Here is a 72,089-nt window from a genome sequence, read left to right as displayed (position 1 = left end):
AGCTGATATTTTTTAAAATTTGTCTCTTGAAATTGTCAAGCATGACTCTGTGAGAGATGTGTTTGATGTCAAGAACAGTGATAGACTGGGATATGTTGACCAGCTGAGTCACTAAATGATCAAAAGCCGATTTGGTAGGAGATTCTGGTTTCTCAGTCGAGAAATCAAGTTGAGGAGGAGAAGAGAAGGTCAACTTGAAGTTCAAAATCATCACTGGTTGGAGTTGGTTGGACATCGGTTTGAAGGTCTGACACAAGTTTATTGTCTTTGTGCAGGACTATATTTGAGTGATAGTGTGTGTGTGTGTGTGTAAGAATTGTTATCTGAAAACTATCCGAAAGTGTTCTCACACACTGAGGGAAATGAGCTTCTATACTAAGCTGATATATCTTGAAGTGTTCCCTCGACTGGGCTGATTGCTTCTTTGTAAGCTGATATGCAATAAGCTGCCCTCTCTGTATTTTATCTTTGTACTCGTCAACTCTCATCATCGTCTTCATTGAGCTTCAGCTTCTATAAATAGGCATTTGGCTGAACGTACAGTGAGGCTCAGTGAATGAACCCGTTGCAGTTTGAATTTGTTCTCCCAAATAGATATCTGGAACATTTGGCTTTAAGCGCTGCTGCAACGTCTCTTATTGTACATTGATCGTACAATTGCTTTTGTACCTTTGTGCACAGCTGGATTAAGCTTGTCGTATCTGCAAACTGGTTCGCTTCTAACCAATGTTCTGAACTGGTCTTGAACTGGTGAGATGAAATCAGTTGACTCGTCAGCTAAACTGATTTCACTGATTCAGTCGAACTGGTCAGTTGGGTTCTACATCAGTTGAACACTTCATCAGCTGGCGTGGCTTCTGAAGGTCTTCTGCTGAACCACCTATCAACTGGACAATCAGTTGAACTTATCTTGATACTTCAGTTGTACTAGTTTAGTTCGATCAATCAGTTGGCACTTTCAGTTTGCATCACGATAGCTTCAATTTAAGCTTGGTAACTGATCAGTTCGAGGCTTGATCAGTTTCAGTTTCTGTGCATTTAGGTAAACTCATTAGAAACAAAAATAAACAAGTTTTGTTAACATCAAAATCAAGATTACGAACATGAAATGTTCCAACAATTCATTACAACATTCAGGGCACTACCAGGACGTCTAACATTTTTCAGGTGTAAAATGATCATTTTGTTCCTGAAACCCTAACTTTCCCAATTTACATTAGACCTTACAAAGACGACCCAAATCCATCCAAATTCAACATAGCACTTTAAAATACACTCATAAACATTTATTAGATGTAAACTTACGCTCCTTGACTAATTTCTCAATTCGTTTTGAAACTCGAACCCACGTCCCGGTTTCAGCCCGAATCAATTCGAAACTTAACCAAATTTGAACCATAGCTTATTAACACCTAACCATACCCTATCCAACAAAAATAAGCCATTTAGAACCCTCGGAATACACCTAGAAGGCTATTAAATTTTTTGCCATTTTTTTCGAAAACCCTAACTTGAACAAACCATGAGTTCCTTCAATCCTAGCCCTTAACCATCATGTCCAGACCCGAACCAACCATCCTAAGACCTAGAACGAAGCCTAGAATAGCTGTTGAGCAGCCACCACCCGTTACCTCCACAAGCTTTGCGCGACCAAACCTAGAGCCCCCAGCCCTACTCCTCGCTCCAGCCATCTCTTAACCCATCTAGGACCATGGATAGACCCCCTTAGGACCCCTGGACACATCCCAATAGCAGCCCACAGCCGTGCCCTTCTAAAAACCCAAATCGTGCCCTAGCTTGCCTTGAAACCCAAGTTTTCGTTCAGCCTATTCCCCCCTTCTTATCCAGCCCTTATCCATACCTCTATGGACCCTTAATCATGCTGAAAAGCATTCCTTCCCATCTGCGTATCATTGCAGCACCTTTGTGCAACAAAATCATGAATTTAAAGGCATGAAAACTCAAGTTTTAACATGGCATATGCCATAAAAACGAAAATATATAAGAAGAGACCATATTTTTCATACAATCATGTATAAACACACATAATATGGAATGAACAATGAATGAAGGAAGATTAAGACGTGATTTTGTGTGTTTCACGCACGAAATTCAATCCTTGATGCGAGGGACGTCGACAGAGAGACTGAGGGAGGAAGCCTGAAATTTCCTTGTACAAACTCACGTGAAGGTGCTGATGTGTGGTGTGTGGCCGTGTGCTTGGGAGAGGAGTGTCCTAGTGTTTTCTAGGTGTGTGCATGTTTTATGTGTGATGTAGGTTAGGGTTTAAAATCTCATGTTTTAATATAAAATATATGGTACAAGTTTAGGCCCAATAAACTAGGTATAACAGGCCCATTAGGTCCATTATAAAGTAGGTAAAAATTTTGTTTAGGAAAGTTTTTGAAAATAATAATCGAGCCTCGAAAAAGTCCTCGTTTTTTTAAAAAATCGAGTATCTGTTTAGAATACGACTCGCCGAGTAAAAACATCTCAAAAAATATATTTTTGAAAATATCATATAAAATATACCATATATTAAATAATTAAAAATAATCATTTAATAAAAATATTTTTCCTTTACGATCTCCGGTCTTTGTCCTCGATTGCGTCTCGAATAACCTTTAAAAACATAGTTTTATGCATCCTGGTAGAAAATCCTATTTTAAACATGTAAACATGCCTACCACATTTATTAAATGCAATTAAAATAATTTAATTAGTCATTTTTCATTAATCATAGATTCACGTGCAGTTGGATTACATTATCCCACTTTGGACATTACACTGTGAGCCACAAAGTTCTTTTTTTCTCTTCAATCAAATATCTCAACACGCTTTCTTTCGGTTCGAGTTCAATAAAGTCGCTCCATGAAAAGCTAATTTTTTTTTTAGAATAATCTGTTGATTTTATGCATTTATGGGCACACATTCATGTTGAGCCATGACTTTGATATTGCTGAGATTATTGTTTTTATTTGCGTCACACATCTGATGACTAGAAGAAAGGTCGAGCAGTCCTACATGCTGCCACCCTTGGCATAGATGTGCAGGGCCGATGACGTATTTGATATGTTAGGTCGATGTCACATGTGGGTACAATTATTTCGATCGTTTTCATGGATTCCAATTGATATACAAGATACCATTGTTACATTACATGCATTGCATTGTATTTGTCAAATTACATGCCATTTATCTATGATATGATTATTCGATATGCGTGCTGAGATTTGACCCCTGTCCTTTTGGTGATATAGGGATTGTTATTTGATTCCATGACATGTAATACAAGTGGTTTCAAACGTAGTTGATAAAGCATCTGCTGATTGTGTCAGTGAGCCTGAGTTTGAGTTGCCAGATATTTATATATTATTATAATTGGATTTTATACGTTATCAAGATATGCCTCGAGTAGTTGTATGTTAGGATATTTGATCGTTGGATTTTATTATAGTGTGATCGAGCTAGTGTGACTGTGCATGCAATTTTATTATTGTCATGGAACTAGTGCGGCTTCTCATGCATATTTGCTGATGTTGGCCAGTGCAACCTTTGTTGTTGGATATGTTCCGTTGGATTTACTCAAGCGTATAGTTTTGACTATTGAGTTGTTTGATTTCCTCGGTATGTCTTATACGGTCAAAGCCAAAATTTTGAAATATTTTAATCCATTTTAGCTGTCTATACTGATTAATACCAGTGTTCTAAAAAACCCGCTTAAGCTTCAAGCTCGACAAAAACGCCCCACTTCAAAGAAAAGCGGAAAAAAACGGTTAAATTGTTGTTTGGCAGAATTAAGCGTAATTAAGGCATTTAATTATGTGTGCTTAAGTAAAATTAATCGCATCTATTTATTTTTAAAATTTTTATTTTGAAGGTATGTCTTTTTATTTTAGAATAATACATTAGGTTTATAATTTAGATGTTTATTTTTAATTTTAATTATGATTAAGCATGTATGATAATGATTTGATTGAAAATATTTAGCATTTTTTAATATGATCTAGTTGCAAAAACAAATAAAGATTGCAATTTTGAGATTTTTATGCTTTTATAAATATGATAATTAATACATCAGACTTAAATTTATCATATTTATGTATTATTTTATCTATTTATTGGTTTGAGATAATTATAATTACACTAAAAATAAAAAAAACGTTTTTTCACGCTTAAGTATATGCTAATCTCGCTTAAACTTGAAAAACTTGGAGCTCGACATCCGCGCTTCGGAGCGTTTCACGCTTTTTAGAACCTTGATTAATACTGATTGAATGCTGATAAATTGTAATTAGGATGAGGGCTCTCAGCCCATTTTGGAGAAGGGATCAAAATTACAAAAATACTGGAATCTGATTTTGACACTATCAAAACTAAAATTAGAAAGATAAAATTACAATTTTTTAAAAAAATATTTTAATAAATTATTTAAATCGCGACACACAATTCTTCAAATTATAAAACTCGAGGAGGATTACTTTTCAAGAACAAAGTTTGATTAATGTTATTTTCCGAAAAAATTTCCAGAACAGACCGGTGCTTATAGAGCAAACAGCCGCAATTGTGTCTGGTCGTACTTGCTTGCTTCACTAAATGTCCAAAATACATAATTCAATATGATGTTAGAGGAAAGCAAAGGACTAATCAATATTCTTTCTTCTTTGTCTGAATTAGGAGCCTCACAGGAAATTTTAAAAATAATGCTAACAGTCCAACTAAAATATTGTACAACAACAATTATATCGTAAGATTTTGTTATTAAATAGTGAGATTTTACTATTATTTCATGATATTTTTTATTGAATTTATCATGAGATTTTGATAAATGAATTTATTATGTTGTAAGAATTGATGTACAAATTTGATTGTACGTGTAACGTTGCTCAAATTTTAATACGTAAAACAAAATGAATAAATGCACAACAAATATCCCAAAACATAAATATTACTAACCCAGAAAAGCAATAAACCAGTGCTTAACAAGACATAAATGCAGCAAGTTATGCTCTTATCAAATGATTTAGCAGAAGATAGATAAGGAGTTGGAAAAGTTAAAGAGTAAATTTCTGTGTAGAAAATTGAATATCTTCCTTGACAGTGGTCCAAGATGGGATCCTAGCTACGTTCGATATTTTCAAGTTCGAGCAAGGTTGCTTCTTAATTCAAAAACGACTTCAAATATTTTTCTAAAGATACCTTTATCATAAGATCAATCAGTACCACCAGCTTGCATGAATTGAAAGAAACATAAAAAAGAGGGAAATAAACCAACAAACATGTAGAATCAAATATATGCTTTCCACAAACTAAGAATGCAACAAGAGTCTTGTCAAATTAAAATTGAATGCCAGGTGCAACAAAATCTAGCTAGAAATTGGCATTTCCCATCTATTTTGTAGTTGGTGCAACTAAAAATTCTTCTTCCAAGCGAACCAGGCTATTCACATGAGGTCGAAAAAACCGTGATACTTTATTGGTGTCCAACTCAAATGACTGGATTTCTCTTGTCTTGACATTGTAAGTCATGCAACGTGTTTGAAGGCCTATAGTGCTGAAGACCAAAACCTCCCTAACCACTAACCAACCAGAGGGAATAATTGAATTTGCATATTCGCCAAAGAGGTCCTCAAATCGGTAGATCAGAGGTTTCAAATCAAAGCTAAGCGATATGCTCCACTCTCCAGTTTCTGAATTCATTTCCCAAACATCCATAAAAAATTCATTGGCTTCATTAGCAAAGGATAGATTACTGCCCATTGGTAAAAACTTTCCGCATATTTTCGGTATTTCAGGCAAAGGAAACCGGCGAATGGTTTCAGTCTCTACATTCAATGTCAAAAGAAAAGTGAAAGTTTCGCTAACCCAATGTATGTATCCTCCAGTAACCCACGGTAAAGACATGAGAGGTCCCCTGGTTGCACGAGATAAGTGTCGTACGTCAATATGCCTCCAAACTTTATCAACTCCAATTGTTAGCACTGCAATTTGCGTACATTGATTAAATGATTCGTTACAATACGCGTGCACCACTTTATACTCCATGGAAGCCTCAACAAATGCTAAACCAAATTCTGCAAGATGTCCTGTCTCACAAAAATACGGAGGAAGAATAATCCGCTGCTTTGTCAAGGGATTAACAACATAAAGAATATGTTTGTCTCTAGGATCAGGGGCCAATACCAAACCATCACAGCTATTGAATACTAGATGTCCAAACCCGCTGCCAAACTTACATATCTCGAGACAACCCCGTCGCATTTCCACGTAAATCGCGTTATGAACTGATCGCCAGTCCTGGATCATAATTCCAGGAGTTGAATTCCGAAGATGGTGGCTGGCGAAACTTGGGGAACAAATCACAAGGTTCCATTCTTTGCAAACATGCCTCACCACATCATGTAAAACTTGAGCAGGAAGACGTGAAAAAATATCAAACAGCACTTCTTGGGGTATACATCTCGACGTGTAAGCGTTGAGGGACACCTGCGTAGTCACAAAGAAGAACCATACCGAGTTTAACCCAAAATTCTCCTCCTTCGCCCTCAAATTCAACAGAAAATAAAGTGGGAAAATCACTGGCCCAAGAAACCCCAAAAAAATCATAGAGAACGCTACAAATTATTCAAGCAATTCCATGAAATCGAAAACTCATAAATGTGTATTCGTGGCTAATTATTCTTCTCTGTAACAAAAGGATAATTATTCACCGTTAATTACCTCAGTCTTCGCTTCACTGGGATCATCAGCATCGCCCATTTCAGCTCCTATCGGTGGTCACGGAGGCGGTTGGCAGCGGAACAACAACCTTGTGGCGGCGGAAGAGGGGATATCCCAGCAGTTCTAAACCATAAAAAAACCGTACAAGGGATTTTTTAAAACCTCCAATTTAGGTCATTTTACAAAATACCCTTTAATTTTGGGTAATTGGGTATAAAATCCCTACCCAAGTTTTTAATTTAGAGATCAGTCTTCCCGTCAGAAATTATTATTAGAGCTCCATCCTACAACATTTTTTTTTAACTTATAGCTCCCCAATGTAAATAAACAACGTTATATTTTAATTGTTAAAAGTAAAAGTTTACGGTAAAAAATAAAAATCTCAAACTCAGAAAATATGTTAAAATATAAAATTTTCTCAACTCAGTTGTGTTCTTCTTCACAAATTGAAATACCTATTTATAGAATTTCTTTAAAAATAATCCAAAAATAAATACATCATTACATACATCATCACACACTAATTTTCAATTTTTACAACTCTTATTTTCAACATTCAATGATTTCAACTCTTTATTTTCAACACTTCCCATTGTAATGATGATCGTGATATAATGATTGTCTTCATTACGTATTTTTTATACTGTCTCGTTAAAAACCTTACTAGGAAAAACCTTTTGGGATAAAAATCATAGTAAGGAAAAAAGAGTGCAGTCACGTAAACTCTCCCTCGTGTTAACACGAACGATTCTTCACAAATTTCGTAGATTGCGTATCCCAATGTTATATATATGCTTTCTGAATATTGTCGTAGGAAGTGACTTTGTGAAGAGATCTGATGAGTTTTTACTTGATTGAATGTAACGAATATCAATATCTTTATTCTTCTCAAGCTCTTGGGTGAATGCGAAGAACTTAGGAAGAATATGTTTAGTTCTGTAGCTTTTTATGTATCCCTCTTTCATTTGAGTAACACATGCAGAATTATTTTCATATAGTATCACAGCTTCTTGTCGAATGATAATCTGCATGAGATTTGGATATGTTCGATCATTGATTTTAGCCACACACATTCACAGCTTGCTTCATGTAGTGCAATAATCTCGGCGTGATTTGATGAAGTTGTTACGAGTGTTTGTTTCTGTGAACGCCAAGAAATTGCAGTGCCTCTATGAGTAAATACATATCTGGTTTGGGAATGTGCCTTGTGTGGATCAGATAAATACCCAGCATCAACATTATCAATTATACTTTGATTGGTATCTTTTGAATACAAAAGTCTCAAATCTGTCGTTCCTCGTAGATAACGGAATATATGTTTAATTTCGCTCCAGTGTCTCTTTGTTGGATATGAGCTAAATCTTGCCAATAAATTTACAGCAAAAGATATATCAGGTCTTGTACAATTTGCAAGATACATAAGGGCACCACTTAGATATGATACTTTGGATCAAAAATAACTTCATCATCTTCACATGGACAGAATGGATATTTTTCTATATTTAATAATCTAACAACCATTGGAGAACTTACAGGATATGGGTTTATCCATATTAAAATGTTTAAGGACCTTTTCTGTATAATTTGACTTGTGAACAAATATTCCACATTCTTTTTGTTCAATTTGCAAACCCAAGCAATACTTTGTTTTTCCAAGGTTCTTCATTCAAATTCTTCCTTCAAGTACGACACAACTTCTTAAATTTTCTTATTCGTTCCAATGATGTTTAAATCATCAACATATACAGCAATAATTACACATCCAGATGTTTTCTTAATGAAATCGCAAGGGCATATTGAATTATTTACATATCCCTTTTTTATTAAGTGTTCACTTAGTCGATTATACCACATTCGGCCGGATTGCTTTAATCCATATAATGATCTTTGCAATTTTATAGAATAAAATTCTCTGGGTTTTGAACTTTGTGCTTCAGACATCTTAAATCCTTCAGGAATTTTAATATGTATAAGCAAGCTGTGACAACATCCATAAGACGTATTTCTAAATTTTCAGATACCGCCAAACTAATCAAATACCAAAACATAATTGCATCCATAACAGGGGAATACATTTCTTCATAATCAATTCCAGACCTTTGAGAAAAATCTTGTGCAACAAGTCGAGCTTTATATCTTACTATTTCTTTTTCTCATTTCTCTTTCGAATAAAGACTCATTTGTACAACATTTTTTACACCTTCAGGTGTAAGGACTATAGGCCCAGAACGTTACATTTATTTAGCGAATTCAATTCAACTTGGATGATATCTTTTCATTTTATACCGCCCTGTCGATTTTTATATTCACCAAAAGATTTTGGTTCATAATCTTCATTGTTATTTATGATGTCAAATACCACATTTTAAGAAAATATATCATCAATTTCTTTTATATCTTTTGGGTTTCATATTTTTCCAGTATTAATATAATTGATAGAGATTTCACGATTCTCATCAGTTTGTGGTTCTGACGGAACATTTTCATTAGCATGTATTTCTGCTGGAATATCATTCTCTATTTTGTGATCATCGTGTTTCTCTATACTTTTTCTTTTGCGAGGATTTTTATCCTTGGAACCAATTGTTCTTCCACACTTCAAGCGTTTAATGACATCATGAGTGACTTCAATTTGTTTCTTTGGAATTTCAATTTGAACAAGGGCATTTACAACATGTATATATGATTTAGTGACCCCTTTTATATCTGCAAATGCATCTGGCATTTGATTTGCTATTCTTTGCAAATGCACAATTTGATGTACATCTTTTTCACATTGTTTAGTTCTTGGATCCAGATGTAATAATGATGATGTATACCATGTAATTTCTTTTTTGATATGTTTTTTTTCTCCCCCTAATATTGGGAAGATTTCCTCATTAAAATGACAATCAGCAAAATGTGTTTTAAACACGTCGCCTGTTTGAGGCTCAAGATATTGAATGATTGATGGGCTATCATAACCAACATAAATTTCGATCTTCCTTTGAGGTCACATTTTTGTTCATTGAGGCGGTGTAACTAGGCACATATATCATACATCCAAAAATTCTGAGATGAGAAATGTCTGGTTCTTTATCAAAGACAAGCTGCAATGGAGAGTATTTATGATATGCACTTGGTCTGATGCGAGTTAATGCATCAACATGTAAAATTGCATGTCCCCATATAGAAACAGAGAGTTTTGTTTTCATAATCATTGGTCTAGCAATCAATTGTAGACATTTAATCAATGATTCAACTAATCCATTTTGTGTATGTACATGAGGAACATGATACTCAATGGTGATTCTCATTGACATACAATAATCATTGAAATTTTGGGAAGTAAATTCACCAGCATAATCAAGTCTAATTTTCTTGATTGTATGATTGAAATTGATTCCGCAATTTTATTATTTGAGCAAGTAATCTTGCAAATGCCACATTTCGAGTTGATAATAAACATACATGTGACCATCTGCTAGAGACATCGATCAATACCATAAAATATCTAAATGGTTTCACATGACGTATGGATTGACCCACAAATATCACCCTGAATATGTAAGGCCTGAGAATGTTATCCTATTAATCTGAAATAATTTGGGGATAATTGATATGATTATAGACGGAAAGGATCGAACCGGGAAAGACGAGATAATGCATGAAAATGTGCGAGGAACAGTAGCCCTCGCGCATATGTGCCGCACAGATGCGCGCATATGCGCGGCGTGGGCAGAGGACCTCACGCATATGCGCGAAGTGAGTCGCGCATATGCGCGAGCCTGTACAAGCGAAGTCCAGAGGACCTCGCGCATATGCGCGGAGATGAGTCGCGCATATGCGCGAGCTGCCGAGAAGTTTATCCACGAGACCCGTAGGTCTCGCGCATATGCGCCATATTATTCGCGCATATGCGCGAGACGTGCAGTATGCACATTGAGCCACTCGTCCATTTGCATGTGCGTGGATGTATATATATATATATATATATACCTTGCAACTCTTCAGACAAGAAAACGAAGTGAGAAACGAAGAAAGGGAAGCTTCAGAGAAAAAAAGAAATCCTTACGCCTTTTGTTAGAAATCCGCCCGTCCGATTTTGAATCCGACTTCGGTATTGAGTTTCTATCGACGTAGGCTACAACTGGACGTAAGTTTTGCTACGTTTTGATATGATTTGAAATTATGGTATTGTCAAAATCTGATATGATTCATATATGATGTTCTTGTCATATTAGACATCGTATAATCGAAATCGGACTGGAGAACAGATACCATATGAAATTGTTATGATTTTCGGAGTAGTTTTGGAGTCGATTTGATATCAGAATTGAATTGTTATCGATTATGAGGTGTTGGAATTGATATCTGACTGATATGGTAGTGCTGGATATATTGAAATTATGACATTATATTGTTGAAACAGAATTTGATTTAATTCTGATTATATCCAGTATTGATTGAGTGCTGTATTGATGTCGTACCCTCAATATTGTTATTGTCAGATTGAGTATTGACAGGCTTTGAGTTCGAGACTTCGACAGAGTCAGAGTATCAGAAAGAAAGGTATAAATTAATGTTGAGTTGGGATTGCACAACTCGAGTGAGGTTTGACTCGAGTTTCCCTAAATCACATACTTAATTTATTGCATTGATATTTGTAAATGATGAGATTGATGTTTATAGTCTATTGATTTATAGCCACTGCATGTATTGACTACTGATTGTTTAGTCATTGGCTGATTCGCCTAGTCACTGGCTGATTCGTCTGGTTATTGGCTGATTCGTCTAGTTATCGACTGATTCGTCTAAACTTTGGCTGATTCGCTTAATTACTGGCTGATTCGTCTAGTTATTGGCTTATTCGCTTAATTCTTGACTGATTCGTCAATTCTGCGGCTGTTTTGCCCAGACACTGGATATATGAATTATATCGATGCCGTTTAGGGTTGATTCATTCCTATCGACTGAGATTCGATATAATTATCAATATCCAGACATTGGGTTCCCTAGGTTAGAGTTGAGTCGAGTCTAAGACGACGCGTTGTTTGAGTCGAGTCTGTGATGACTAGTTGATTTACAGTTTGATATCATTCATGTTTGTTGATTTGCTACAGTGTTAATGATAACTGTTATATGCGTTTATATATGTTTTTATATAATTGCATATTTACATTGTTTATACTGGGATTTATTCTTACCGGAGTTATCCGGCTGTTGTCTTGTTTTGTATGTGTGCATGACAACAGGTGGGGCTGGATCAGGGTCAAGAAGAGGATGAGAGAAGAGAGTTAGCGTGGAGATCCGGACTTAGGAGTATATCTGTTATATCACCTGAGATGTAGTGAAGAAACAGTAGTTATTATGATTTATGATTGTACAGGACTTGTACTTAGATCTGAATAGTGATCTTGTAAATGAGATAGGACTTATTTCATATGCTGCGTACTCTCGTATTTTAAAAAAAATTTAGACCCTGTTTATTTTAATTGATTAATTATTCCCAGAAAGTGATTAAGAATTGAATTAAGTTCGGGTCCCCACAGAATACGTTCAAGAAACATATGTGATTCAATTTGGATTTTAGGTAGTGATGGTCTTATAATAAGTTTTCCAAGAGAATATGTTTTGCATTGAAACTTATTATTTTGAAAGATCTTCAGGTCTTTCAGCGGATGACCATGTGTATTTTCTATAATTCTTCGCATCATTGTTGAACCAAGATGTCCTAATTGATCATGTCAATTAATCAGTATTGAAGAATTATCAACTACCATGTTTGATTCAATTGAACTTATATATGTATAATGCAATCCAATAGGGAGCATTAGTAGTTTTTCAACTACATATTTCTTTCCCGATTTATATGTGGTAAAACACTTATATTTTTTCTCATCTCCTTCATTTATTGTCTGAGTATCATACCCATGGGAATATATGTCATTAAAAATCAACAAATTTCTTTTCGATGGTGGTGAATACAAAGCATCATTTATCAGAAATTTTGTACCATTATGTAAAAAAAATGTGCTTTACCACAATCTTTTATCAAGTCCACATGACCTGATATTGTATTCACTATTGTTTTTTGTAGGTTTTAGTTCCAAAAAATATCTTTTGCTTTTTCTTTTTCAATTAGATTTTCACATTTTAATCTTTCATCAAGATGTCGACGCAAAAATATCGTAGCTTTTACTTTTTCTTGTGATTATGAGATACCATTTTCTGTAATGCTCTCACTTAGACCCAGTGACTCAAGTTGCATTTCTACATTGAGAGTCCATGGTATATAATTTTTTTCCGTAATTTCGAGCGCAACAAATTCGAGCTTTGCCAAATTTGACATGATGGTATTATAAAAATAACAATGCATTTTATTAGTTAAGTTATAAATGTATTAAAATGGCAATACAAAATAACAGATAAATTAGAAGTACAAGCATTCTTAAAAATAAAGAAAAAACTCGAGGCATATGTTCTCCGAATACAAGACTAGTGAGTATAATAACCAAAATAATTATACAAAATAACCTTGAAAGAACCATCTTCTTCGAAAATTTGATGAATAAAATTTTTAGGAAGGAAGAATAAGCTTAGAGTGATTGAATGTGTTTGTGAAAACATATTTATATGGTAAAAACTAGCCGTTTATGACCGCTACAAAAAAATAAATAAATGTATGTATATGTAAATCTTATGTTAATAATATGATGTAAATAATGTTAATTATATTTAAATAATTATGTATATCACATCACAATGTTATAATGAGGTGTGAGAGACTTTTTTTATATAATACTGTGATATTATACAAATATGTATAATTATTATATAACACAATAAAAATATATAAATAGTGAAATAATTACATCACATTATTATAATGAGGTGTCATAGACTCCTTTTATATAATTATATGATATTATTCAAATATATATATAATAAATAAACATTAACTTAATAAAATTATATAAGTATTGTAATAATATAATCACATCACGTTATTATAATAAGGTGTCATGAACTCTTTTTATATAACAACGTGATATTATATATTAAATATACTAGTACACCGACGAACGCGTTGCGTGCTTGTATAATATTTTTATAATTCATTGATTTATATTTAAATAAAGATCAAAATATAATTATAAGAAATGGCGAGTGACTACACTGTAATTTTGATATATAAATTAAAAATAAATTAAAAAATAAAAAGAATAAAAAAGTGACTTCAGTGAGAATTGAACCTATAACCTAAACCCAAGAAACAATGACTCTATCCGCTAAACTACTTATAACTTGCATTAAAATTTGAACATTTTATTAATATATATAATTAGTAAAATAGACCATGACATCAAATTTAGTTACTCTAAGTGTCTCACACTTAATAGAATAGTATATATACACAAAAAAATAAATAAACAGTAAAATAAATATTCTTACTTTTGAATATTATTACCTTTTTCTTGTGTTTTGGAGCTTGGAAAAATATAGATAACCGAACCTTCGAGTATTGTACTGATAACGTGTTAAAAGTAAAAATTTACGGTAAAAAGTAAAAATCTCAAACTCACAAAATATATTAAACTACACGCTTTTATAAAATTTTCTCCACTTAATTGTGTTCTTCTTCACAAATTGAAAGTCCTTTTTATAGAATTATTTTGGAAATAATCCAAAAATAAATAATCATTACATACATCATCACACACAATATTCAATAATTTTAACTCTTTATTTTCAACACAACTCTTTGTTTTCAACGTAAATTGATTTGTTAATTCATTTCTCATTTTCCCAACTCCCTCGACACAACCGTCCGTGCATGTATACCTGATTCTCTGGCATCACTGCTTCACTTCCGACATCGCCTTTTCACTTCAGGCGTGGATTCTTCTCAATCGAAGAGCATCTTTAACCATTTTCCTTCCATCTTCAACATCAACTTCCGTGCGTCAATTTGTCCTCTTCCGACTCCGATTCTACACTTTCGGCATCGATTCTCCTCCACCGGTGATTGTAGAAACACTGTAGCATAGGTCCGATGATTTTTATAGATTTTGGAGTTACTTTTCTTTCTAGCCGAGGAGGACGAACTATTTGTAAAATTCCAACTGATGATTTATTCTTATATAGCTACGAGGCAAACTTTCGACGAACTATTTCTCCTTTGGAAAGAGGGTTTTTGTTTGAAAAAAATTTGATACATGTGTTTTAAAAATAATTTTTGGCTAATGCATTTTTATGTAATTTTGACATATGATTTTTCTTGTAGATAATTCTTTTGTAGCAGTTGATTTTGCCCAATTTTTGGGGTTAGTTATTGTGATTCATTAATAAATACACAATTTTGATTGCTTGAAGATGTTGATATAATTGTGTTTGGTGTGCAAAATGTGGATTTCTATAGCTATGTTGAAAAATTCGGTTTATGGTCACTGTATAAGTGTGTATGCGTATGAAAATTGGTTTGTAATTAATTGCATAAATTTTCAGTTTATTTTTTGTACTGTGAAATCTGTTTATTAGTACTGCTACTTTATGAATGAATGTGCCCTTTTTGTTTAGTTTTTAAGGAATGTTTCCAAATCGAGTAGGAGCGGAGATGAAGGTTATTACCCATATGCCGTGCGAGTCACCAAGTCGTTGCTCCGCTTCTGTCTTTCGGTGTATGATGGAAAAGACTTTCTCCTACAATGGGCTAAAAGCAACTACAGTGGATAAAATATTAGTCATTTTCAGAATGACTAAAGATATCAAAGCTTATATTAAGTTGTTTGAAGGTTGATGCAGTGAATAAAAGGTTTGATGTCGAATATTTATCATTTAAATTTTGGGTTGATATATCGGTTCCTTTTAGCTGTTTAGATTTTTTCACTGTGATGAGGCTGAAATCTGTTGGACAACCGATGAATATCGATTTGAAAATAGACTCCTTTTTTAAATCGTTATTTTGGGTGTAACATAAGCAAGGTGATCCGGTCAAGCATTCGTTTAAAACTTCTTGAGCTAGCACAAAAGAAACAAAGATACATTGGGGTGATGATACATACCGATTCCTTTGCTAGCAAAATCGTTATTTTGGGTGTAACGTAAGCAAGGTGATCCGGTCAAGCATTCGTTTAAAACTTCTTGAGCTAGCACAAAAGAAAAAAAGATACATTGCTAAATAGGATTCTTTCACCAGTAGACCCTTTGAGGTACCTCAACACTCGATTGTTCCTCGGTCGGTTTGTTCATAAATTGACTGATAACACTAACCACAAATCCAATATCTGGTCGTGTATGTGCCAGATATATTAATTTTCCTACTAGTCTTTGATATATTCCTTTGTCTACTAAGAGAGCGTCCCCTTTGTCACCAAGTTTGACATTCGGATCCATCGACGTGTTTGTAGGCTTACACCCTAACATTCCTGATTCTTGCAGAAGATCAGTAACATATTTGCGTTGAGAAATAAATATTCCATCAAAAGATATGGCTACTTCCATTCCCAGAAAGTATTTTAGATGTCAGAGGTCTTTCATCTCAAATTCCCTGCTGAGGAGGAGTTTCACATGATTGATTTCTTCTTTATGATTCCCTGTGAGTACAATGTCATCCACATAAACAATAAGAATTGAACTTTTACCTTCCCCAGAGTGCTTCACAAATAAGGTATGATCGGTCTGAAATTGAGAGTAGCCATCGGTCTTTAACACTTTCATGAATCGATAAAACCAAGCTCTAGGAGATTGTTTGAGTCCATACAGGGACTTCCGCAGCCTGCACACCTTGTTAACTGGTATTTGAGATTCAAAGCCAGGAGGTATTTCATGAAGACTTCTTCCTCAAGATCCCCATTAAGAAATGCATTTTTGACATCAAGTTGGTACAATGGCCAGTCGAGGTTAACAGCAAGAGATAGGAGGACTCGGACAGTGTTGAGTCTAGCAACATGAGCAAAGGTTTCTTGGTAGTCGATGCCGTATGACTGAGTGTATCCCTTGGCTACAAGTCTAGCTTTTAATCGTTCTATACTCCCATCATATTTATGTTTGACTATGAAAATCCACTTGCACCCAACCGGTTTTTTACCTGATGGAAGATCAGTGATGTCCCATGTGTTGTTCTTTTCCAATGCCTTTATTTCATCAAAGACAGCAATTTTCCATTTTGGATCATTTAAGGCATCTTCTATAGTGGATGGAATCTGAACCTGATCTAGATTGGAAAGAAAGGCACAATATGCAGGTGAAAACCGTTTAAATGAGACGAAGTTGCCTATAGGATGTTGTGTGCATGATCAAGTTCCTTTTCGTAGTGCAATAGGCCTTTCATCAAGATTATCAACAAGCTCACTGTTGTTCATCACATGAGTATCAGTAAGGTTTAATTCTTGTGAGTGTGTACCTGGATTTATCATTGGGGAGATGTCATCAACAACCTGAATTTGTGTGGGCATTTGTATAGTCTCTTGATGATGCTTTCTACGAGAATATGTGTGAATTGGCTCATGGAGGTTAAGTTTTCTATGATCCGGAGGTGAGTCTATTGGCGTAGTAATAGATGTGAGATGCTCTATATGAGGGATGGATGGGATTGTGGGTTCCCAACTGCTTTGTTCATTGATGGTTGACTCTCCCTGAAAGGAAGAGCCAGGGTAGAATGGCTGAGATTCAAAGAACGTGACATCCATAGAAGTGTAGTATTGTTTCGTGGCGGGTGAGTAGCATTTGTACCCTTTCTGGCGTGGGGAATAGCCAAGAAAGATACATTTGATAGCACGTGGTTCAAGTTTATTACGGTGATGTGAGTGTATGTGGACAAAGGACGAACAACCAAACACTTTAAGAGGAATATCATGAATTAAATGAGAAGAAGGATAAGTTTCTAGGAGAGTCTGGATGGGAGTTTTAAATTGCAGTATCCTTGAGGGCATTCTATTTATGAGGTAAGTGGCAGTTAATATTGCATCACCCCAATGGTAATTAGGAACATTTGAGGTAAAGAGTAATGCACGAGCAACCTCAAGAAGATGGCGATTTTTACGCTCAGAGACTCCGTTTTGTTGAGGGGTATACACACACGAGCTTTGGTGAATAATCCAATGTGATTGCAGATAACTCCCCAACACAGAGTTGAAATAATCACGGGCTCTATCAGTGCGCAGCACACGAATATGAGATGAAAATTGGGTTTTGATCATTGAATGGAAATGTTTAAAGATCTGAGTACTTTCGGATTTATTTTTCATGAGTAAGACCCACGATAGTCGTGTGTGGTCATCGATAAATAAGATAAACCAGCGAGTCCCGCTAAGGTTGGGGTTGTTAGATGGCCCCCAAATATCACTATGGATAAGGGAGAATGGCAAAGATGGTTTATAACAATTGGGTCTAAAAGTTGTGCGAGTGTGTTTTGAAAACTGACATATATCATAATTAAATGGAATGGAAATTTTATTACGAAATAAGCCTGGAAACAATTTCTGAAGATACAATGGATTTGGATGACCTAAACGGTAGTGCCATTAAACAATATCCTTGATCTTATTAGAGCTTAAAGCAGAAACAGAGTGAGGTACTGATTGTGGGACAGAAGGTTGGTCCAAGGCAGCATCAGTCTTGAGAATGTACAATCCCCCAGAAAGTTCAGCACTGCCAATCGTCTTCCCCGATGCCACATCCTGGAACACACACGAATTACCAAAAAACTTAGTCAGGCAGCCAAGCTCATGATTCAGTTGACTAACAGACAGTAAATTACAAGCAAGATCGGGCACAAACAAGACTGAATGAAGACATATATCCTTAGTTAATTGAATGGAGCCACAACCAGTCACGGTGGATAGAGAACCATTGGCTTTGCTTGAACTGGCCAGTGCCGGGTAAATTTGGAATCATGCGCATACCACCAGTAGAGTCATCGCTTGGTGTAGGGAAGCGATGTTGGGCAGCCAGGGCGGATGTGTCAACAGAGGAAGAAAAATCTGCCGTTGTCAACATAATCTTCCGACGACTTTCTTCTTCCCGAACAAAAGAAAAGGCACCTCGAAGGCTTGGTAAAGGTTTAGTGCCTAGAATTCTCCCCCGTACGTCGTCGAGTGATGGGTTGAGGCCAGACAGAAATCTGAATATCCGCTGCTGCTCAACAACACCACGAAATCGATCACCATCTGCTGGACATGCCCACTCATATACTGGTAAAGGAATCCTATTTAGCAAGACTACCGACCGAAGAACTAGGGTATACAGCGATGCTGATTGGGCTGGATCCACTACAGATCGACGTTCGACGTCATGATATTGTACATTTGTATGGGGAAACCTAGTGACGTGAAGAAGTAAGAAACAACCTGTCGTTGCCCGGAGTAGTGCTGAAGCTGAATTTCGGGCATTGGCCCATGGGATATGTGTGGGGCCCTTAGCTCCTAATCGTTATCACAACACAATTTGATTATGATTAATTAATTACAGCGGAAAACGAGTTTAAATTTTCTTTACAATGAGCCCAAAATATTTCTTCTATAATTTGAATACTAAAAATAGTATTTTATCTCATATCATAACACTCGCCCACACATAATTAAATCCAATCATATACAAACAACTCATATCCTCGGGATATGCCCCGGTATATAGATACATATATATATACTGAGAACAAAACATAAAACCTCAGCCCAAACTGTGACTCCCTCCAGAAGTACCCTCTCCGGTCTCCTGATAACCTGGAGTACCTGCCATTGTCCACACACAAAGACAACAACAGCCCCTCTTGGGGGTGAGCAAAGCTCCGTATGGAACAACCATCATATATACCACAGATATCTAAACAATGATATATGATATGCAATGCATGTATGTAATGGAGGTATCAGGTCAAATGCCCATCCACTGAGCACATGTCAGAATCAAACGAATCGCTATCAAATCAATGCTCGAGCTGGCACACCGGCCTCAATAAGGGATACTTGTATGATAGCGTCGACAAAGCGCCATCAAATCTCAAATCTCAATCAATCATCGGGGCCACTAATGTCTATGCTTTAAGGGTCATGTAATACCAAACATAGCATTGTGTTCACAAACCCCAGAATCCAATCAAATCATATCAGGATATCCCAGGATCATAGTTCAAGTGCATGTCATGTATCGATGTATGCATCAAACGATGTGTGTTAACAAAACATTTATTTTATACATTGATATTCAAATCACAATGTCATGTATGCCACATAAACTCAACAAATAAGGCATATAGACATGTATTCTCATTCCAATTAATCAAACCAATCCAACATATATCATATAATACAGATACCTGTCGTATGTTACCCGGTCGCAACATACCTCAATTCTTCGTTCCAGTTGATGTAGCTTGAAGATATCAGTATAATAATCTATCTACATCAATAACATATTTATTTCAATTAATAATATGATCCAAAATCAATAATATAAATTCCAAATATCTTTTGAAACTTGAAAATTCATATCAAATCAAAATCACAACATAATTCAATTCCGACTTCGAATACGAGTTTCTTGTCGGTTATTCTACTACATATAAGAATCTCGACTTCAAATACATGTTATTCCAGCACTTTGATATTTAGAGCTGCTGAAACTAGAAGAAATTTACCTCAAAAAGAGGCTCTTGACGCGAAGATTCCGAATATATAATTTGTTTCGCGTTTGAACAGCGTTTCGAAGTCGATTCGGACGAAAGAAATCAATTTCCCACTGACCCCTCGAAGTTGCTGAATGAGAAATAAAGAAGAAATGAATCAAAAGACTCGTTTTTATCTCCACCGCTCTCGCGCTCGGGCGGTAGAATTCTTGCGCCCGAGCGCGAGACATTCTGTCCCCGAGTGTGATTTGTACCGCGCTTGAGCGGTCATAAACTACCGCTCGGGCGCGGAATGTTCTGTTAGATCCTCAATTGCACCGCGCTCGGGCGGTTAAAAACTACCGCTCGGGCTCAGAAAGTGCTGCCCGAATACTAACATTCTCTACACTAGCGCTCGAGCGGTAATCTTCTACCGCTTGGGCATAGGGGTGTCAAAATGCGACACGGACCCGTTAACCCGACACGACCCAACACGAAAAAAATCAGGTTCGGGTTGGGGTTTTTCAGGTTCGGGTTGGGTTGATTCGGGTTAGTGCCATGTTAGGCGGGTTTCGGGTTGGGTCGAGTTGGGTCGCGGGTTGACCCGCGAACTTTTTTTTGAAATATTACCTATATTTTTATATATTGTATGTTTGAACAAAATTTATTGTATATTTATATGATAAATTTTCATCATTTAATATTTATTTTGCATATTTTTATTTTTTTAACAATTTTTATTTGATTTAGTAAATATACTTTTAATTTTCTACGATTAAACTTATAAATTTAAATCGAAAATTTTGTTATTATGTGTTCAAATTAAAATATTATTTTTATTTTTTATTTTTTGAATTTTTTTCATTAATTTTTTAAAAAAAATAAAAAAATAAATAAAATTCGGGTTAGGCGGGTTAGACGGGTTGAGTCGGGTTATATGGGTTCGTGTTCGGGTTGAGGGTTTTCGGGTTGCTTCGGGTTCGCGTTGAAAAAAATAAAAAAAATTTCACGGGTTGACCCGAAACCCGACCCAACCCACCCGATTGCCAACCCTACTCGGGCGCCACACGTTCTGTACCAAAATATTGGTTTTGTATTATATTGACGTCCGACTTCTCCACTCGAGCTCTTACAACGTCAATTCATATCCAATACTTATTTTTTCATTTTCATTGTCATGATATACATCATATACATAATCACATGACAATTTCATAATTATCGATAATCAACATGGGATTTACGATAATACGATACACGGTCCTTACAATATGTGAGGGGATGTGGCTCAGAAGATTGTTAACAGAGTTAAAAGTGGAAGAAAATTCCCCAGTTGAAGTGTTATGTGACAATCAAGCAGCCATCAGCATATCAAAGAATCCGGTACACCATGACAGGACGAAACATGTTGAGGTAGACCGTCACTTCATTAGCGAGAAGATTGAAGATGGGATTATTACTGTCACCTATGTTCCTTCTCAGCTTCAACTAGCTGACATACTAACAAAGGCTATGTTCCGCCCCACATTTGCTGAATTATCTTCCAAGCTGGGAATGATAAATCTATACGACCCACCTTGAGGGGGAGTGTTGAACAAAATATCTCATCTTATCTTTTATTAAACCAACATATCTCATCTCATCTTTTATTAGTTACATAGGATCTTTTATTATGTTATCTTTGTAGTTTAAATTCTTAGGATTGGATTATCTCATCGCTTTATTTCTTTATTTAAGCATTGTAACCTAATCACTTTGAGAATGAGAATTACGGCGCATGTTTCCACCGATCCCTCCATCTCTCTCTGTTCGATTTCACCTATTTCTATTTTAACATTACAATTTTCCATTAAAGATAGTTTGTTCCTTCAGTTCCATCACCTGAGGAAAGGTTGTTTGTTGAGGAGTTGTTTTTCTAGATGTGTGGCACGTGAATGTGATGCAAATTTAGGCTTTGTGCAAATAATTCTAGTGTTCTGAAAGTTTGTTGATGAATTGTGTAAGGCCAGAGATTTTATCATTTTAATCCGAGATTATTTAATTTATGAATTTTGGAATGTTGAATTAGATTCCATAGTTTTTGTAATTAATTAGGATTGAAATGGAATTAAAAAGAGTTATTGAGGGCTGAATTGCAAATAGTGAAGAATTCAGGGGCTAAAGTGATAATATTGGAACTTGAGTGGGACACTTGTCATGCATTTGATATATAAAGTTATCATTTCCCCAAGACTTTTCAGGGAAGAGAACCGAAAGATTCACAGCAATTCTTCCAAGTTTCTCCAAGTTTAAATATTTGATTTTGCATGCACCGATAATCCGAAGTTTGATCCGAGCACGGTTCTGTACACCTCTTGTCAACAGCTACAACTGGACATTGACAGAGACAGTCTTGAATTCAGAATTTACAATTCTTCAGACCGAGACTACGAGCAAAAGGTATAAGTCGATGTTAACCGGGAGATTAATTTGAGTCAGATTGGACTCTAGTTTCCCTAAATCCACATACTTTATTTTATTCAATTGTTTGACATTGATATGATTAATCTATTGATTTATAGAAAGTAGAGAATAGCCGATAGCTATTGAGCGAGAGTCATTGACAGAAGGGCCAGACAGTGATAGAGTGGTCATTGGCCCATTGCACATTGTCATAGGATAGCTTTGGCGGTTATGCCAAGTCTGTGGCGGATATGCCAAGACACTGGACTATTGACTTATATCGATATTGCTTAGGGGCGGACCGACTCCTATCGCTGAGATTCGATATATGTGTTAATGTCCAGGAACCGGGATTCCTATATTAGAGATGAGTTGAGTCGGAGATGACGAGTTAGAGAGTTTTATCTATATTCACTAATGTGTCATAAATTATGATTCATGTTCTTAATACATGGTTTATGCTTTTGTATATGATTTTATGCATCGCATGTATACATTGCTTATACTGGGATTTTATTCTCACCGGAGTTATCCGGCTGTTGTCGTGTTTGTATGTGTGCATGGCAACAGGTGAGACACGATCAGGGTCGAGGAGATGATGAGAGATCGTGATTAGAGTTGAAACTACGGACTTTGACGTTGCTGTAGATAGGATTCAACACTTGACATTTAGTGGTTGAACCTTAGTTTGAGTTTGATGTTTGTTGTACAAGACTTGTACTTTTATACTGATATGTATATTAGATTGAATTACATTACGTTCCGCAAATTTAAAAAAAAAAATTTAGACCCAGATTAATTAATTGATCCATTTATCCCAATGACAATTAAGAAGATGATTAGCGTCCGGGTCCCCACAACAGGTGGTATCAGAGCGATAGATCCTTTAGATTGAGATAGAAGCTAGTGAGCGGGGTAGAATGAGTTTTCCTTCCTTGCTTTTGATTACTAGCATGATTTACTGCTTTAATACATGTTTACCTGATTATCTGACTTTGATATGGTAATGTGTATTATTGAGATTGAATCAGAACCAATTCCTGATCAGAGGTAAGATGATCAGAAGGGAACTGATATATATATTTGCCAGATTTGATTGCTAACCTTTTTGATAATCAGATATGACTCCTCGAAGAATACCAGAACATGGTAGCACTTCGAATCCTCCAATGGATGTGACAGCAACATCGATAGAAACATTGCTGAAGAGATTTCAGTCGTTCCATCCACCGACTCTGAAAGGTACTGAGACTTCAGTGGATTGTGAGAGTTGGCTAGATGACATTGAGATGCTGTTTGAGTCCTTGGATTACACCGATGAACGGAGAGTGAAACTGATTGGGCAGCAATTGCATGACGTCGCAAAAAACTGGTGGATTACGACGAAGAGAGCATTGGAGCATCGAGGTACGACTATTACCTGGAATGTATTTAGAACTGAATTTTATCAGAGATTCTCTCCAGTGTCGTATAGAAAGGACAAGGAAGCCGAGTTTTCAAATTTGAGATAGGGTCAGTTGAATATCGAGGAGTATGTGGCCAAGTTCTCTACCTTGTTGAGATTTGCTCCGCATGTGGCTGAAAACGACGAAGCTGTTGTGGATCAGTTATTAATGGCTAAATCCTGAAATATTTACATTGGTGAATACGGGGCAACCGAACAATTTTACTGATGCCTTGAACAGAGCCAAGGGAGCCGAAGCTGGTCTGATGAGACAGAAGGGAGCTTCGTTTGTGCCTCTAGCATCGAGACCACAGCAACCACCTCCCCGGTTTGAGAGTGGCATCAGCAGTGGTGGAAGGAAAGATTTCCTGAAAGCCAAAGGGAAGCAGTTTAAGAGATCTGGAAGCAGTTCATCCAGTTCTAGTGGCTCGAAACAGATCGGTCAGGGCCAGAGTTATACAGGAGCCTACTGCAGCACTTGTGGAGAAAAACATGCCACAGAGCAGTGCCGAGGAGTGTTTGGCAGTTTCCGTATCTGTACACAACAGGGACATTTTGCTAGAGTTTGTCCCCAGAGAGATTCTCAGAGATCACAGGGTGCCGAATCATCTGGATCAGCGGCACAGACTGATAGACGATCAGCTGCTGTTCATTCGTTCCAGCCAGTACCAGCTCAGTCAAAGCAGAGGACAGGAGGTAGGCAGACAGTGAGCCAGCCTCCTAGACAGCAGGCTAGAGTATTTGCTTTGACAGAGGAGCAGGCTCAGGAGGCACCTGACGATATTGTTGCAGGTAATTATTTTATTTCGGGTTATCCTGCATATGTATTGATAGATATTGGTGCATCACATACATTCATATCTGAGCGATTTGCATTGATGCATTCTTTGCCTATTGAGTCATTATCTGCTATAGTGTCTGTCTCTTCTCCTTTGGGGACATGTTTGATATCAGTGAAATCTGTTAAACATTGTATACTACAGTATGATAGGCATGAGATTGAGTTAGACTGTATTGTGCTTGGGTTGTCTGATTTTGACTGTATTATCGGTATCGATATGTTAACCAAGTACAGAGCTACTGTTGATTGTTTCCCCAAGATTGTAAGATTCAGACCGGATATGGCTGATGAGTGGAAATTCTACGGTATGGGTTCTCGATCTAGAATTCCTTTGATATCCGTATTGTCTATGACTCGATTGTTACAGAAAGGAGCGGAGGGATTCCTTGTCTATTCAGTTGATTTACTGTAATCGAGTCCATCATTGGCTGATTTGCCAGTGGTGTGTGAGTTCGCTGATGTCTTCCCAGATGAGATTCTTGGTTTGCCTCCGATTCGAGAGATAGACTTCAGTATTGAGTTGATGCCAGGTACATTCCCGATTTCTAGAGCTCCATATCGAATGGCATCGATTGAGTTGAAAGAGTTGAAAGAACAGTTGGAGGATTTACTGGCCAAGGGGTATATCAGACCGAGCGTGTCTCCTTGGGGTGCTCCAGTATTGTTTGTTCGAAAGAAGGACGGTTCTATGAGACTCTGTATCGACTACCGGCAACTGAACAAAGCAACGGTAAAGAATAAATATCCCTTGCCTCGCATTGATGATTTGTTTGATCAGTTGCAGAGTTCTTCAGTATATTCCAAGATCGATCTGAGATCTGGATATCATCAGCTGAGAGTCAGGGATTCTGATATCTCGAAGACAGCATACAGAACCAGGTATGGACATTATGAGTTTATTGTCATGCCGTTCGGTTTGACTAATGCTCCAGCTGTGCTTATGGGTTTGCTGAACTGCATATTTCAGAGGTATCTTGATGATTTTGTTATTATATTCATTGATGATATCTTGATTTATTCGAAGAATATGATTGATCATTCCGAGCATTTGAGAACTGTATTGAAAATTCTGAGGGCTGAGAAATTATATGCTAAACTGTCAAAATGCGAGTTTTGGTTGAGACAGGTTGTATTTCTGGGTCATATCATATCCGAAGATGGTATATCAGTTGATCCCAGCAAGGTTAAAGCCGTGATTTCTTGGCCGAGACCGACATCAGTACCCAAGATTCGTAGTTTTATGAGTTTGGCAGGATATTATAGTCGATTTATTAAAGATTTCTCGAGTATTGCTAAGCCTATTACTCAGCTGACTCAGAAGAATGATCCATTTATTTGGTCAGAAGACTGTGAGTCCAGTTTTCTGGAGTTGAAGAAGAGACTGACCAGTGCACCGATTTTGACGATTCCATCAGGTACTGGTGACTTTGTTGTTTATTGTGATGCTTCTCACAGAGAATTGGGATGTGTTTTGATGCAGCGGGGACATGTTATCGCTTATGCTTCGAGACAGTTGAAGCCACATGAGTCTCGCTACCCAATTCATGATCTTGAATTGGCAGCCATCGTCTTTGCATTGAAGATATGGCGACATTATCTATACGGTGAGAAGTTTGAGATTTATTCTGATCATAAAAGTCTGAAATATCTGTTTTCATAGTCAGAGTTGAATATGAGACAACGAAGATGGCTTGATTTGCTTAAAGATTTTGATTGTGAAATTAAGTACTATCCGGGGAAATATAATGCAGCAGCAGATGCACTGAGTCGAAAGGTATGTTCTTTATCCTTATCGACAATTGGTGTTTCAAATTTTATAGAAGATTGCTGTTTGTGTGGATTAGCCTTTGAAACAGATTGTCAGCCTCTGAGATTATATGCTATTCGGGTTGAACCAGAACTGATAGTGAAAATCAAAGAAGCACAGAAAATTGATCAGAATGTACAGAATTCGATTGCTATGGTCAGAGCTGGACATCAATCGGAATATCAAGTTCATGACAGTGTTTTGTATGTGAATAACCGTATTGTTGTGCCAAATGTTTCAGATTTGAGACAGCGGATACTGACAGAAGCACACAGCAGTCGTTTTAGCATTCATCCTAGGTGGCAGAAAGATGTACAATGATTTGAAGACACAATATTGGTGGAAACAGATGAAAGCTGATATTGCTACATTTGTATCCAAATGTCTGAATTGCCAACATGTGAAAGCCGAGAGAAAGAAACCAGGAGGTCTACTGCACAGTTTATCTATTCCTGAATGGAAATGGGATCACATTTTCATGGATTTTGTGACGCAGTTACCACGTTCCTCCAGAGGTTGTGATGCGATTTGGGTTGTGATTGACAGATTGACCAAATCAACATGCTTTATTCCGTACAAGATGACGTACCGACATGACCAGATGACAGAGATCTATGTCAGAGAAGTGGTCAGATTGCATGGAGTGCCAAAGTCGATTGTATCAGACCGTGATCCTCGGTTTATTTTGCACTTCTGGCAGAGTTTACAGCAGGCTCTAGGTACGAAATTACAGTTGAGTACCGCATATCATCCAAAGACCGACGGACAGTCGGAGCTGACTATCCAGACACTGGAAGATATGCTGAGAGCTGTAGTGCTTGATTTTAGCACTAATTGGCAGGATGCATTGCCACTTTGTGAGTTTTCATACAACAACAGCTATCAGACGAGTATTGAGATGGCACCGTTTGAAGCATTGTACGATAAGAAATGCAGATCCCCTCTTTATTGGGACGATATCTCTGAGGTACCTGAGATTGGACCTGATATGATCAGAGATATGACTGAGAAAGTGAAGCTGATTCAGAAAAGGATGAAAGCAGCTCAAGATAGACAGGCCAAATATGTCAATGTTCGACCTAGACCATTGGTATTTGAGGCAGGAGACCGAGTATTCTTGAAAATTTCACCTTTCAGAGGAGTTGTCAGGTTTGGCAAGAAAGAGAAGCTGTCTCCACGATATATTGGGCCGTATGAGATTCTCGAGAAGATAGGAGATCGTGCCTATCGACTCGCCTTACCGCCTTCTTTATCTGTGATACATGATGTCTTTCATGTATCATTATTGAGAAAATATCTTTCCGATGCTTCACATATTATTCAGCCAGACGAGGCCGAACTGGATGAGACTCTGAGTTACTTCGAGAAGCCGATTCAGATTCTTGATCGTAAAGAAAAGCAGCTCAGAACGAAGACTATTCCGCTTGTGAAAGTCCAGTGGAGTCGTCATGGCATTGAGGAAGCTACCTGGGAGACTGAATCAGATATGAGACAGAAATTCCCAGAGTTATTTCACTGATGTGAGTCTTTTATTTTAGCTTCTGTTATATCTTCTTATCTTATGTGATCTGATTGCCTGCGATTTCGAGGACGAAATCATGTCTCAGAGGGGGAGAATTGTAAGGCCCGAGATTTTATCATTTTAATCCGAGATTATTTAATTTATGAATTTTGGAATGTTGAATTAGATTCCATGGTTTTTGTAATTAATTAGGATTGAAATGGAATTAAAAAGAGTTATTGAGGGCTGAATTGCAAATAGTGAAGAATTCAGGGGCTAAAGTGATAATATTGGAACTTGAGTGGGACACTTGTCATGCATTTGATATATAAAGTTATCATTTCCCCAAGACTTTTCAGGGAAGAAAACCGAAAGATTCACAGCAATTCCTCCAAGTTTCTCCAAGTTTAAATATTTGATTTTGCATGCACCGATAATCCGAAGTTTGCTCCGAGCACGGTTCTGTACTCCTCTTGTCAACAACTACAACTGGACATTGACAGAGACAGTCTTGAATTCAGAATTTCCAATTCTTCAGACCGAGACTACGAGCAAAAGGTATAAGTCGATGTTAACCGGGAGATTAATTTGAGTCAGATTGGACTATAGTTTCCCTAAAACCACATACTTTATTTTATTCAATTGTTTGACATTGATATGATTAATCTATTGATTTATAGAAAGTAGAGAATAGCCGATAGCTATTGAGCGAGAGTCATTAACAGAAGGGCCAGACAGTGATAGAGTGGTCATTGGCCCATTGCACATTGTCATAGGATAGCTTTGGCGGTTATGCCAAGTCTGTGGCGGATATGCCAAGACACTGGATTATTGACTTATATCGATATTGCTTAGGGGCGGACCGACTCCTATCGCTGAGATTCGATATATGTGTTAATGTCGAGGAACCGGGATTCATATATGATGAGTTGAGTCGGAGATGACGAGTTAGAGAGTTTTATCTATATTCACTAATGTGTCATAAATTATGATTCATGTTCTTAATACATGGTTTATGCTTTTGTATATGATTTTATGCATCGCATGTATACATTGCTTATATTGGGATTTTATTCTCACCGGAGTTATCCGGCTGTTGTCGTGTTTGTATGTGTGCATGGCAACAGGTGGGACAGGATCAGGGTCGAGGAGATGATGAAAGATCGTGATTAGAGTGGAGACTACGGACTTTGACGTTGCTATAGATAAGATTCAGCACTTGACATTTAGTGGTTGATCCTTAGTTTGAGTTTGATGTTTGTTATACAAGACTTGTACTTTTATACTAATATGTATATTAGATTGAATTACATTACGTTCCGCAAATTTAAAAAAAAAAATTAGACCCAGATTAATTAATTGATCCATTTATCCCAATGACAATTAAGAAGATGATTAGCGTCCGGGTCCCCACAAATTGCGTCATCAATTTGTTACAGGTAACATCAACAGTGAATGAAAATATTCTGAAAACTAATGTCACTAATCTGGAGAATATTTTTAGTGAACATTCTTATGAGATTGAGAAGTTAAAATGTAAATGCAGTTCCAAGAATGTGGGAAAAATATTAAGGGTAAACAGGTTGGTCATAATGTTGATGGAAATTTTAATGACTTACACAGTCTGTATCTTGAGGTGGAAGTTCCAAAAGATCATGAAAATGTGAAGGATTCTGAGGATGAAATGGAGCATAGAATTGGTAAGATATATGAAAACAGAGGTGAGAAAATTAAATAGAAAATTAAATTGACAAGGAACCCAAGAAGATTGTTGATAATATGATTGTGGATTCTTGTAAAATGACCTCAAAGGCTTATCAAGATGATGCAGGTCGAAATGTTGATGACCAAGTTTCACAGATGTTGGTCGACAAGAGTGATGCTTTAAGGGTATTTGAAAGGTCTGTTGATCATAAACGTACATGAAATAAATATAATGAATATATCAAAATTTGATATTGTGCTCGGGTGTTGTCAACACCACCATACAACATGCAACAGAAATTAATTTTTTAACACACTCGTGAACTTTAATAAATAAACACCAGATTTCAATCATGCACAAGTACGAATACTTGTGTGATGCATCTTGGCAAAACTTCACTAGACAAATATGTAAAACGTTTACACAAACCAATACTACTGCAAAATAACAAAATTAATTATGAATTTAAACAAAATTATTTACTAGAAAACTAACCTCTTGTAGTTTTCCTCCCAATTTTTCAATGAATCCGAGTTGCGTAAAAACCACAGCCTTCCAGTAGGATTCTTCCTATCGGCGGCAGTGTGTGGGCACTCAAAAATGCAAATAATAAAAATCAAAGTTTTTATTTTTAATTCTCTACTATATTTTCAACTCATGAAAAAAGTAGAGAATTTTTTTTTAAAGACCGTCTAGGATCTCATTTATAATTATTCAAACCAAAAGTTCAAATCCTAATCTAATTGGGACTCCAAAAAATTCGGCTACTTTATCTAGGATCGGGCCAAAATTTAATTTGTTTGAATCGTATTATTTTAAGTCTTTTAAAACTCCTTTTAAAAGTCATAGTATTTCTAGGATCTTATCAAAATAAATTAGAATATGATTATAACTTAGATATTAAATAATATCTAAATTTTATTACAATAAATCAAAGATATTATCAACAAATTTTGAATATTATCATAATAATCCAAATCTATAATTATATCATTATTATAATTTAATAGAATTAATATTTCATAATTAATTGTATTTATCTCCAAGCATTTCAAGTTATGAAAACAATTTTTCCATATTCACATTTGATTCCTAAATTACATTTCTAGCTTGACATTAATTTGGAAATGCGTATCAGGGACCATGGACCCATAATTAGAAGCTACAATAGATTGGATAATAATTAAACTCTTTAATTAATTTATCTAATTTATTAATTCCATAATTATTCCACTAAAAATATGGAATTGCGCTCTTCTTCATTATGAAATATCTTACTCTACAAAATTGAGTAGTCCATTGATATAATAATTACATATGGATTAATCTTCCATAGACAATTTGTGACTGAAGCTAGGAATTTTCCGTTTACCTCTTCAATTACTTCTTATTCTCATTTGTCATTAATTCACTAGTGAGTGTTTCAATTTATAACTTAATTATAAATTTGTTGGACCCAACACTCAGTTCCAAAATTAACAAACGAGGGAATCGACTTTCTACTTATCGTAAGAAAGAATGGATTCCATGTCCGTGAATTCATATTCTCATAGATTTTGGATGTGGAAATTTTGTTGTGGGGCTCTTTTTTCCAAAGAAGTGATTTCCTCAAGATAGCATCGAAACCTCTACATTTTCAAACGTCCAAAACTAATTGTGTCCCAACATTTCTACTAATCATAAATCAATCAATTCATGCCGTTCTTGAATTTCACTGTGTTCTTTGTGAAAGAAAGTTGATGATAGGCATTATAAGTACGATATTGGGTGCTTTCGGGTTCGAGCTTGTGATCGGATACTGTCTATTTGTTCTGTCTCAACCAACTGATGTGAAGGTCACTTTTCTTTTTCACCATTGCATATATATGAATCGTGTATTTATTACATTTACAGTTTTGCACAAGGAAACTAAGGTGATGACCATTAATTTGTGGGGACATATGATTGAAATCAAAACACTCTAGAAGAGAATCCAGAGAAGAGCTACTATCATGTCAGTGTTGGTGATACGTGAACGTATGCCTTGTGTTGTGCGTGCCATGCGCACGCTTAGGCGGCTTTATCATACCCAATACACCTATGTGCGCCTGATAAACTATGTCTAGTAGTTGTTGTTGGAATTTTGGTGCTTAATGAATGAAAATTAAGCAAATAAATCAATGTGTTTGATTTGGAAAAATTCGAAACGAAGAACGAAGCTTAAAGAACGAATATTAAGTTCCATGGTTCTGAATAAAACTCGAGAAGAATTCATCAAATGTTGAAAGAAACTTAAACGAGTAGTTGGAACGTGTAAGGGACAAAAACCAAATAAAAGAAATGGAAAAAAAAATTAAAATTAATGTGAACAGTAGCCGGCGCGCACCTGCAGCGCGGGTATGCGCGCAGGTGCGCGCGCTTGCTAGTGGCAGGCGCGCACCTGCGTGCGGTCCGGCGCGCGGGTGCGCCCGCCTGCCAGTAGCAGGTGCGCGGCCGCGCGCGGTTCTGCGTGCAGGCGCGCGCGCCTGCCGAACGCTGCCGAGAGCGCTCGGCAGCACGCGCGCTCCTGCCGAGAGCTCTCGGCAGGGGCTGCCGAGCGCTGCCGAGAGCGCTCGGCAGCGCGTGCGCCCGGGCGTCTGGGCGCGCCCCTTCGTGCTGTTTCGCGTCCTTTCGACTTTTTCTGACATTTTTTCATTTCTTTGGCATTGTTTGATGAGTGTGATCAGTTACAATGGCCAAGAGACACACCCTATGAATGAAAGATCATGTCTTTTACATGAAAAACATTAAATGATTGATTATTTGAAAATTAAAAAACACATTTTACATATCATATGCATATTGTCTTCTTCCTTCTTCAACAAGAGAGAGTTTCTTCATTTCCTTGTTATAGAACTTGAATATTTGAGTGCTCATTATTCAAGTTGTAGTTGTATCTTGGGAGAAGATTGTCATAAGCTCTAGCACATTGTGAGGAGCAAATTCTTCTTAAGGAGAAAGTGTTCAACATTTGCCTCTACAAGCCATATTCATTTGTTTTCTTCTTGCTACTCCTCTCATATTTGCATACCACAAACAACAATCTTAAGAAGAATTTTGGATTTTTGATCATTTGCAAGAAGAATCTCAATGGCATCAACATCTACAACTCTACATGCAACCATTGCTCAAGTAGAGAAACCAGAAAAGTTTTCTGGTGCGGACTTCAAAAGATGGCAACAAAAGATGCTTTTCTATCTTACAACCTTGAGTTTGTCAAGGTTCTTGAAGGAGGATCCTCCCACCGTTGCTGAAAACGAGACAGACATCAAAATGAGGGCCGCTTTGGATGCATGGAACCAAAGTGACTTCTTATGTAAGAACTACATCCTAAATGGACTTGATACTGCATTGTACAATGATTATTGTCAAGTCAAGACCGCCAAGGAACTTTGGGATATGCTTGATAAGAAATACAGGGCGGAGGATGCGGGCTTGAACAAGTTCATTGTTGGGAGGTTTTCGGACTTCAATATGGTGGACTCAAAATCTGTGATGAGTCAAGTGCAAGAACTACAACTTCTCTTGCACGAGATTCATGCGGAAGGAATGAGTCTAAGCGAGTCCTTCCAAGTTGCGGCCATGATAAAGAAACTCCCTCCATTGTGGAAGGATTTCAAGAATTATTTGAAGCACAAAAGAAAGGAGATGGTATTGGAGGATCTTATTGTGAGATTGAGAATAGAAGAGGACAACAAGAGCACCGAGGCCAAGGCAAGTAAAATGGCAGCAAGGGTGAACATTATCGAATCGAGTTCTCAAGGGAAGAAGAGAAAGTTTGAGAAGCAACCACAACAAGGCCAACAACCACCAAATAAGAAAAATTTCAAAGGCATGATTGGAGGGTTGATACTGGAGCAACTCGACACATATGCTCCAACAAAGGGATGTTCTCCATATATGCTCCATCGACTGGGAGAAAACTTTACATGGGGAACTCCGCTACATCTGAGGTGGTGGGCACTGGAAATGTGGTATTGAAGATGACATCGGGTTTGGAAGTAACCCTTGTTAGTGCACTTCATGTACCAGACATAAGAAAGAACCTCGTGTCGGGGTCTCTGTTGGTCAAACATGGGTTTAGACTAGTATTTGAGTCTAACAAGGTTGTATTGACCAAGAATGGTCATTTTATTGAAAAAGGATATCTCGATGAGAACCTTTTCAAGTTGAATGTAATGGCTATACGCCAAAATGTTGTTAAAAGTAATAAAGACAAAAGTTCTATTTACTTGCTTGAGTGTTCTCATTTATGGCATGTTCGTTTAGGACACGTAGATTTTAATACCTTGCAATGTTTAATGAAACTTGAATTATTGCCTAAACACAACGTCGATCCAACACACAAATGCGAGATATGTGTTGAAGCAAAAATGATCAAAGCGCCTTACCACTCGATTGAAAGATGTACAAGCTCCTCTAGAACTAATACACACCGATCTTGGTGATCTAAAGTTTGTACAAACTAGAGGAGGGAAAAGATACTGCGTGACATTCATTGATGATAATACAAGGTACTATTACGTATATCTTTTGAGGTCAAGAGATGAAGCTCTTGAAGCATTCAAATGTTATAAGACCGAAGTTGAGAATCAACTAGGCAAACAAATAAAGAGGGTTCGAAGCGATAGAGGGGGCGAATACGGAGCACCGTTTGATGAATTCTGCACATCTGTGGGTATAATTCATGAAACGACTTCTCCTTATTCACCACAATCGAATGGCATTGCCGAAAGAAAGAATCGAACTCTGAAAGATATGATGAATGCTATGTTAATAAGTTCAGGACTACCCCAAAACTTGTGGGGGGAAGCAATACTATCGGCTAATCACATCCTGAACAAGATACCCCACAAGAAAAATGACAAGTCACCTTATGAATTGTAGAAATGTCACAAACCTTCCTACAAGTATCTCAAAGTGTGGGGATGTCTAGCTAAGGTTGAAATACCAAAGCCTAAACAAGAGCGAATTGGACCAAAGACGGTCGACTGCATATTCATTGGATATGCACATAATAGTAGTGCCTATAGGTTTATAGTGCACAAATCTGAAAATACAGAAATGAATACGAGCATGACAATTGAGTCAAGAAATGCAGTATTCTTTGAAAACATATTTCCTTGTAAAGAAAGGAAAGAAAATGGTTCTAGCAAGCGAAAACTTGAGATGGAGCATGAAGGTCAAGTACCTACACATGATCCAACTCTAAATGAAAATGCTATACCATTGGAAGGCTCTTCAAAAGAGCAAGAGCCAAGAAGAAGCAAAAGGGCTAGAATCTCAAAGTCCTTTGGTCCAGACTTCCATACTTTTATGTTGGAAAATGAACCAAAGAACATACAAGATGCTCTGGCTAGCCCTGAAGCTCCTTATTGGAAAGAAGCCATCAACTCTGAAATGGATTCTATTTTGCAAAACCATACTTGGGAACTAGTGGATCTTCCACCAGGTACCATGCCATTGGGATGCAAATGGATATTGAAAAAGAAAATGAGAGTTGATGGAAGTATTGAAAAATACAAAGCCAGGCTTGTGGCCAAAGGATATAGACAAAGAGAAGGTCATGATTTCTTCGACACGTATTCACCAGTTTCAAGAATAACATCCATTCGTGTACTCATTGATATTGCAGCTTTGCATAACCTTGAGATACATCAAATGGATGTCAAAACGGCGTTCTTAAATGGTGAACTTGAAGAAGAAATATATGTGGAGCAACCTGAAGGCTCCATTGTTAAAGGACAAGAAAGAAAGGTCTGTCGTTTAATTAAGTCACTATATGGACTTAAACAAGCGCCCAAGCAGTGGCACGAAAAATTTGACAAGGTAGTATTCTCAAATGGATTTAAGATTAATGAGTGTGACAAATGTGTTTACATTAAAGGCACTCGAGAATCTTATGTGATGGTATGTCTATATGTGGATGACATGCTAATAATGGGGAATAACCAAGAGTTGATTAAGGGTACAAAGAAAATGCTGACAAAACATTTTGATATGAAAGATATGGGTATTGCTGATGTAATTCTAGGGATTAAAATCTTTAGAACTCCAGAAGCAATAGTCCTATCTCAATCTCATTATGTTGAAACTAGTGTTAAAGAAGTTTAACGCCTATGACTCTATCCCAGTAAAAACGCCCTTAGACGTGAATGTCCATTTGGCGAAGAATCGTGGAGAACCAGTTTCTCAACTGGAATACTCCAAAATTATTGGAAGTCTTATGTACATCACTAATTGTACTAGACCTGACATCGCTTGTGCAGTTAACAAGTTAAGTCGGTTTACGAGTAACCCTAGTGATGCACACTGGAAGACGTTGACAAGGGTGCTTAGATATTTAAAGAATACCTCAGAATATGGACTAAATTACACAAGGTATCCTGCAGTACTTGAAGGATACTGTGATGCAAATTGGATTTCTGATACCAATGACTCTAAATCCACCAGCGGCTATGTATTTAGCATTGGTGGAGGAGCACTCTCTTGGAGGTCATCGAAACAAACTTGCATTGCAAGATCTACTATGGAATCGGAGTTCATAGCGCTAGATAAAGCTGCAGAAGAAGCTGAATGGCTTCGCAACTTTTTAGAGGACATTCCATGTTGGACAAGTCCAGTGCCAGCAATCTTAATACACTTGCGACAGTCAGTCAGCAATTGCAAGGGCACAAAACAGTATGTACAATGGCAAGTCTCGACACATTCGTCGAAGACATAATACTGTGCGACAGTTGATCTCTAATGGAGTTATATCTGTTGATTATATCAAATCAAAGGATAACTTAGCGGATCCGCTTACAAAAGCATTAAATAGAGATCAAATGTACTGTCTGTCAAGAGGAATGAGTTTAAAACCTACCAAATAAAGTTTTCATAGTGGCAACCCAACCTTGTAGATTGGAGATCCCAAGATCTTGGTTCAATGGGACAACTAAGTTATGAAAACTTGAGGAATCACTCCTCATTCCTAAGACGATGAGTGAAGTTGCCTACAAAGGTAGTGAGGTTAAGTATTGTACTTTTAATGATTCCGTAGCTTACAAAAGCGGGGTAAGTAGGATACCCTTTTACAAGGAGATCACCTATGTACGTGTGAGGACGGGCCGCCTCAATGAAACACGTATGAAGCCAAGATGTGTTCCATGGCCAAAACGGACACAACAGATAAAACAAAATGGAAATGGAAGAAAGGTTATCATGTGGGTACAGTTGTCTGGGTTTACATGAACCGCCAAGAAGTTCAAGACATCGCGTTCACTTTGTGGCCTAGTAAATCCGATTGTATTCCACTAAGGCAGGTTCAAAGCCAAAAGCTACCTCTTCTGATGTGATAATTTTTCGTATATACTCTCTCTTATGCATCACGAGCATTCATGCATTAATTTCATTCATGGGGGGGAGTGTTGGAATTTTGGTGCTTAATGAATGAAAATTAAGCAACTAAATCAATGTGTTTGATTTGGAAAAATTCGAAACGAAGAACGAAGCTTAATGAACGAATATTAAGTTCGATAGTTCTGAATAAAACTCGAGAAGAGTTCATCAAATGTTGAAAGAAACTTAAACGAGTAGTCGGAACGTGTAAGGGACGAAAACCGAAGAAAAGAAAAGGAAAAAAAATTAAAATTAATGTGAACAGTAGCCGGCACGCACCTGCGCGCGCGGGCCGGCGCACGGGTGCGCCCGCCTGCTAGTAGCAGGCGCGCGGCCGCGCGCGGTTCTGCACGCAGGCGCGCGCGCCTGCCGAGAGCTCTCGACAGGGGCTGCCGAGAGCGCTCAGCAGCGCGTGCGCCCGGGCGTCTGGGCGCGCCCCTTCGTGTTGTTTCGCGTCCCTTCGACTTTTTCTGACATTTTTTCATTTATTTGGCATTGTTTGATGATTGTGATCAGTTACAATGGCCAAGGGACACTCCCTATGAATGAAAGATCATGTCTTTTACATGAAAAACATTAAATGATTGATTATTTGAAAATTAAAAAACACATTTTACATATCATATGCATATTGTCTTCTTCCTTCTTCAACAAGAGAGAGTTTCTTCATTTCCTTGTGATAGAACTTGAATATTTGAGTGCTCCTTGTCAACATTTGCCAGTTTTGACACTGTGATAGCCACTGTAACGTATTCTTTCTATCATGGATGAACTTTGGTTTTCGCTTGTTCGAAATGAACACTCCTGCAGGATCCCGAGATTCGGCCTCTAACCGAACTAGAATTCTAAAACCCTCCAACAACTGCTCCCAGAGAATACCTCTTTGGATAAAAAAATCCAGACTACGACCAGGTAAACATTTAACTTTACATTCAGTTTGCTCATGTCCAGTTGTGGTTCACAGTTTCTAACCGCATATATCCCCTTGCAGATTGATTGGCTCAACAAATTCATAGAATATATGTGGCCTTTTTTAGGTAGGGTACCTTCTAGCATAATAATGTGCTTAATTTGACGTCGTTTACGGGTTATATTGAGATTCTAAGTTCCTCAGGCAACATGTAAGATGGCAAAGAAAATAGCAGAACCAATAATAGCAGAGCAAATTCCAAGACAAGATCGATTCAGTAGATTTTGAAGCACGGACTTTGGGCTCCCTTCCGCCGGCATTTCCAGGTTTAGCTTCACTACTTTCACTCGTCCACATCTCTTTTGTAAAAGCACGTAGTTTAGTTATAATTTTTTGCAATATCAAATTGGTTTTAACAAAATTCTTTCAGTTTATAGGCGTGATTATGGCCTTAAGTATGCCGGTTTAAGTGGTAAAAAGTTTGTTCTCTTTAAGAAATATATCGTGTTCGAATCTTAACTGAATCCGGCTCAACTTTACTTTAGGTTTAGGTTGCATTATGATGGATTTGAAATATATTCAAATGTATTTTGTAGATTTAGATAAGCAAGATTATAAATCCCTCACATATTTATACAGTGTTTCATGTTAATTAGAATAGAGCAAGTTCACTCAAGGTATTTGAAATTCATTCTACTTTGTATATCTAATATATAAATAAGTAATGCATGGATTTAAGATTACATCTATTGTTTCATTCTCAAGAATAAAACTATAATCGAAATTCTTGGATTTTCAAATTCATCTCTCCAAATGCAACCTTAGATTAATTTGGTCTCAATATGACATGAAAAGTCGAAAGTCTAGACCAAATTACATTGTAGAGACACTGAACATCCCTCTGCCCTGAATGTGCGATTATGTATGCATGCCTAGTTTATTCGTTGAAGAACAGTTTCGTATTCATGGGCGACGAGCAACCATGTCCGGTTATGATCCGTGAAAACAGTATATTGGGTTTTGAGGCTGTCAACAATTTGAGGGTTTCTATATGACCAAATTTTATTATTCATACCGTGATCAAGAAGTTAGTTCTTTTCTTACCATCAAACAATAAAATTGGAAACTTGAGGAATGCAAGTTTAGAACACAGAAGGGAAAAAACTGATCATGGAGTTAGGCTTGAAGTGGGCTGCTAATCCTAACATCCTTGTTGCAGTCAAAGCATTCTGGTTCAAAGCTACAGTCCAGGTATTGTCTCTTATAAACAATTGACAGCCTTAGTTATCCGATTTTCCTTTTTCCGGCATTTCAGGTTATTGACTTGCAAGTATTTTCCGAGGATTAAAGCCACTGGTTCCGAGCTTTCCTTGTTTTGCAAACATACATGTTTCTCAGATGGGGAAGGTGTGTACTGATTGGTTCATCTTTCTTGCTGCTAATCCTCGGGGAAAAAAATTTGAATACCATGTAAAAAGAGATGCAGAGATTTGCACGTGTTTTGCACGTACAACGCTCATGTATGTGAAGTGAGCTATGGACAATCGAATCAAGTTCATGATATATTGTTTTTGCCTTAAATTCTAATCCTGTAGCCTCATGTGGACTTTGGAGTAAAGCTGCCTGGTGTAGATGCAATGTCCATTCCTGGATTGTACATATTTGTCCAGGTATTGTTATTTGTCCTCTCCAACATTTTTTTCAAGATCTTCGGTGATTTTTTCCAAAATAAAGGGCATTGTGGTATATGTTTCATATGATTTTGTGCTGCTTCATGAAGTGATCAAAGATCAGGTTGCAAATATGTATTTATTGCCTAAAAAACTTGAAGTTCAGATCAGGGATCCCACAAAGTTCATTATGGCATATAGAGGGCCTCAATTGAAGAGAAGTGTGTTTATCAAGTTGATTGCATGCGTTTAGGTTGGATCTCATGACAAGATAGGCTTGAATGTAATACCATTAAAAGATTTGACTCCAGAGGAGCCAAAGGTTTTGACACTAGATCTTCTTAAAAATCTGAACCCAAATGATGCTCAGAATGAAAAATCACGAATCGTAATTGAAGCTGAATACAAACCTTTCAAAGATAACGAGGTGCCCACCAATGTTGAAGACTCAAATGCAGTGCAGAAGACTCTGGAAGGAACACCAAATGAAGGAGGTTTGCTAGTCATATTATGAATGGGTAAGGAGGATAATCAACGACACGGGCATTCTTAGTCTATGAAAGAATTTCCCCTTCTTAGTGATGAACCATGTTATATCCAAAGGCTCGTGTTTGGAGCCAGGAGGTTAGGATCATAGTTATCGACTCTTAGTCATTATTTATGCTGTGAATTTGGCAGACTGAAGAAAAGCAGACATCCGAGAATGGAGGTAGAGTTTCAGTTCACGCTAGATAAACCACTCACCAATGACAAGATTCATGTTGAAGGGATTAGTACTTCTACAAGAATGGGTCTGCTACAGCCCAAGATACATTACATTGAGCTCTCATAACCAATTAGCTTCTCGTGCATTAAATCTCTGTCCTTTGTATAGGCAGATTAACGCACTTATTTTTAAATGGACAACAAATAGGGCAGATCCAGGAATTCAAAAGAAGAGTAAGACTGAATTTGGGGACGGGGAAAGTGGTAAGACTGAATCTGGGGACAGGGAAAGTGGAATGACGGGGTAGACTCGCAAATTTTAGAAAATTCACACACAAATTCCAAGAATTTCTCATGTGACAGGGTAGTCGCCCCTCTGCGAGATTTGTCCGGAGTACAATCAGTACAAATATTCTTGTCGTCCAACTATTTATGATAATAATACTTGTATCACTGAAGTCTGAAGGCAAATCTACTCAAGTAACCAATATTGAATTTTTTTGCCTTAGGACCTCTGGGTTAGTCGATATATACCTATCAGACGTCATCAACAACAAGCGAATCAATGAGAGATGCCATTTTATTGACTCAGAGAACAGAAGGATTCAGATTGAGATGCAATGGAGAACTTCTTGGCAATATAGGTTTTGTGAATAATAATTTGGTGGATGTAATGAACTAAGAATTGAGCAGCAAGTAATATTTTTAACTCTAGGTATATTAATTTGTTTCTATTGCAGTTTTTCATTGGGTAGAAAATGCTAGGTTAGAAATTGATTCAATCCTAGCATTAGTTTACAAAAAAGGAAGTTCATGTACAGATGCCAGTATCGACATGCTACCTAGCAATCTCAATTTCAAAACACGAACACATTTATTCCGTCAAAAGCTTCCAACTTTACTAACAAATATATATAGTTTTTGAATTATCCAGTCCACTGAGATTTCCCTAGATTTCCCAAGAGCATAATGCCGAAATCCTAAATTATAGCATCGTTACTTTGGCCTTCCTAACATCTGTCTAAGGACTGCCTGAATCTATCCTGTATGACCCTGATCATCTTGCAACCTCATATTCCGGATATTGTTTCAAATCAAATGACAAATGAAAGTCCATGATTCAATAAACACCCCTGAATATACATACCTCTAGAAACTCTTCACAAGTCTTTTTTAGTAAGCATTCCCATAGTTGAACATCCACCGGAATGTTTAGAAATCACTATGCAATATGCATTAGTTGATGCTAGTGTCACTTCAACCTTTAAATTTGTATCCGTATAGTATATGGCAACTTGAAGATAATATAGGTAATCGATACATATTTACCAACATGGTGAGAAACACCACCAAAAGGTAGAACAGAACAATAGCGCAATTATATCACATAATGCTGATTCTGAAATTTCAAATTCGCATTATTATTTACACATGAGAAACCAAATAACAACAAAGATTCAGCCCCCACACACAGAGACGAACCAGGAATTTAGTTGAGAGTAAGGAGGGGCAATTTAATGTATTTGGCACGAGTACTAATATGAAAACAAGTTCCAAATCAAATATCTCTAAAGCGCAGCATTGAAACAAACCTACAGTTTAACCAATGGAACAGCAATAAAGAATACAAATTCATTGCGTACCACGTCCAATCAATCACAGCAAAAACTACTGCTACCACTACTCCCAGAAGAACTGGAGGGCGCTGCCGATAAGCCCGCCATGACCACTCTCTTCCTCCTCTCCTTTTCGTACTCGGGGTCATCCGTAGGCAGCTCAAACCGACACACGGGACACGAATTCCGCGACCCCAGCCAGGGAACAATACAGTCACCATGATACCCATGCCCACAAGGCAATTTCTTGGCGATTTCGCCCACATTCACCATATCTTTGCAAATAGAACACTCCAATTCCTTCCCTTCTTCATCAATTACCCAACTCCCCAATCCATCCACAGCTGCCTTCGCAGCCGGTGGCGCCCCACCTTTCCCTCCACCATCAGTCTCTGCTAAATTCTGCAGTAGGGCTTCGTAGCCCGCAGCATCCACATAATCTCCTGGGTTCCCAACATATGTATCGAATTCCGGAATCTGTAATCGAAGATCAATCGAATGGTCTTCGAGGCCCATCAAAATATCCGCCCAATCAAGAATCCTGTTGCGTCTGCTAGCAGCTCGAGTGGCAAAGTTTCTAAGCCTTAGCCTCAGTACATCCCGCTGCCTTCTGCTCGTCTGCCCTTCATCATTTTCCTCACCAAGCAACTCGCCAACCTCACTTCCCTCACCTTCATCCTCACCGTCGGATCCATCCCCATTCTCGATCTCGCGCTGCTCAAGGTCACGAGCATCATCACCGTCCTCCTGGACTATGACCGATCGATCATCCTCGTCATCGTCGTCGTCATCTCCGTTGCCCTCACCCCACCAGTCCGGATCCGATCGGGACTGGGGAGGGGGCGGTGCGTCCTCCTCACGCGCGGCCAGGGTTATGAGCCGAAGCATCCGTAAGAACTCGTCACCGTAATTGGAGCGAAGAACCTGCTGGGAATCGGCGCGTGCGCCGTGCGACGAGGTTCCGGGGGCGGCTGCGGAGATGAGTTCGACGAACCCGTTCTTGCACTCGGAGCAGACGACGTCGTTAAGATCGGCGAGTGTCTCGACTGAAACCCTCTTGTCACAGCTGTAGCACCAATACTCCGGGCCCGAATTTGACTGTGTTTGGGCTGGAGATCGATCCGGTGAGATCTCATCCATGGCGAACAATTCTTTTTCCTGAAAATACTAAAATGGTGAGCGGAGGAAGATGGGAGGGCTATCAATCAGTATCGTGATTTGATTTTCAACCTTTTCTTTTTTATTTTATTTTATACACCTCTGTTTTGGGTGACCCCGTCGGTTTTTTTTGACTTGACAACTGACTTTTTATCACGGAAATAACGATAATACTCTAGTATAAAAATTAATAATCATGGATGACCTAAATAAGATATTTGTATCATAAAATACAACTCGTGAGACCGTCTCACACAAGTTTTTGTCATAGTTATTTATTTATTGGCAAAAACTTGTGTGAGATGGTCTCACGAGTCGTTGTTTGTGAAACAGATCTCTTATTTGGGTCATTCATGAAAAAGTATTACTTTTTATTCTCAAAGTGTTATTTTATTGTGAATATCGGTAGGATTGACCGATCTCACTAATTTGATCTCACATATAAAAGTTCGTGAGACCGTCGTATAAGAAACTTAGTGTTATTTATTTATTACTTAACTGTTATTTACTTGGTTGCTATTTTCTAATTTAAAATTCAATTGATTTTTGCGTGTTACTGCTCCAACCTCGAAAATATGAATGTTGCTATCCTTTGTCACTAGTATTGGTTTTTTTTTTTTTAAAAAAAAATATTTATAATTTTAAGCTTTGAAACCTTATTTATTTATTTAATCTTTTGAAAACTTGAAATAAATATATTATATATATATAAACATTAGCTGTATCTCTTGAAGATTATCCCAATTTTATACAATATGTTCTAAGCAATATATATATATATATAAGAGATACAGCTAATGTTGTGTGCTCAAAGATCTCTAGCAAAGACCAAGATAATTAAAGATAAACTAGTAATAAGTCAAGACTAAGTGAAGATGTCCAACAAATATACCATATGTCCTAGACTTTGTTGATATTTTAAGAATTCTAGCAGATTAATGTTCTGTTTGGATAATTACTTATAAATTATTTTATAAATAATTTTACAAATAAAAAGATTTATCGAGAATAAATATGTGTTTGGACAACTATTCTGTAAAAACGTTTGTACAGCTAAAAAAGTGTTTGGTAACTATTTAAAAAAGTAATTTTTTAGTTAAATAATTAAGAAGGTGTTTGAACAACTATTCTATAAAAACATTTTAATTTTCGTTTGAACCATGAAGGATCGTGTGTTGGGCACCTTAAGGTGCTTCAAACACAATATTTTCCAAGAGCTGCAATAGCTCGTGTTCTAAGAATGTTTACAACGATGAATTAAATCGAGTTTGATATTAAATCAAGCGGAAAACACTCGAAGTAATCATTCGTTAAGAAACATTTATATAATTTATATCTTGTGTAACTGAATAACTGAAAATAAAGGAAATCAGTTGTGACATATATCAGTTCAGTTATGGTGAAAACTGAACTGACGGATGCTCTAACTGATCAAATCAGTTTGAAAACAATAGTTAAACAATTAAATACACAAGATATGTTTATGGATGTTCGGAGACTTCAACTGCTCCTACGTCACGCCTTCTACAACCTCGGGTAGGATCCACTAGAAGACTTTGATCTATACAATTGATTTGTACAAACTCACTCAGCTTAGGATTTACCCAACTGCCTAACTGAATTCCTAGACTAAACTGAAGGTAGCACTTTCCAGTAACACTTGTTTAACGTCTGTGTGTCAAAGACTACATACACAATTTTATTGTTTTTGTGCAAGACTATATTTGAGTGATGGGTTGTGTGTGTGTGTGAGAAATGATATCTGATTACAACATGAAAGTATTCTCACGCACTGAGAGAATCGTGCTTCTAATCTAAGCTGATAACACGATGAAGTGTTCCTTCTAGGCTGATTGCTTCTTGTAAGCTGATATACAATATGCGTGCCCCTTTTTCTCTGTATCTTTACACACTTGTTGTATATTGGTCTTCACTGATCTTCTATTTATAGGCGGAAAAATGATCGTACAGTGAGACACAATAATTGAATCTGTTGCAGCTTGAATGTGTTCCTTGAGATTCGTGTCTCGACTTTTCCGACATCTATGCTGGAACTTCTGTCTTTAAGTGTTGCTGCAACGTCCATTATTGTACCTTGATCGTACAATAGCTTTTGTATCGTTGTGTGTAGCTGAAATCCACTTAGGTAAGCTTGTCTTGATCTGCAACTGATTTAATCCTAACTGATGCACCTAATTGGTCATCTGAACTGATATTCTGTTGGACTGATGAAATCAGTTGACTCATCAGTGGAACTAATTTCACTCTTTCAGTTGAACTGGTCAGCTAGGATCTTCATCTGTTGAGCACTTCATCAGCTGGTCGGGCTTTTGAAGGTCTTCTGTTGAACTGCCTATCAGCTGGACAATCAGTTGAACTGTTCTTTGATATATCTGTTGAGTTGATTCAGTTTTGGCAATCAGCTTGACACTTTTAGTTCACATCTGTTAGCTTCAGTTTTGGCTTGTTTAACTCATCAGTTCGAATCCTAATCAGTTCCAGCTTCCTGCACACTTAGGTAAATCATTAGAAACAAAATAACAAGTTTTGTTATCATCAAAATCAAGCTTACTAATATGAAATGTTCCAACAATCTCTCCTTTTTTTATGATCACAAAACTTGAAGAGTTAAAGCGATTTTAAAGAATTTTAAAATTTTATTGATTCTCCCCTTTGTGAGAATAAAAAACATTTAAAAACGATTAAAGAAAAAAAATTTAGTTCGAGGGATAAGAAAGCTTCTCCTCAATAACTTAATTTAAAACCGGGTTAAAAACGAGTTTAAACATTTTTCAGGAAATAAAGCTCACCCTCACTAACTGAATTGAAAAACTCCTCTTTAAAACTAATTATCTATTCCAAAATTTAGTAACTTTAATCATTCAAGCAGTTTTGACAAGAAATCTGGAGATATCAGTTCAATTATATAGAAGCATAATTGGATAAACATGATGTTTATTTAATTAAATAGATCTCCCTTTTACTAAATATTTAAATACATCATCAATTATAAGGAAAAATATATACTACAATAACATATGTTAAACAACATCAAATATCATCAAATATCAATCAGTTTATGCATGTCAGAACTGAATATACCAACAACTGGTTTCTTTGAACTCTTGAAGTGCTGCAACGATCTTGAGTCTTCTTGCCAGACAAACAACTAGCTGCCTTGGACATGATCTCTGTGTTGCCAAACTGGTCGGGCTGACTCAAACTGGACTCATCTGGTGTTGAATCGCATTGATCATCTACTTGATCTGATATGGCAGTTAAGCGACGGTATCCTGCTGATGATTGAGTTCAACTTTAATCATCCAACATCTCAACATAGCTGGGCTTCGTCTGTTGATCAGCTACAACTGGAAGGTTGGCAATTGAAACCTTGTCTTCCGATCGGTTTTGCTGAATAGCCAATAGCATGACTCATACCCTTGCACACTGATTAAAGCACCAAAGCTCTGAGTCGAGTGAAGTGGACACAATGTTAATTGCAGGGCCAATCCTCACAATTCTTAGCAATGAGCGTTAGATAAACATTTTCAAATAGTTTTGAAAATAATATAAAGTACTTTTAAATAGCTTTTAAAACTATTTTAAGTAACATAATTTTAGTCAGTTTTCAAATATCATTCTTAGAATAGCTATCTCTGATACAAATTGAAAGATCGTGTGCTGGACACTTTGAGGTGCTTCAAACACAATATTCTCCAAGAGCTGCAATAACTTGTGTTCTAAGAATGTTTATAACGATGAATTAAAGCGATTTTGATATTAAATCAAGCAGAAAACACTCGAGTAATCCTTCGTTAAGAAACACTGATATATTTTATATCTTGTGTAACTGAATAACTGAAAATAAAGGGAATCAGTTGTGACATATACCAGTTCAGTTATGGTGAAAACTGAACTGACGGATGCTCTAACTGATCAAATTAGTTTGAAAACAGTAGTTAAACAATTAAATGCACAAGATGTTTATGGATGTTCGGAGACTTCAACTGCTCCTACGTCACCCTTTCTACAACCTCGGGTAGGATTCATTAGAAGACTTTGATCTATACAATTGATTTGTACAAACCCACTCAGCTTAGGATTTACCCAACTGCCTAACTGAACTCCTAGACTAGACTGAAGGCAGCACCTTCTAGTCAACACTTGTTTAACGTCTGTTTGTCAAAGACTACATACACAATTTTATGTCTTTGTGCAAGACTATATTTGAGTGATGGCGTGTGTGTGTGTGTGAGAGAGTGAGAGAAATGATCTCTGATTACAACATGAAAGTGTTCTCACACACTGAGGGAATTTTTCTTCTAATCTAAGCTGATAACACGATGAAGTGTTCCCTCTGGGCTGATTGTTTCTCTTAAGATGATATGCAATATGCATGCCTCTTTTTCTCTGTATCTTCACACACTTGTTGTATATTGGTCTTAACTGATCTTTTATTTATAGGCGTGAAACTAATCGTACAGCGAGACTCAATAAGTGTATCCGTTGCAGCTTGAATGTGTTCCTTGAGATTCGTGTCTTGACTTTTCCGACATCTATGCTGGAAATTTTGTCTTTAGGTGTTGCTACAACGTCCATTATTGTACCTTAATCGTACAATAGCTTTTGTATCGTTGTGCGTAGCTGGAATCCACTTAGTTAAGCTTGTCTTGATCTGCAACTTGTTTAATCCTAATTGATGCACCTAACTGGTCATCTGAACTGATATTCAGTTAAACTGGTGAAATCAGTTGACTCGTCAGTTGAACTGATTTCACTCTTTCAGTTGAAATGGTCAGCTGTGATCTTCATCATTTGAGCACTTCATCAGGTGGCCGGACTTTTGAAGATCTTCTGCTGAACTGCCTATCAGCAGGACAATCAGTTGAACTGTTCTTTGATATATCAGTTGAGCTGATTCAGTTTGGGCAATCAGCTGGCACTTTCAGTTCGCATCTGTTAGCTTCAGTTTTGGCTCATTTAACTGATCAGTTCAAAGCTTGATCAGTTCCAGCTTCCTACGCACTTAGGTAAATCATTAGAAACAAAATAACAAGTTTTGTTATCATCAAAATCAATATCACGAACATGAAATGTTCCAACAAACCACATTTTTTTATTATAAAAACATAAAAAAAACATCTCTCAAATATACTTTAAAAAGTATACTTGGAGGATAATTTAAAAAAATTAAAAAAATTTCCAAATGCATAGTTTAAGTTTTTTTTAACTTATCAAATACTAAAAATATTTTCAAAGTGCTTATCCAAACGGAGACCGGTTGTTTTAGCTAAGAACTATGAATGAATAACACTATATTTGCTGCGAGAACAGTGATTGGAAAATATTAGCGTAGTTAAATAATAAGATGTTGGAAATTCAACCAAAGTTCCACATTGAAAATAAATGCGGAAAATAATGAGTTAATAAGATGAAAATATATTTCCATTGGTATGAGGTATTTTCGGTAAAGTCCAAAAATAAATCAATGATGGTTTAAGCCTAAACTTGACAATATCATATCATTGTAGAAATATATGTGTTCCATTGTACAACATATGCAATACGATCGTAATGATAAAAGGATAATTTGCAATTGTAATCATATAAGTTGGAAAGTTGTAATTTTCTTATGAATGTTCGGATATTAACAACTTTTATGTCATCTTTTCTTTCACCTATGAAGGATTCACCAGAGGATTTTGATTTATACAACATATTGTACAAACTCATTTCGATTTAGGATTTATTTCTTGTCTAATCGAAACTTCTAGCACACTATCTGTTAGGATTGGGAATTAGTTTAGAAGGGGTGAATAAAATTTTTATGAAATTGACATTTATAAAATTTGTTTTCAATCGTTTTTAGGCTGTTGAAATTTTTCTTGAACGGTTAGAAATTTGAACCACTTAAAAAGTGAGAAAAACAGTTCAAAATTTCTAATGACAGCTACAACCGGTTGGCTAGCCTGTTAACAAGAAACGATTCAAAATGTAAGTGTTTATAGAAAGTAAAGACACATGATTTTATGAATGTTCAGAGATAAAACTCCTACGTCTTCCCTTCTTCTTATTCAGGAAGGATTCTAGTAAAAGATTATGGCTTTACAAACTGTTGCAACAACCCACACCAATCAGAACTTATCACCCTGCATGTTTTGGAACTGTTAGTGATCACTTTACACTTCTGGATATTTAAGAACCATCGGTTCACTAGACCACTCAGTAAATCAAATAACCAAATGTTAATGATATAAAGAAACCATATGATTTGAGTAGCACGAGGTTGATCCTTAAATGATTAGATATATTTCTGATGAGTGCATGCTTGATGAGCGATGAAGTTTGAAACTTTTAGTGCGCTCGAAATCTTCAAGTATACAAGCTTAATGATGTGCAATGTAGCAGTTGAAAAGCTTGTATGTCTTATGAAAAAGTCAGCGGGCTTGTTTGCATTCTTCAACTCTTCATTTACATAGGTCATCAGTCAAACAGTCGGCAAAAGATATGTAACGTAAACCTGTAGCGTTGAAGTGATGTGTCACTATCAGCTGTTAAAACATTTAATGTTCTATTTTCTTCGGCAGCTTTGAATCTCGTTCATCTGAAGAGTTACTGTTAGATACCTTTTTGTAGTAATTGATAGCTTCATCAGAAATTGTATGATATTTAAACTATCTTTCCATTTTGGGATAGTGACATAAATGGAGATCTCTATCAGGACTGGAGCAAGATATTTGTAACGTACCGTACTTTTAAACTACTTGAAATTTTGCGAAAAATAAAAAGTTTCTTAAATAAGAAATAAACATTCAAATTGCGATAATCCATAATCCGTTCTCAAAAATAACTGCAACCAAACGTTCGAAATTAAAAATTTTGCTAAAGCATTTGACTAGGCATCATGACAATAACATAAAATCAAAGTATTTGAAACTTTCATAAATTCTTAAAAGCATGACGGTCCTCGGGTTTAGCCTCCCGCTCAGTCCAAGCCAGCTCACTGGTCCTCACCCCTCGTCTCCTCAAATGCATCCTCACCTGCATCGATCAAGTCTAGTGAGTCTAAAGACTCAACATGTATAAACTGGGAGTAACGAGTAATACATAATAAAATCACATGCAACTTTAAAATAGAGCGTACGTACTTGAAACTTGAACTTGCATACTTAAAAGTTTGAACGTAACATACTTGAAACTTGTACATACATACATAAACATAGACGTGCCATCATCACGAGACTTTTCATAAACATACTTGTATTGTACATACTTGAGCATACATAACATCATTTTGCGTAGAGGCATGTTTCAAAGCAAGCGACCCATACATAAATGCGCTTGAACAGACTAAACCACAGTACTGGTCTGACAGGGAAGATCCACTGCCACATACATGAGATCTCCGTTCATGCTTTAACGGGTAGATTGGTCCCCGTTCATGCTTTAACGCTTTCCAATCTTGATCTAAACTCGTTCATGCTTTAACGGGGTGGATTGGTCCCTGGTCATGCTTTATCGTTTTCCAATCCCATATATAATTGGTCACAAGACATTTAGCATACCTCCAAAAACTTGAAATATTTTCTTTGCACGTCAAACATACTTACTTGGCGTTGAGGGATTCGTTGGATCTTGCTTGGGGCCACTGCTGCACATACTAACATGAATTCAACACTTAAATTGCATAACTTAGACGTAGGTATTCGTACTCACCACTGAATCAAGTAATTAGCTTATGATATTCCAGATTACTCTGACTTGACCTCGTTTAATTTTCGTACTAAACCATGACATAAAATCCCAAATCGATCCCTAAAATATTTCCCAAGGACCGGAGTACACGTACCCCGTGCACCCCTCCGGGTCCAGGTCCGTGTAGGTACTGTAAAAGCATACTCGAAAAGAAGTGAAGACACGGACCCCATGCCTAGGTCCGTGTAGACTCTGTGAAAAGACACTTCGGAAGAAACAAGGGCACGGACCCCGTGCCAGGGTCCGTCGAGGGGTCCGTGTAGGCTCGGTAATTGCAAACACACGAAAATTCCATACAGGTGGTGCTTAATATTCATAACTCGTTTGAACGGACTATGGACCGATACCTCGAGACCCATCCTAGGATGCTACTACCTTGTTCCAAACCCATACAAACACCCCCAAACAACGACATCCAACCTACGACACAATACAACTCCAAAAAAACAGAAATTGACACCAAATCATTTCCTACGTCTTCTAATGAATTCAAGTGCCTATCGGCACTAACCGGCATACCAAACACCAACCCAACATCATACTTAACATGCCTAAATGTAGCAACGATCACCCGTCGATCTCCAATGAAGCCTGCAAGAATAAAACTTCAAGAACACATTAATAACATAATTTTTCAGAAAACGCAGTTTGAGCAGTCCCACGAAAATGATCTTAACTCACTCAGTTTTTATCCAAATATTTTGAATTTTATATTAAATCGAAGGTATCAAAAATTTCTACGTTTTTTACGTTGAAAGTGTTCCCAAAATCTCGATCAAAAAATCATAGTATTTAAAAGATCAATAAAAATGAGATTTGAGATCCCAAAAATGGTTTCAAAAGTGATCCAAACATGATTGCTCAAACTTCTACACATCACACATGTATTTTCTCGCATAAAAACATTGCAAGATATAATATTACTAGATCGACGTAGGAAGAACAGAATATACATGCCTTTTAATATTTAAAAATCCCGAAACGACGATACCGACACGAGGAGGATACGAGAGACGATCCAGGACGAACGTGGCGCTAAATTCCTTGAAGAAAACTCTCGAAAAGGTGCTGAAAAAGAAGGGGAGGGGCGGCTACACTCTCTTGGGAAAGAACACTAGTTTTCTTCTCTCAAAATAATAAAAGTTTGAATGAAATGTGTGTGTGTGTGTTTTGTCTTGTATAGGTGTATGTAAAAGTGTGTGTGTGCGTGAGTTTTGTGTTTAATTAGGGAAATAAATTGCTTAATTAGTAATTAGCAATTAATTTAAAATACAAAACCATTGAATGTCCTGAGCCGATCAGAGAATGTTCTTCATTAAGTGTTCAATAAATAGCTCCTTTAAATGAAGCCGTTGAATCTTTTAAGTAGCCGGTTGGAAAACTTCTAACGATTGAAACTCTTCAAGCTGCTGCAAGCGGTTAAAGTGTTCCTGTTATACAAGATAGATTGTGGCTGTTTCTTAAAACATTTAGGTGATGTTTTAATTTTGTCAATCACCAAAATTTAAGGGTAATAACAATATCTTAATAATTTTCCCCTTTTTGGTGATTACAAAACCTAGCTGCAGAACTATACAACAAATTACAGATAATCATGAAAGCGTAATAAAAGAAAGAGTGTATTTCATTGAGTGACTGAAATTCCAAGCTTCAAGCAATACAAAAAGTTACATTAACCCAGTGCATTACCCCTTATTTTATGCTTGTCTCTTCTTCAAGCTGTTTTTGTACCAAAGCTTCATCAGCTTTGATACGATCTGCAACCCTTTTCCCTACAGCCTCTTCAGCTTTTTGAACTTCTTTCTGCCTCTCGCTACCCCCCTTTTCGACATCCCCATGCATAAGAAATTGCATGATTTAAGTAAGTTGAGCTCCTTGGGCATCCATCCGCTGATCAACGGGTGTTTGTAATCTAGACATCTATCCTGAAAGCTCGGTGCACATGTTGATATGCGAGGAATTGTGTCATTCTTGTCGGAGGGAAAGACTGCAATTCATTGCGAGAAATTCCTTGGAGAGGTCAGATTTCATAGACTAAAAATCTTCCTTAAGATCAAATTGCTTCCAATTGTGGGCAACAATCGATTTATCCATAAGCTCCAGGTGGTCCAAAGTCAACTTCTGGCCGTCTTCCTCAACAAATTCTTCCTTTTATTCGAAGAGGTCCGATGAAGAAGTCATTCTAGCCTTGATGGAATCCAGGCGGGAAGATGATGCTTTTTCGGTTCACTTTAAAGGCTGTGGTTCATCGATTTCGGAAGCAAGGACATCAACCGCCTTGTCATAAGCAAAAGAAGAAATAAGAATGAAATTGTTGGGGACTTCTTGTGCCACAAGACCAGTCGATGGTTCCTCAGGAATAAAAGATACTATAGGCAAGCAGGCAACGGTTTTAGTGTCATCCTTAGGTACAGCAGGTTAAGATAATGACGGTTCTTGGAAAATGCCCTGAGCGGGATCAACAGCAGATTCAAGACTTTGGAGAGGAGGAGATCTCCATGTGAGTTGTTCCCTGGTCAAAGTCAGAAAGATATTGAACAACTTCTTCGGCAAAAATCAAAGGTACTTTAGATAGACCGATATGTGCCAAGAGAGGAGGTGCAACTAATTTAGACTATTGAATATGTATGTCTTCTACATGAATGTCTTGCTGAGAGTCCGGGGAGCCGGGTGCATTTGTGCAGTGACCATCTCAGTGATTGGAACATCCATTGACATAATAATTTCAGCGGATAGCAGGATGTTTTCCGCATCACTGGTCACAATGTTTTCAACTGGAACCTCTAGAATAGAAGAAGTGTTTAACATGGCAGTAGATGAAGTTGGTGGTACCTGAGTGGTGGTAAGATCTACGATGTGCTCAGGTGCCAGCACTTCTTCAAGATTCAATTCACTGTCAAACGTGCCCTTATCGCCACTCACAGACAATTGAAGTTCCCGCCGCTTAAGAGTGATAACCACTGAAAGTGATAGAGCGTCCAGTTCAAGTTGAGCTATGACAGATGAATCATCCTTTGTGGTTGGACAAGTAGGAACAAAATTGTTCCTCTTCAATTGAATTAGTGCTCGGAGAACACTTTCAGTCAGCTGTAATTCCAGGAAGTCTCTTCTGAGCAGAGCGGTTGGAATGTTAGAGGCCTCTGTCAACTCCAATATTGAAATCTCAAGTTTTGCAACCGCTTTGATTTTGACGGTTTGAACAAGAGAGTCGAAGGTTTTGAACATTCGAAATTCAGCCCACTTATCAAACATCTCCATTTTCTTTTGGACAATTTCATTGATCCTTTCGCCTATGAGCTCCATGGCAGTGTCCATGTTGTTTGATTTGGGAGGGTCTTCGACCAAAACTTTCTTCCCCTTTTCTGTAGGATGAAGGAGAGGAACACTAGAGAAGGAGGATGTGATTTTTGGTTCGGCGATTTGAATCCCCTTGATACTCCTTACTTTAACTGCAGGAATTGGAGGAGGGATCAACGGTGCAGAGAGATGCTTGATCATCTTGATTTTCTTAGCTTTTGGATTTTCTGACTATTCCTTCTTAAAGACCTAGGAGACCGGCAAGTCATCCCGAGACTTTTCATCAGAGCTGGGCTTCAGAACCAGCTTTCGATGGTTACTTTAAGAGGCACATACGTCTTCTTCTTCTTAATAAATTTGATCCCAATCTCTATTTTGACAGAAACAATCTCCTCATCGGTTGAAAGATTTCTCTTTTTGAAACTTTCAACCGTTGTCCAGTTGAACAACTTAGTTTTTCCAACCTCAATCATGTCCACCAGTTGGACTTCTTCCTGCAGCAGTAGATGACAGATTTGAACTGCAAAGCCTTGAGACTAATTCTCTTTCTTTACCATGGCAACTAGTGTCTTGAACAGACGTCAGACCAGTTGACGTTAAGATTTGAAGCGATAGTGGCCATGACAAGGAATTTTTCTATGGTGATTTTATCATACACAACAGCCTTGGCGAGAATCCATTTTTCCACTATGTCATCCAACAGTCTATATTCAATTTTCAAATCTCTCTTTTGGAAAGTTGGGGAAGAAATAGGAGAGTTAGAAAGAGAGAAATTAGTCCTCCAAAGCTTAACACTGCCATTTGGAAGAGTGGCAAAGTCTGTGACACCATTAACTGATAATAGAACAAATCAGTGAACATATTCTAGGTAATCAAAATGTTCTTTCCCTGAACAGTGCAGAAGATTTCACCATTCTCCATATAATCAGGATAAAAGTACTCCTTCAAAATGGTTTCGGAATATTGCTCGCTGCAACCCAGAAATGATCTCAGGCCGGAGGTGGCGAGCATTTGAAAAGTGGATCACATAGTTGACAACAATGATGTTGTCTGCAATAATGTTTGACTAACACAATCTGCAAAAAAACTCGACAGGGAGATAGGTCTCCCTTGTAGAGGACCACCTATTGCCACAAGAAAATTTGTGGCACGGAGAGGAAATACCAGCGGCGCCTCAGCGTCTCCCACACTGCAGACATCTTCAAGGGTGAAGGTGTCTACCTTCTCTGCAAAGAGAAGAAAGTTCTGAGAAGGATTGCCTTCTCAAATGACTTCCAGAGGACCTGAACGGGTGGACTAGGCATCTGGATGGCTGTCTGGAGGGCAGCTGTAGATAGGAAAATAAATAATGTAAAAGCCCGAACAGAATGAATTTAGATTGTTCGTTCTTAGTAGGATTAAGCTGCGGAATCATCCCTTTCACCGACCACGATGGTGCAAAGTGATGTTTCACGCATTCTAGTAGTTCATTTCCTACTCTACTGAAGTTGATACTAGTTTTTATCAGATGTACTGCCCGCAAAGCCTGATTTAATGAATAAAAGTTTATTTTGTTTATTTCTTGTCTCGTGTTCAAGTTTTTCTGTTTATTCTATCCAATGCTTAATCCTGGAAATAAACATCATACTAAGATGCAAAAAGAATCAAGATAAATCAATTAATCAAAGAATATTTCAGAAATAAGAAAACTTAGCTTCCGGTAGAGGCTTGGTGAATATATCTGCTGCATGCTTATCTGTTGGAATATATTCAAGGCAAATCTCCTTCTTCATGACATGTTCTCTGATAAAATGATGTCTAATATCAATATGTTTTTGCCGAGAGTGCAATATAGGATTATATGTAATGGATATTGCACTTGTGTTGTCACAGAAGATAAGAGAGTCAGCGGTTTGAATTTCATAGTCTTTGAGCTACTGTTGAATCCACATCGATTGAGCACAGCAACTTCCAGCCGCAAGATAATATGCTTCAGCAGTTGAGGTATCAATAGATGTTTGTTTCTTGTTGAACCAAGATATTAGTCTGTCGCCCAAGAATTGAAATGAACCGCTGATGCTTTTCGGGTCAATTTTACATCCTGCATAATCTGCATCTGAATAACCCACAAGATTAAAACTTGAATCTTTGGGATACCAAAGACCACATTAATAGCGCCTTTAAGATATTTAAGGATGCGTTTAGCAACAGTATAGTGTGATTGTGTAGGATTAGCTTGCAAACGCTCACACAAACAGATTGCAAACAGGATGTCTGGATGGCTAGTGGTCCGATATAGTAATGTACCAATCAATCCCCGGTACATATTTGTATCCACTGAAATTTCCTCTTCATCTCTATCAAGTTTGATTAATAAGCTCATTGGGGTAGCAGCTTTAGAGTAATTTTTCATACCAAACTTCTTTAACATATCTCTTGTATATTTGGATTGGTTAATGAAAATGCTAGTTTCTGACTGCTTGACTTGCAATCCTACGAAGAAGTTTAATTCTCTTATCATGCTCATTTCAAACTGATCATGCATCATCTTGGAGAATCTTTTACACAGTTTCGGGATAGTTGATCCAAATATAATATCATGGACATAAATTTGTACAAATAATGAATGATCTCCCTTTGTGAATTTACACAATGTTTTATCAACCGTTCCAATTGAAAAATCATGATCGAGTAGGAACTTTGTTAAGGTGTCATACCATACACGTGGTACTTGATTTAGACTATACAGTGCTTTATCTAATCTATAAACATGATTAAGATGATTATGAGTTAGGAAGCCAGGTGGTTGTTCAACATATACTTCTTCATTAAAAAAATCGTTCAAGAATGCTGATTTGATATCAATTTGATATACTTTAAAGTCTTTAAATGTAGCAAATGCAATAAATATTCTAATGGCTTCTAATCTAGCAATAGGAAAAAATGATTAATCAAAGTCAATGCCTTCTTCCTGGCTACAGCCTTGTGCTACTAGTATAGCTTTGATTCTTACTACCAAACCATTCTCATCCATCTTATTTCTAAAAACTCATCTAGTGCCAATTACATGCATGTTATCAGGTCGAGGAACTAAGTGTCATACTTTACTTCTTTCAAATTGATTTAGTTCTTCCTGCATAACATCTATCCAATCGGTATCATTTAGTGCTTCATCAATCTTCTTAGGTTCTATCTGAGAGAAAAATACTGCATGCATAAATTCATCAATCATTTGCTTTCAAGTTCTAAGAGTAGTGGTTGGGTTACCGATGACCAGCTCGATTGGATGATTCTTATTCCACCGAAGACATGTTCCATAAAGATTGACCTCTGTTGGTTGAGCAGTTGTATTTTTTTGTTCCACCATTTCCTCCTAGCTAGTGATTGTTCGCCGGTTCCACGTGATGGGATTGTTGTTGGACAGTTGGATTTTGTTCAGAAATATATTCAACGATTTTTCTCATATCTATCTCATCATCAATACTAGAATCAAGGTTAGTAGCATCTAATTTATTACTTAAATCATGAATACTATTACTATTATTATCATGACAGATAGATGATTCATCAAATACGATATGTACGAATTCTTCAACAGTTAGAGTTCTTTGATTGTATACTCTAAGCTTTGCTAAATATCCCAAAAAGACACCATTGTCGGATTTAACATCGAAAGCGGTTAGATGTGTGTTGTCATTATTATGTATGAAACACTCAACCAAATATGTGAAAATATTCAATCTCGGGCTGGTTGCCGGTCCAAATTTCATATGGAGTCTTTTCATGATTCTTGTTGATCACGGGCCAGTTCTGAGTATAACAAGCAGTATTGACAGCTTCTGCCCAAAATTTCTGAGAGATTTCAGATTTATCTAGCATGGTTCTAGCTGCTTCTTTGAGAGTGCAGTTTCTTCTTTCAACAACACCATTTTGTTGAGGCGATATAGCAGCTGAGAGCCCATGTTTGATGACATGGTTCTCAAGATAGGATGACATGAGTTGGTTCAAGAATTCAGTTCATCTATCACTCCTGATTCTGTCCACCATTGCAATTTTTTCATTCTTAAGTCTCTTGAGAAGTTTGATTAGCTGGGCAGCGGTTTGACCCTTGGAACTCAAGAAAATTACCCATGTGAATCGGGAGAAATCATCAATTACCACTAGAGTATTTTTCTTTCCTCATAAGCTTATTACTGGTATGAGTCCAAATAAATCAATGTGAAATAGTTCCAAACATCGAACCGATGAGTTCCTTCCTTTGTTCTTGAAAGTTGATCGAACTTGTTTACCTAGCTGACAAGCATTGCAAACTCTATCTTTTGCAAAATCGATGTTAGGCAGATTAGAGAATAATTTAAGCTTGCTAATGGTGGCAATAGACTTAAAATTTAGGTGATTAACTCGTTTATACCATAACCAATTTTTATTTCCATTTAAAGCGATAAAACAAGTAGGTGTAATTAGGTTATCATCATTCCATCTCACCTTATATGTGTTCTGTTATCTTAGACCAGTTAACAGAATATTTCCTACAACATATTTAACTGTTCAATTGTGCTTGTAAAACTCAACGGTGTAACCGTTGTCACCCAATTGACTAATACTAATCAAATTGTAACACAAATTTTCCACTAAGAGAATATCATTGATAACTATTTTGTCAGGGGTAATCATACTTTTACCCACTGCTTTACCTTTAGAATTATCACCAAAAGTAATTCTTGGTCCTTTGTAGTCAATGATTTTTGATAGAAGATGTCTATTTCCTGTCATGTTTCTGGATCAGCCGCTATCTAATAACCAAGTGGATTCTTCTAAATTATTCTTCTTCCATACCTGAAATTACTGAAATAAGAACTTGGTACCCATATCTATTTGGGTCCTGAATTTATTAAATCCTTCGGGACCCACAATTGAATTATCCTGAAGGACTTTCCATTGTATGTCCCAAATTAGGTGCAGTTTGGTGCATAATCAGGTGGTGTTTGAAGTGTTCTTTATTTTTTTCATATGTTGTTTTGGCCGTTTGTCCTTGTCATTAAGTCTGTATCTCTTTTGAATATGTCGGATATTGTAGTATCGGTTAGGTCTTATTTCTTTTGTGTGATATCCGGTTGAACTGGATTTTCTGCGAGACCAATCGGAACCGCTGTGAGCAGTTTGATTCGACCTGCGACTAAGCCAAGATCGGTTGGACTTCAAACTCTCAGATTCGACGTAACCTAGACTATGACACCTTCCATTGTTCTCAAAATTTACATTTTGATTGATCTGGACTTCAGGCTCATCATGTTCATATACCGTACTGGATCTTATAAATTTAATTGATTTTGAATTGCCTTGATCTAGTAACGGTTGAGTTTGTGCCTCATAAGTACTGCACTCATTGATGCTATAACCAAGCCCGGTTCTATTCCCGACTGGTTTCTGCAGCTCATGCATCTTCTCCAGAGACGCAGATAACTTATTCCATGAGTTGACTACATTTATCAAACGTTTGATTTCTTTAAAAGTGGCATGGAATAACATTCGCAAGTCATCATTCTCAGCCGCTAACAGTCTTATCTTGACCTTCAAACTGTCAATCTCCTTTTACTGTGAACAACTGGAGAAAGTTAACTAGTTTTTCAAGTCTTGGTTTTATGCTTCGGCTTCATCGAACCGTTGCAAGATTCTTTTAAACTCATTTACCATGTCATGCAATGCTGTGAAAAGATCATCTCGTGTAAATTCTAAGGAATCAAAATCAAATACCATATCTTAAGTGGTCTCTGATTCTTCATCGGCCATGAGACATTTGACTGTTTCCCATCATCACTTTCACTTGAAGATTCCTCATAGATAGACTGCTCTGAGTCTGAGTCAGCCCATTTGCTCTTGCCTTCCTATTAAATCAAGACTCGTTGATCTTTCTTTTTATCAAACTTCTTATCATCTCTGGACCGTCTCCTCTCAGCCGGTTTCTTCTCATCCTTCTTTGGCATGTTGCATTCTGCAATAAAATGCCTCTTTTTGCCACAATTAAAGCATGCTTGACCATCATCTGTATGGTCCTTTTTGTAATATGGTTTAGCAAATTTAGATATATTTTTGGGCATTAATTTACCAAATCTCTTAACAAACAAAGACATAGCCTCATTGCTTAATTTTTCAACTGATTTCTTATTTGGAGACTCTTCAATCGAAAGAGTCACTGTGGTTACATCAAGAGCCTTGGTTGGTTGAGATGTAGATGGTTCTTCCTCATTTAGGATTCGAAGCTCGAACTCGTATGCTTTGAGATCAACAAAAAGATCATGAAGCTCGATTCTTGCATCGAGAAATAGTTTAGAGGGGCGTTGAATAAATTCTTTCTGAAATTGACGTTTTTAAAATTTGTTTTCAATCATTTCTATGCTTTTGAAACTTTTCTTGAACGGTCAGAAATGTGAACCACTTAAAAAGTGCAGAAGACGGTTCAGAATTTTTAATGACAGCTACAACCGGTTGGCTAGCCTGTTAACAAGAAATGGTTCAAAATGTAAGTGTTTGCAGAAAATAAAGACACAAGATTTTATGGATGTTCGGAGATAAAACTCCTACGCCACCCCTTCTTCCTCTTCAGGAAAGATTCTACTAAAAGACTTTGACTTTACAAACTGTTGCAACAGCCCACACCAATCAAGATTTATCACGCTGTCTGTTTTGGAACTCTTAGTGATCGCTTTAAACTTCTGGATATTTAAGAACCCTCGGTTCACCATATCACTCAGCAAATCAAATAACCAAAGGTTATTGATATAAAGAAACAATATGCTTTGAGTAGCACGAGGTTGATCCTTAAATGATTAGATATATTTCTAATGAGTGCGTACTTGATGAGCGATGAAGTTTGGAACTTGTTTGCATTCTTCAACTCTTCATTTATATAGGCAGTTAGTCTAACGCTCGGCAAAGGATATGTAACGTTAACCTGTAGCGTTGAAGTGATGTGTTACTATGAGCAGCTAAAACATTTAATATTCTCTTTGCTTGTGCAGCTTTGAATCCCGTTAATCTGAAGAGTTGTTGTTAGATATCATTTTGTAGTAACTGATAGCTTCATCAGAACTTGTTGGATATTTGAACGATCTTTCCATTTTGGGTTAGTTACATAAATGAAGATCTTTATCGGGAATGGAGCAAGATATGGTTGACTTGTAGCGGTGCAAAACCATTGAATGTCTGAGCCGGTCAAAGATTGTTTTTCATTAAGTGTTCAATAAATAGCTCCTTTAAATGAAGCGGTTGAAGCCTTTAAGTAGCAGGTTGGAATGCTTCTAACAGTTGAAACTCTTCAAACTGCTGCAAGCGGTTGAAGTGTTCCTGTTATACAAGATAGATTGCGACTGTTTCTTGAAACAGTTAAATGCTGTTTTGATTTTGTCAATCACCAAAACATGAATAATAACATCTTAACACTATCAATTATATGTCGCAACCTCACAATTTGCATAATGTTTAATGTCTCTTATGCCAAGACCACAAGTACAATATTTAATATCTTTATGTGAAGACTCGCTCATTTAAACTTTGAAGATCATCTCTCATGTACTTGTGTGAGTGATTGTGTATTAGGATTTTTACATTGTATGTATATATCAAATGTATCATCACACTTGTGTTTGCTCTCATTCTAGGTAATTTTTCATATAGGTTGCTCATGCTTTGAATCCCTTTTCGAAACTTGTATTTCATCTTCAAGATGTTCTATATATAGCCTCCAAGAGTGATATATACGTTAGACACAAGAATATGACCGCTTGGGAAGGTTACAGACAGTTTTTGACATTCAAACTGTCAAACTGATGATCCTTGTTGTCTGTTGTTGAGTTAAATTGATTTGGTATGCTGAAATCAGCCTTTAGCATGTGCAGAACCAGTTGAGTCAAATTGATTTGGTATGCTGAAATCAGCCTTCAGCCTGTGCAGAACCAGTAATTTCATCATGATTTATCAATATCTTAAAGTCCGATTCAAACTTTGACTTGTTAATATGATTTGTAGATAATTGTCTTAGCTTCCTAACTTATATTGAAATCATCCTATTCTGATGATTGATTTGATTAGGCTAGCCAAAATACAACAATCATATACAACTAATCCTCATTGATCATCTAAAAGTGATGAGATTTGTTGTCATCAGTTTTCTTAGATAACATCCGATTTAGCCTAACTGACATGAAATACAACTTGTAGGAAATTTGGTTTTCTGTTCAGTATGCGTGGCAGTTGGTATTTGCATCACCGAGCAATAAGATATGATCAAAACACTTCAGCTCGCCAGATTTTCAGCTTGAGTAAATATATTATAAACATAATAACAAGTTTTGTTATCATCAAAATAAAGATAGCTAGTATTTCTAGTCCCAAAAAAATGCCACTAAATTCACCGAGTATTGCAACTTTGATACTGATGTTTTCCTATGTAGCGAGAATAAAACATACATTACACACATTAAAATCTACCAAAGCAAAAATAAAGAAAAATGACAAGTTTTTTCCTCCAAATTTGACATTGTTGATGTCATATTGCTTTATATTTCCTTTTTATTTTTTTAATGAATTTTGATGTGTATAACATATGATTTATTCTAGTCATATTAGTGATGTAGGAGAATATAAGTATCAAATAAACGAAAAAGAGATCAAAACCAAGAAAAAATCCAAATTACTAGATGAAACCAAACTTTGACAAATTACAAAGCTAAATTCCAAAACATGCCAACTTATATTACTCTTAGGTATAGTTTGGTACATGGGATAAGGGAGTGATTGATAAATAATCCTCATTATCTCATATTTGGTACCTTTTTAAAAAGCCCATGATATTAATGATAATATCATGGACCCTTGATAAATAATTTTTTAGAAGGATAAAATGTCCCTTCTATTAGGTTTGATAATTTTAATTTAATGATAAAATACACTACAAAAGACTTAATTGCCCTCAATTTATAAATGATTTTTATAAATCTATGCTAGTAGGTAGAAATTAAAATCAAATAAATATTTTTATTTATTTTTATATATTATATAATATGATAATTATATAAATGAATTCGAGATAATTATATAAATAATTTTTATAAATATCAATAAAATTATTAGTATCACTCGATTAACCTTAAAAATTGATATTTGACTTGACTCACAAAATCAAGAGCTCAATTATCATATTATATAATATATAAAATTAGGTAAATAAATAAATCATGCAAGCACTATCGGCGCATGAACATATAAAAAATATGAACTCAAGCAACAATTTTGAAATTATAAAATTTATTATGATAAGGTTAATTTTGTCACTACAATCTAATATATAAATTTAATCACTCTTATTAAAATCATACCAAACATTAAATATAATATCATACATCTTATTTATCCTTAACTTATCATTATATTATATATCACATGTTTATCCTATCATGTGTACCAAACTATGCAAAATGATAATTTTCATGATAATAAATTGTTAAAATGATAAATTATGAGTTTGACAAATTACAAAGCTAAATTCCAAACATGTCAACTTATATTAATAAAATGGTAATTTTTCATGATAATAAATTGTTAAAATGATAAATTATGTTTTTTTCCAAAACTAATGTGTGAGGTCTAACTATTATAATTACAATTAATCATAAGATTTTTTTTTAAATTTAAAAAGAAATATGTAACAAAGCAATTCCAGGAATATATGCATAACTATCTCGATTCTTAATGAAATTAAACGATTCTTATTTCATTTCGAAGATAACACAAAGATCTAAAATTTTATTGGAACCATATATCCAGAACTCTAGTGAACATATCTCATACCCTCAAAATACGGTAGGTTTTCTTCTCACCTCAATCACAGAATACAGTTTTGGCACATTCTAATATAAAATTAATAAAAAATCCATAAATTATTGAAATTCAATTATTCTAGAGACCAAATAAAGCAAACACAAGGCAATGCAAGTTCTATTTGAACAAAAACTATATATTCCTAATGCATAAATCGCAGCAACCCGAAAACAGACACATTATACATCAAATTCCAACCTTGAACCAAAATGAATCGAAATGCTTAAACTTTGAAATCCAAAAATTGGTATACCTTCAAACAACTCCCGGGATACAAAATAAAGCTGGAAATGAGATCTTCAAGCCCTATAGTACACCAGTAAATGAGAAGAAAAGGTATAATCCAGGAGTAGCTCAGCCTCTTCGATCCAACGTCGTTCTTTCGTTTCGTGCCTGGAATAAGGGCGCAGTATCTAGGAGAAAGGGTTGCTGAGCTCGCCGCTACCTCTCCATTGGTCTAGGCGGCAATAGGAGCTGGAGCCAAGTTAGTCAACAGGAGCAGGGAAGGAGGGAGAAGGGTTGGGGCTTGGGTTTCTAATTTCTTCTTGATACATTTTCTATTTATGTAAATGTATATATATTTTATTATTTTATATAAATTGATTACTAAAAATAGTAATCATACCCATTTACTATTTATGTGAATACTACTTTAGAATTTATTAATAATTTTTAATTAAATAGTAATTATTTAATATAATTATGTATGGTCAAAAGTTGAAAAACACTATATCAGAGATTTGATAAGAGAGAAACGTCTAGGTAGGAGTTTTGACCAAATGAGTTAGAGAAACTCAATCAAAACCCTGGTGTTCTAGTAGGATTGAGATTCAAGAATGAAGAGATAATAAATAAGTATTATCAAAAGTTGGTAACATAGAATAGATTTTTTCCTCCATCTTTGTTCCTCACAAGCAATTTTGGCCACCGCCATTCCAAGGAGGCTCACGACCGAACAACACCTTCCACCACCACACTTCACTGTGTTGCCACCATGGTACTGCTAGATCGCCGTCACCTTCCAGTCGTTAATGTCAACAAATAATTTTGTTTAGATCTGTATCTATACGATGAATTCATTCTTCAATCGTGGACATGATTTAGCGAATTGAAGAATGACGTACGATCCAATATATTGTTTGTATAGAATTACAAGGAATACTATTTTCGCTAATCTTGGAATAGTTCGGTGTTCAACGCTTAAGAATGCAAAGATAAAAAACACTAAACATATTATGTATTGATTTGAATCATACGACACCCAAGAATATTTTGATTGTCGAAAACAAAATTTCTTTGTAAAGTTGTAAATTTTTGTTGCATCTTGGTGCAAGAAAACGATCCTCCAATATTTAGTAACTTTGGTCGTTAACTAGAGACCGTATAAAAATTGGTCTCTAATTCCATCTCCAACTAGTGTTATTCTTGTTGCGTACAAAACAACCAGTAATGTACACAGTGTTCATATAAAAAATGCTTGATGTCATCGCTCGGGTTATTAAAAAACAGGGACGTTGAAACTAAGCTCGGGATACAAGTTAGAATTGAAAGAAATTTCAGAATTGGTCATGTTAGTTGGTTTAATCAGTTTTTGTTGAGGATCGATATAGAGTTTAGAGGGGGGTGTATAAACTATTTCCTTTCTTTGACGTTTTTGCAAAGATGCTAGAATCATGTTAGAGATTATAGCTTATCTTGTTCGAATATATTTCCAGCAGGTCACAATAACTTGAACGGAAACGATCTGATGGTTTGAGGTGAAAACAATAAAACAGTAGACAGTAAACAATAGTTGTTTCTGGAAGTTCGAAGATGAAATCTTCTACGTCTCACATTCTTCTGTTTCCAGAAGGTATCACTAAAAGACTTTGGTTTTTACAATACAACTATTTTACACACCCACTTCAGTAGGACTTACCCTTCGTCTACTGAAACTCAAGGTTTCACAACACAATAAAATGAATACAACAAGGTTCTGGCTTTTCCATATTACAAACTCTTCTCAAAAAGATGTAATAAAGTGAATTACTTGTGAAGAGATAAAGAAACAGCAGCACAAGATGATCTCAGAAGATCAGATATCTGCTATAAAGAGTGTGCTGCTTTTCTGTATATTGAGCTTGAAGATAAATAGTAGTTCTTGATTGCTCAAACAACGTTGGAATGATAGATAGAGAATGTGTTGCTTGTTAATAAATAATCGTCGTTTTCTATGTTGGATTGATCCTTTTATATATAGAAACATTGAATCCAACGTCTATAAACAAAACGACTTCTTTGACTCTGAGTGAATCAGCTTTAAAACTGAAATAGGAGTCATGCAGAAAGCTTCAGAATAATCAGTCTTTGTTTTATACCAAAAGTAGTAAGGCGTGTTAAATGTCTTCGTACTGCATTAAATGGTGCAATTAATACTAGTACTATGTAAGGTGACAGTAACATTTAAGACTTGTGACGATCAAATGAAAGATGTTAAGTTCTGCTTTTGCTTAGGCTACGTTCTGCTTCTGTTTTTGCTAACCGTTTAGCTGAGAAATACTCGGTAAGTACTGCTTCTGTTTTAGCGATACCAGTGCTTCTGGTTTTTATAATCTCTTATGTTTTTACTATCACCATCTACTGATTTTGACTCTCATCAACACAATTAAAGTAAGTCTAACAATTTCCCCCTTCGTGGTGATGCCAAAACTTAGATGTTAGTAAAGATAAAGAACAACAGTTATAACGAAAAACAGATAGAGTTTATAACAAGATAATTGATTAAGCAAATAAGCAATAAAAAAGTAATTCGATGTAAAGAGCCTAATCGGTGCCAATGTCTCTGAAAATAATTTCCTCATTCTGAGGATATTGATTTCTGAAAGATGACTCTGCATGAGGTCCGCTATCTCCAGTTCTGCTTTCTGATTCCCCTTTTTTGGAATCACTAGCCAGAATTTGAGTGAGCAAATCATCCACCCGGCTAGTAAGAGTATGAATTCCACCATTGAGCATCTCCAGATACGGTGCTTGGTTGGAAACTTGTTCAGTAAGAGTATGAGAGATTGAGATTGGGACTCAATCTTGGCATCAATAATTTCGATCTTCGAATCCATAGCTGCAATGTTGTTGGATACTGAGAGAATAGAGGAATCATGGTCGGAGACAGCTTTGGTTAATTCAGCCTGACCAAGCAAAATGTTACTTTAATTTGTGAAAACAGATGTCCTGAAGATACTGGTTTCAACATTCAGCTTGGCCAAATATTCTGCCGTGCGAGCGACTTCCTTAGAAATGCGGTCATGGAAGAATTTAGTTGCACTTACTTCACCAGCATGTTCACGAGACAACTGTTTTACTATCTCTGAGAGATTGTTAAGATTTCTTTGCAGAACCTCTATCTCAAATTCAAGAGCAAATTCTTCTTTTGGGGATGAAGATTTCTCTTGAAGACGCTGCTTGATGTCTGCAAGTTGAGCAATTTGAGCAGCTGAACCAGAGGGAGGGACAATCAATCCAGTAGAGGGGCCAGCTTTTGGTTGAGCAGTAGAGGGGGCTGTTGTTGGTGCTGCAGAAGTTCCTTCAGGAGCAGTAAATTGTTCAAGTGTTGCACTAACTTCTGGTTTGTGCGTACCAGTAGCTGTTTCGGTGGTTTCCATGAGCTCAACAGCTGGATTTGGTTTAGATGGAACATTCAACAGATCTTCCATTTCTGATTGATGTTCTTCAGAAAAATTTGCCCAAATCTGGTTGTGAAGAGGATGGAGCAGCATCTGATTCTTTCTTGGATTGTTCTGCTGGTTGTGCTACTGGGTTTCTTTCTGGAAGTACCAAGTCAAGAACCAGATATGCTTCTGGTGCAGCAGGAGTTGGAACAATCGACTGAATCACTCCATCAACAGACGCAAGGTCATGAATAGAGATTAATGATGAAGATTTAGCAGGCATTGTCGGAGATGCAGGAGTACTGAAAACTTTAGCTTCAGAAGGAACTGCAGTCTTTTCCTCAACTGGCTTTATCTTGAGAATATCTGGGACATGACCTACTCTGTATTGCAGAGGTTGTGCAAAAGCCTGTTCCTGAGCAAGAACTTGCTCATTCAGTAAACTCAACCTGTCATTCAACAGTTGGATGACATCTTGATCTTGAGCAGCAGTAGGATTCGTGGAATCAAAATTTTACTTAAGAGTCTTCATAACAAAATCCAGCTTCTGAAGCTTGAGCTGATCAAGAATGTAGTTTCTTCTGTATATGGCTTCAATGACATTTCTGGTCTTAGCAAAAGCAAAGACTTGCTTCTCATTCTTCACCATTTTGGCATAAGAACATGGTGTTCTTAAATAAGTGATGGGGTGGAAAAATCGAACCTTGAGCCAGTCATCAAAGAAAATCATATCCTCACTGGCAAATTTTTCGATTTCATCCAGGTGAAGACCAAAAGCTGTTTGAACAGATGATTTGGCACCATGATCTTTTGGTTCTTCAACGATTTTTCCCTTGCTTTTGTCTGAGGAGGCTGGTAGCACGGGTCGAAAAACAGAAGACCCTGTGAGAGATTCTTTAATTACAACTCCAGTAAAGGGTCTGAGGGTTTGAAATGTAGTTGAAGTAGTTGCAGTAGGAATGGCTGCGAGGTTTGAAGAGGGAATAAAGACTGTTTTAGATGAAGTGACGGTTGGAAAAACTTGTCTCAAAGGAACAATATCAAGATCAGTAAGAGCTGCTGTCTTTTTGACACGGATTGTGGTTCGTGCTTTCTTTTTGGTTGGAGTGGCTGGGACTGAGGCTTTGGTGGGGGCAGCAGATTCTTCAGATATGGTTTTATCTGAATCAGTCAAGACAACAACTCTTTTCCGCTTGAATTTCTTCTGAGGATTTTGAGCCTCAACTTGAGTATCACCAATCTCCTTTTTGATAGCAACAAATTCTGCCACAGTCGGTTTTGGCCATAAAGCGAGCACATTGTCAGCATCAGCCATGGTAACATACGAACCATCTTGTTCCGACGTAAGCGGAAAACCAGCATCCTTCACCAACTTGCTGATCTGGATAGCAAAACCAATACCCTTCCTTAAAATCATGTCCTTCATGATTTTCAATAAGAAGCGACTCCAATCAACTTTTGCTTCAGAAGTGATGGCTATCATCACTTGGACCTTTTCCTTGGTCAATTTATCAAAGGTGTCAGCTTTTACCAGAAGTGCCTTCGCAACAATATCAGCGAGTACTTGGTACTCCATTTTCATAAGCTTCTTAAAACAGGAGGGAGAAAGCTCCTCTCCAGAAGCCGAGAAGGTGGTAAGAGCAGTAGACATTTCCTCCTTAGTAATAACAGAATATTCAAAGTTACCTGAGAACGGGAGAAAGAAAGTTGATCCCAGAAGTGCAGCATCGATGGTTATTGACGCATCTCCCTGAAAGTATACAATCTTTCCATCCTCAATGGTTGCTTTAGCATAGAAATCCTGGAGGGTGTTCTTGTAAATTATTGTGGGTCATTCCAGAAATTTTCTAAGACCAGATTTCTCAATTGCTTTGAACATTTTGACGAGATTTTCGTCCTTGATGGTTAGTACTGATGCGAAGTTGACTTGATAAGCATTGAGTGTATAGGCTCCAGCCATTTTCCTGTAAGTTAGAAGGATTCGAAGTAGATTTTGTTGTAGAAAGAAATTCGAGAGAAAGCAATAGCAGTATGCAACAATTTGTAATTGTAAAAGTGAAATGAGAGAGAGAAGAGGCGGTTAAATTCAAAATGTACAGCCGTCAATGAAAACATAAAGACACGTGTCAATATGTTTACGTTGATATTGAAAAGTTAAAAGATGAATGTCAATTGAACTAATGATTTAAAAAAAAAAAATTAAAAAAAAATCAATAAAAAGCGGGCTGTCCAAGGCGGTTACTAAAAATTCAGAAGAGGATTTGTCATTTTATGATAATATCTACTGGAAGTGATAAAATACTGAAATATATCCAGCACTTTTGACCAAGTCTAGTAGACACATTGTTTTATCGAAAAGACAAATCTCCTTCTTTATATGACTTAAAACAAAAAAAAACAGTCACAATTAAACAATGTTCCCCCTAAATTAATACAAATAAACAAGTATTAAATGCGAAAAATGAAGATCGGAGGAAATAACAGATGACTCTTGATATTCTTCCAATAGGAACAAGCAGGAGGTGAATAGTCAAGTGACTCTTCAACTAGCCCGATGATAATTACAAATACCTGCAAAGACACAAAATAAATCATTATAAACATTTAACAAATGGATAATGCAAGCAGTTCATCAGAGTATGCTCCGGAGTCGGATAAACCAGGGAGTTCCAAAGACAACTTGCGGCGTCCCATAAGAAGATATTGGAAGATCTCGTTCTTAATAGATGAATACTTGGAACAAACTTATAGATCTGTAATCTGAATAACAAGTTAGATTATTCTATATTATTAGATTTAAGCTGCGGAATCATCCCTTTCACAAACCACGATCATGCGACGAGAGGAGGTGGGTGATTCCAGTAGGTTCTAGTTAAGATTTTTACAATCTCAATACTGCTGATATCAACAATTGTAATTTTTAATGCATCTGATTTTATGAATGACTCATTTTGTTATACTTCTTGTACTATGTTATCTACTGTTTCTACTTAATGCATAAAGATCAGAAGATAGTAATCAGTAGTTACGACAAGTCAATTAAACCAAGAACATTTTGGAAATAAGAACACTTAGTCTCCGGAAGAGGTTTTGTAAAGATATCTACTGCTTGTTGATCCGTAGGGACATATTCCAGACGAATGTCCTTCTTCTGCACATGATCTCTAATAAAATGATGTCTGATGTCAATGTGCTTTGTTTTGGAATGAAGTACTGGATTGTGTGTAATTGCTATAGCACTGGTATTGTCACAAAATATAGGTGATTCAGAGGCTTGAACTCTATAGTCCTTAAGTTGTTGTTGCATCCAAAGTATTTGAGAGCAGCAACTTCTAGCAGCCAGATATTCTGCTTCTGCAGTAGACGTGGCTATGGAAGTCTGCTTTTTACTGAACCAGGAGATCAATATATCATCAAGAAATTGACAAAAACCACTGGTGTTTTTTCTATCCAGTTTCCAACCTGCATAGTCAGCATCTGAATATCCAATAAGATTGAAAGAGGAATCCTTGGGATACCATAGACCGACATTTTGAGTACCCTTTAAATATTTCAAAATTTGTTTAGCAGCAATAAAATGCGATTGCTTAGGGTTAGACTGAAATCTCGCACAAATACAAACAGCAAACATAATATCCGGTCTACTGGCAGTAAGATATAACAATGAGCCAATAAGACCATGATACTGAGTTACCTCTACTGAAATTCCACTTTCATCTTTATCAAGTTTAGTAGATGAACTCATTGGAGTGGAAGTAGCAGAGCATGTTTCCATGCCAAACTTTTTCAGTAGTTCTTTTGAGTACTTAGCCTGATTTATGAAGATTTCTGTATAAAGTTGCTTAATCTGCAGTCCTAGGAAGAATATCAATTCTCCCATCATGCTCATTTCGAATTGTTCCTGCATTATCTCAGCAAACTTTCCACATAATTTGGGGTTAGTTGACCCAAAGATAATATCATCAACATAAATCTGTACTAACAGAATGTGCTTATTTTTAACTAATGTGAATAAAGTCTTATCCACGGTGCCGAT

At 36.7% G+C, this 72,089-nt stretch overlaps 2 protein-coding genes and 1 long non-coding RNA gene across 5 annotated transcripts; 1 reads left to right on the top strand and 2 right to left on the bottom strand.

The window, feature by feature from the left end:
* Positions 1-5,266: 5,266 nt before the first annotated feature.
* On the bottom strand, positions 5,267-6,885 carry LOC142521227 (F-box protein At5g49610-like). Its single transcript, XM_075624457.1, has 2 exons — positions 6,721-6,885; positions 5,267-6,486 (listed from the first exon to the last, which is right to left on the bottom strand). The coding sequence occupies exons 1-2, from the start codon at positions 6,757-6,759 to the stop codon at positions 5,392-5,394; spliced, it is 1,134 nt and encodes a 377-aa protein (XP_075480572.1). The 5' UTR covers positions 6,760-6,885; the 3' UTR covers positions 5,267-5,391.
* A 31,295-nt stretch (positions 6,886-38,180) lies between these two features.
* Positions 38,181-40,202, top strand: LOC142520689 (uncharacterized). Of its 3 annotated transcripts, none has more exons than XR_012813966.1 (4): positions 38,181-38,355; positions 38,435-38,480; positions 38,558-39,585; positions 39,669-40,202. It is a non-coding gene; the product is annotated as an uncharacterized LOC142520689 (long non-coding RNA). The 3 variants fall into 3 exon arrangements; XR_012813967.1 differs by having other exon boundaries at positions 38,558-39,760; positions 39,949-40,202; XR_012813965.1 differs by having other exon boundaries at positions 38,558-40,202.
* A 1,883-nt stretch (positions 40,203-42,085) lies between these two features.
* Positions 42,086-43,597, bottom strand: LOC142520688 (E3 ubiquitin-protein ligase CIP8-like). The gene has a single exon (XM_075623780.1). The coding sequence runs from the start codon at positions 43,482-43,484 to the stop codon at positions 42,381-42,383; it is 1,104 nt and encodes a 367-aa protein (XP_075479895.1). The 5' UTR covers positions 43,485-43,597; the 3' UTR covers positions 42,086-42,380.
* Between the last annotated feature and the right edge of the window lie 28,492 nt (positions 43,598-72,089).

Source organism: Primulina tabacum, chromosome 12 (assembly GCF_025594145.1).
Source record: "Primulina tabacum isolate GXHZ01 chromosome 12, ASM2559414v2, whole genome shotgun sequence".
NCBI classification, from domain to species: Eukaryota; Viridiplantae; Streptophyta; class Magnoliopsida; order Lamiales; family Gesneriaceae; genus Primulina; species Primulina tabacum.
The sequence above is the reverse complement of the archived record's forward strand: the minus strand, read 5'-3'. Positions and strand labels throughout refer to the sequence as shown.

Excerpts from the sequence above, each read along its gene's own strand:
- LOC142521227 (XM_075624457.1), bottom strand. The coding sequence starts at position 6,759 with ATGGGCGATGCTGATGATCCCAGTGAAGCGAAGACTGAG. Across the intron at positions 6,487-6,720 it reads CCAGTGAAGCGAAGACTGAG|GTGTCCCTCAACGCTTACAC; the intron begins GTAATTAACGGT and ends GTGACTACGCAG.
- LOC142520688 (XM_075623780.1), bottom strand. The coding sequence starts at position 43,484 with ATGGATGAGATCTCACCGGATCGATCTCCAGCCCAAACACAGTCAAAT.